At 37.3% G+C, this 72,089-nt stretch overlaps 1 protein-coding gene and 1 long non-coding RNA gene across 4 annotated transcripts; both read left to right on the top strand.

The window, feature by feature from the left end:
• Nucleotides 1-46,687: 46,687 nt before the first annotated feature.
• LOC110683657 lies at nucleotides 46,688-49,693 on the top strand. 2 transcript variants are annotated; one of them, XR_002503645.1, is made up of 7 exons: nucleotides 46,688-46,873; nucleotides 47,535-47,595; nucleotides 47,686-47,742; nucleotides 47,823-47,900; nucleotides 48,194-48,883; nucleotides 48,973-49,316; nucleotides 49,413-49,693. XR_002503645.1 is itself a non-coding variant. In XM_021860049.1 (6 exons), the coding sequence occupies exons 2-6, from the start codon at nucleotides 47,551-47,553 to the stop codon at nucleotides 49,120-49,122; spliced, it is 1,020 nt and encodes a 339-aa protein (XP_021715741.1). In that variant the 5' UTR covers nucleotides 46,688-46,873; nucleotides 47,535-47,550; the 3' UTR covers nucleotides 49,123-49,368. The 2 variants fall into 2 exon arrangements, 1 of the variants encoding a protein (XP_021715741.1); XM_021860049.1 differs by lacking the exon at nucleotides 49,413-49,693 and having other exon boundaries at nucleotides 48,973-49,368.
• Nucleotides 49,694-53,950: 4,257 nt separating this feature from the next.
• LOC110683664 lies at nucleotides 53,951-56,187 on the top strand. 2 transcript variants are annotated; one of them, XR_002503648.1, is made up of 4 exons: nucleotides 53,951-54,351; nucleotides 55,196-55,263; nucleotides 55,359-55,741; nucleotides 55,842-56,187. It is a non-coding gene; the product is annotated as an uncharacterized LOC110683664 (long non-coding RNA). The 2 variants fall into 2 exon arrangements; XR_002503647.1 differs by having other exon boundaries at nucleotides 53,951-54,396.
• The last annotated feature ends 15,902 nt before the right edge of the window (nucleotides 56,188-72,089 follow it).

Raw genomic sequence — 72,089 nt, 5'->3', positions numbered from 1 at the left:
GCTGATTTTCTTTATAAATAACGTCGTAAAAACTCTGTTTTCAATCACCTACAATCATCGGAATAACCTACAATCATCAATTCTTATTCTCTCTAATTCTCACCAACTCTCATCAAGATATTCTTGATTACTCTCTCTCTCTCTCTCTTTTCTAAACTAGCTTCTCTCAAATACAAAATTCCGCATTCATTAGATCTAGAAACACCTAGCCATATTCGAAGTTGCCTTCGCCCTAGACGTGAAAGTTTTAATTTCTGAGGGTTTGGTCCCAAATCTCTCTTTCAATTATTTAATTTAATTGTTGTTTTGTTTATTATTTTCCTTGAAGTTACTAACGTGTGTATTTTGTTATTAGAAAGAGGTACGAGGCATCAAAGTAAGTGCTTTAATGGTTTTTATTGATATTATGATGTTATTATGATATTCCTAGTATATTGTCTAGGGTAATCTTAATATCAAGTATGATTGTTACGATGCTTCTTATGTTCTTCCTAATATTTATTCATGTTAGGGTTAAAGATTTTGATTTTTTATTGCTTAGTGACATGCTAGGGTTTGTTATTAATCTTGTTAGTATCATGCCTAGGATCTTGCTATTATTTTGCTTTAACATGGTTATTATGATGATTATTATTATGATTTTGATGATTATTATGTTGCTTGATTTTATTTTTATTGCTTGATCACACCTTTTTATGCATGTTTAAAGGGAATTTGTACTTGTAATCACGCTTAATAAGATAATTAATAATCTTGTTTAGGGTTAATTCGATTATAATTCAAGTGATCGCCAATAATAGTTTTATTTGTGCATTAATATTCAACCAACATAGATAAAAAGGTTTAGGGTTAATCCTATTGATTGCATGTTAGTCAGAAAGCGCACATGAATACGATCAGAATAAAGTAGAGGCCTATTATTAGGGCAGGTTCAATCTCTTTTAGGTTGAATTTGTACCTTCATCCTCGAACCCTATTTGGTTCAAGACCTTATGGAGTTGACGATCTCTTGGATCGTCAAGGGGTGTAACCTTCACCTCGTGAATGGTTTACAAGTTCCTTAAAAAACTTATTGGCGACTCTTTTGCTCTATCTTCTTTCCCTTTGGACGCCACCGTACTTTAGTGTATGATCACAGTGGGGTTCAAGCTAGGGGGTTAACGCTTGAAATATTCCCTACAGTTCACAAGGGGTCTTGGTGGACAAGGAACTTCTTCCGCATAAGTTAAATGCCAACGACATCCCAAAATTCAAGGAAACAGATAATCCTTACCTTCACTTAAGGGCCTTTGAAACTATAATGAACATTAAGGGTATTGATAAGAAAGTTTTTCATTCCTTGTTTTCTTTATCTCTTGAAACCGTTTGCCAACAATGGTTCTTCTCCCTTGACAAAGAGAAAACCTCTACTTGGGATTCTATTGTAAATGCTTTCATTAATAGATATAAGTGTAATATTCAAGTCGAAACCAATTATAGACAGCTCGAGGTGCTAAGACATTAAGAGAATGAAGGCTTTACTTCTTTCTTCAATAAGTGGAGGGAAACTTCCGCTAAGATGATTGAGGTTCCCACCGAAAAAGAGTCTGTGAGGATGTTTATCAAGAACTTACAAGAAAAGTATTCAAAGCACTTAAAATATCAACACAACTTGAATACTTTCAAGGCCGTTTATGACATTGGAATCGAGATCGAAGACGACCTCACAAAGAAAAAAGCTACTAAAAATAGTAACCACGGTGGCTGGAAAGGAAAGAAGAACGACAATCCTTCTTCTTCCGAAACGCCCACTCTAGTAACAATGTTAGTACCTTTGATCTCAGTGAAGTTTTAGCCATGGATAACCAAGGATCTAAAAAGCAACTAAGGAAAGACTTCACCCCCATTGGGATGAGCTACGATACTGCATTCGATTGTCTACATGCCAAAGGATTCATTACTCCCATTGGACCTATTCAAGATCTTACACCTGAAAAGAGATTGCCTAGTTGGAATCTAGATGAACACTGCAAGTACCATCAAGGTAGGGGTCTTGCTACTGAGAGTTGTTGGAAGCTAAAGGAGGCTATCCAACATTTAATTGATAATAACAAGCTTCCCATGCCTCCAGCTAACAAGAAGAGCGAGTGATGATAAAGCAAACGACACAAGACAAGAGGCGAGCTTCAACTACAAGATTTCGTGACCTCTTTTTCTATTTCTTTTTTATTTACCCTTTCCCCAATAAGTCTAGCATAGGCACCTTTTTATTCCCCTTAGATTAATTTTGTAGATTCTTTCTTTTTCCTTTTATTAAAATGAGCATTTATTTTCTTGCATATGATCATTTCATTACATTGCATTAAAAAATAACTCCATGTCAAACTAAGCACAAGGTATACCAATGATTTGAGGAACCCCTTGTAGCCATATCATATTACCTTTCACCCTTCAAATATACAATCCTTTTGTGATAAACCACTTTGAGCCTCGTCTAACGATAGACCTTTCTTCTTCAACTCATATCTACCTAACCTTGAGATGGGATGGTGTGTAACTTATGCAATTTCAAAAGCTTGAGTGATTTCACAAGATTAAAATAAATAAAATAAGCCAAAAATAAATAAAAGTGTACAAAAAGGGCAAGTGTTCCAATGTCTTTGATATGAACATGTCTTTGATATGAACACGTCTCAGATTGCGTCTCTTATCGAGTGCTCGGTACCGTGCCTGAGAAACATGAATGCCAAGTGAGTGATAGACCGCATGATCAAAATTGCCCACACCTATAAAAATAAAATAGATACTAAAGCAAAAGAGAAAAGAGATCTAAAAAAGAGTTAAAAGCCTCAAGCATAAAAATATAAAGATTCAAAAGCAAGCTTGCACACCTTGAGGGCTTATCGAGGGTCTTGAGCCTTTATCCCCTTCTTCTATAACCTTTAGCCTAACCACGGTACAACTCTTAAAAATACCTTTTTGAGGTGTACACACACTTGTGCGAGCTACGTTCGGCCTGATTCCTAACGGATACGTAGGCAACCTCACAACGAGGTGCGGCCGTAATAAACATGCATTCATATTCACATTCACACACTTACACCGTGATCATATCAAGGGATTCCTTGTGTTCATCCCTATTCATGTAGAGCTAGACTTGGGGGCTTGATCCCTACATCATTAGCTTACCTAACCTAAGAGTCACCATCATTTGACTCTTCTTGAAATAATATCTTTTTTCACACACTTAGCCCTTGCGGATTAACTTTAGAATCACTTTCACACACATCACAGGTACATGACCAAATATACCTTCCATTAGGAACCCTTTGTCATGGAATCTTAACACAACATTGAAGCATGCCTTGTCATATCAACATCACTCACCAATCATAATTGTCATTGCATCACGAAGTATGAAGTGATTAGCCTCCGTGCCTAAGTTACCTAAATACTTTCATCATTGAGTCAACCATTGAGATAGCCTAGGATGGATTAATCCTTGCACCTTGAGAGATAGTATCAAACAACATTTGACTAAGCTCATTCAACATGTATTCGAAAACTTCGATTCTTTTTTCGCGTCTTTCTTTTTCGGGAGAAAGTCGGTTCCCTCCACAAAAATGACGGAAAATTTTTGCTTTTTTGCATTTTTGAGTCGCACAATCACATTACAATGCACACACAAGTCATGTACACATTGAGTCATGTCCTGTCATATCACCTTGATTTGAGTCTAACACATGTGTCAAACACTTTGAGTCGAGTCAATCTCAAGTCAATCACAGCGAGTCAAGTTTATACCTTGAGTCATGTCAAGTCAATGAGCTGAGTCAAGCAACACTAAGCCTTAGGTCAACCCTAAGATAATTAAAGAGATGAGAAAAGTCCTATAGTCAAAAATATAAATGCAGGTGCATCCCAATAAGCAAGGACGCTCTCGGTTTTTTTTTTTTTTTTAAAAAACGCGAATATGACCGAATGAGATTCTTCCAAGATGAGAGGAGTTTGAGAAAAATTACATGGATCAGTAAATTAGAGATGAAGAGCTTTAATTTACAAGAGATTTTAGCAGATTTGGTTGAAAGGAAACAACCAAGTTCAAAGTTCGAAGCGAAATCAAGCAACATCGGCAGTAAGAGCAGAATAGGGAAAACCCGACTCCAGTGCCACACAACGACATTCAGCGTCTGGCAGCAGGTTTTAGCGCCTGGAGCTAGATCCCAGCGTCTGGCGACAGAGCCAATTCTTGGCGCCAGAGATATTTCAGCAGCGACAGAGCTCGAAGCCTATTAGAACGGCTATTTCAACCTCGCACAACAATTTCGGGTTCCTTGGTATGCCAGTTAGCCCCTATAAGCAATTTGACAAGGTTGAGTAGTCGATTTGATTACAACCGCAAATAAGTGATTGATCTGAAGAAAGATCGTCTCACTTAGCTTAAAGCGCCTAAACATTGACTCATCACAAAAGCACTGACATACTAGTTCAGAAGCACCGACGTAATGATTCACAGCACCAACATACTGGTTAAAAAGCAGCAGCAGCGCCGACGCACCGGCTAAAGCGAAGTTCAAGCGAGCTTTAAGGATCAACAAGCATTGGTCTTCGGTAGTTTTCTTCGGAATATTATCGCAACAACTGAGGATGACTTCAAGAGAGGTTATTTTAGACAGCATTCGCTAAGATTGTGGAGGTTGTCACCAAGATTTGTGTAGATAGCACGAGATGGGCGGTCTTCGACAGCATTCGCTAAGATTGTGGGGGTTGTCACCAAGATTTGAGAAGATAGCACCAAATGGGCGGTCTTCGGCAGCATTCGCTAAGATTGTGGTGGTTGTCACCAAGATTTGAGAAGATAGAGCGAGATGGGAGGTCTTCGACGACATTCGCTAAGATTATGGAAGTTGTCACCAAAGATTAGAGAAGATTGCACGAGATGGGCGGTCTTCGACGGCATTCGCTAAGATTGTGGGGGTTGTCACCAATATTTGAGAAGATAGCATGAGATTGACGGTCATCGACGACATTCGCTAAGATTGTGGAAGTTGTCACCAAAGATTTGAGAAGAGAGCACGAGATGGGCGGTCTTTGACCGCATTCGCTAAGATTGTGGAGGTTGTCACCGAGATTTGAGAAGATAGCACGAGATGAGCGGTCTTCGACGGCATTTGCTAAGATTGTGGAGGTTGTCATCGAGATTTGAGAAGATTGTATGAGATGGGCGGTCTTCAACGACATTCGCTAAGATTGTGGAGGTTGTCACCAAGATTTGAGAAGATAGCACGAGATGGGCGGTCTTCGACAACATTCGCTAAGATTGTGGAGGTTGTCACCAAGATTTGAGAAGATGGCACGAGATGGGCGGTCTTCGACGGCATTTGCTAAGATTGTGGAGGTTATCGCCAAGATTTGAGAAGGACGGTTCGTGATGAGGCGGTCCTCGACGACTTTTTCTATGATTGGAAAGGTTGTCACTATGATTCAAGAAAAGGCTCGAGATGTAGCAACATTGATCGACGGTGTTCCCTAGATTGCGGAAGATCGTCAAAACAAGCAGAAAGATGACGTTCCCTAGATTGTGGAAGGTTATTACAACAAATACAACAGCAATGCAACAACAACAAATCGGTTACTTCAGAGACGTGTGCTCGACGATGCAAAATACGTGTTTCTTAATTCTTTTATCTGTTTTAACTAACGCTAGTTTTGCAGGTATCGGCGTTACAAGAATGATTTAGGATCGCAGAACGATCTGAATTAGTCTCCGTCCCTGTCGATACTTTGACTTTTGTTTTCGAAACTTGTGTTTCTCCAAACTCAGTCAAAGTAGGGGCTTCTGTAGACACCCAAATGTGTCTCCCCAAAACCAAACCCAGTGATGAATACCTTTCACGTCATTTGATTATCGAATAAAGAGAAAGTATGAAAAGTCTAGTGATGAGGATGTTTTTATTAAAATATCTCTTCTTTCTGTTTTTGAAAATATTTCTTTTCTTACCCTATTTTTGAAAAACGTGCATTCCATTTAAGATTGCTCCATTATATGGGTCCAATAATAGTGTTGTTGGATGGGGTTTGAAAAGGTCTTTCCAACGATATATTATAAGCCCAATTCCGATGAATAATGAGGAAGTTTTGCCAAAATACTAAACTGGACCCAAACCGAATTTTACCTACGACCCAATGATCATGTGGGGGGTCCAAAGGTTTAATCCTATTCCTAAACTAATTAGGATTAATTAGAACCTTCCATAAGTTTTTAAGAGATCTTAATTATTCTTTTTGAAAAGATAAGATTAAAGAATTTGAGTTAAATAAAAAACTTTCCTTTTTTAAAAATCCTAATTCTATTTGAATTTAAAGATGTTCAAAGACAGTTAGATTTTATTTTCGTGCCTCATAATATTTATACAAATTTTATATGGTTGGATATATCTTGAAATTATCTTTCCAATGATATATTATAATATTAAATCCGAGCTATAACGAAAAAGATATGAATGAGATATGAAACTCTATCCCAAACTGACACCGTCCCACTATTTCGGTCATATCTTTTTATCTACAAAATATTTTAATTAGGTTGGAAAGTAGACTTCAAGATATTTCCAACGACATATCATATGCCTTATTTGAACATCTACATCAAAAGATATGATAAAAACAAAATCCGAAAAAACTGTTGTCCATCGAGTTCTATTTCGATTCGAATTCGGATTCTCTTCTTATTCTTCAACCCTCTTTTTTCTCTATAAATAGAGGTCATATATCCCCCTTTTCAATCATCAATTCTCATTAATCCTTCTAACCAACTCTCATCAAGAATTTCTTGATTCTCTCCATCTTTCTAAACCAACCCTTTTACAAACACAATTCCTCATACATTAGCACTAGACACACCTAGCCAAGTTCGAAGTTGCTTTCGCCCTAGATGTGAAAGGTTTTAATTTCTGAGGGTTTAGTCCCAAATCTCTCTTTTAATTATTTAATTTAATTGTTTTGATTATTATTTTCCTTGAAGTTACTAACGCTTGTATTTTGTTATTAGAAAGAGATATGAGGCATCCAAGTGCTTTAATTGATTTATTGATTTTATAGTTCTTAGAAATCATGTTTAGGATGTTATTATGATTCCTAGTATCATGTTAGGGCGTTTTTATCTTCATAGTATCATGTTCAGGGTAACTTTAATATCAATTATGATTGCTATGATGCTTCCTATATTATTTCCTAATATTCATGTTAGTATCATGTTAGGGTTAAAGCTTTGATTTTTAATGTTTAGTCACATGCTAGGGTTTGTTATTCATCTTGTTAGTATCATGCCTAGGATCTTGCTATTATTATGCTTTAACATTATTATGATGATTATTATTATGATTTTGATTATTTTGATTATTATTATGTTGCTTGATATTTATTGTTATTGCTTGATCACACCTTTTATGCATCTTTAAAGGGAATTAGTACTTGTAATCACGCTTAATAAGATAATTAATAATCTTGTTTAGGGTTAGTATGATTATAATTCAAGTGATCGCCAATAATAGATTTATTTGTGCATTAATATTCAACCAACATAGATAAATAGGTTTAGGGGTAAAGCTATTGATTGCATGTTAGTCAGAAAGCGCACATGAATACGATTAGAATAAAGTAGAGGTCTATTATTAGGGCAAGTTCAATCTCTTTTAGGTTGGATTTGTACCTTCATTCCCGAACTACCAGTCATGGTTCCAGACCTATTGGAGTTGACGATAACCTGGATCGTTAAGGGGTGTAAATTTCACCTCATGAACGGTTTACAAGTTCCTAAAACTTGTTGGCGTCTCTTTTGCTCTATCTTCTTTCCCTTTTGACGCCACCGTACTTTAGTGTATTATCACAGTACGGTTCAAGATAGGAGTAATGCTTGAAATATTCCCTACACCACTGCATTTTTCTCTCACCACTGCCAACAACCTAAGGACCTTCTTTCTCTTTCCTTTTACTACACTTTCCACCACAACCCCCCTAAAATCTGTAGCAGCAACCCACGCATCTCCACCATGGGCGGACCCATGTAAGGACAAGGGGGGCCATTGTCCCCCCACTTAAAAAAAATTCAACATGTCTGACAAAAAATGTGGGTTAAGAAAAGAAGGAAAGAGAAAATTTTTCAAGAAAAAAGGGAGGAAAGAGATAAAGTTTTTTTTTAAAAAAAAGTAGGTAAGAGAAAGTAGATTTTTCAAGTTTCACCAGTTCCCCACTGACCACCGCAACACTGCAACAGCAAGGCACCGTTACTAACCACCGGAATTCTCGCCACAACTACACCACCATAGGCAGCACCACTACCCTTCATTGCAGTCAAGACGTCAGCCCACTGAACCCAGGTCAGTTTTTTTTTTCTTTTCTTTTCTTTTTTTTTTAATTATTTCCTAATTTTTATCTTAGATTATAAAAAAATTAAAGAATTTGTTTATGAGTAATTGTGTTTATGTAATTATGTTTTTGAATTAATTTGTTATTTAGTTAGTTTGTTATTAGTTTGTGAATTAAATTGTGAATTTGTGAATTATTTGGTGAATATGGTGAATGGAAGATTGAAACTTTGAAATTAGACAAGTAGTGTAGGAAATATTTCAAGAATTACCCTAAACTTAAACCCCAATGTGATCATACACTTAAGCATGGTGGCGTCCAAAGGGAAGAAAGCTAGAGCAAAAGAGTCGCCAACAAGTTTTAGGAACTTGTAAACCGTTCACAGGGTGAAGGTTCCCTTAAAGATCCAGGAGATCGTTAACTCTAATAGGTCTGGAAACATGACTGGTGTTCAGGGATGAGGGTACGAATCCAATCTAAATGAGAAAGAACTCACCCTATAAAATACGCCTCTACTTTATTTTTCTCGTATTCATGTGCGCTTTCTGACTAACATGCAATCAATAGGTTTACCCTAAACCTGTTTATCTATATTGGTTGAAATATTAATGCACAAATAAATCTATTATTGGTGATCACTTGAATTATAATCAAATTAACCCTAAATAAGATTATTAATTATCTTATTAAGCGTGATTACAAGTACAAATTCCCTTTAAACATGCATAAAAGGTGTGATCAAGCAATAACCATAAAAATCATCAAGCAACATATTAATTATCATAATAATAATTAAAACAATTATAAAAATAAAAATCATAATTAAAATAATCATGTTCATGTTAAAAATAAAGCATAATAATAGCAAAATCATAGGCATGATACTAACAAGATTAATAATAAATTTTAGCATGTTACTAAATAACAAAGATCAAAGCTTTAGCCCATGATACTAACATAATATTATGGAAGAAGATAGGAAGCATTGTAGAAATCATAATTGATATAAGAAACTTATTCTTTACCCTAAACATGATACTAAGAAAAACATCCTAACATGATACTAGGAAAAGCATTCTAACATAATACTAGCAGTGGCGGAGCCACTATAGGAACATGGGGGGATAGCTGTCCTCCCAATTTTTTTTTTAGAAAATAATCTGCTTTTTCTATAAAAAAAAATGAACATTGAAAAGGAAACCCGTTACTTTGGAAGTTGGAGTAAAGTAGTAAACAAAACAAAACCCACAAAATGACAAAACATTGTCAGACTAATTGTCCCCCACTATACTCCATTACTCCACTAAAGTCTAAAATCTAAAACCAAAAGTTCTAAAACCAATAATAGGGAAAACGCAAACTGAGTTACTAACCTTCGTGAATCGTGACCAGCAGACATAACCACTGGCGAGGGCGGCGACCAGACTATCGAATTTCTGACCTTCTGTTGTGGATTGTTCGGTTGTTCCTTCACTTTCCCAACATCGCCAATTTAATTTCAAAGTAAGTTATAACCCTAATTAAATCCCTAATTTTATTAAAATCAAATTTTTGTTGTTTAATTGTTTATGTAATTGTTGATTTAATTGTTTAATTGTCTTGTTCCATTAAAATATTGTTGATTTCTTATATGTTGATTGTTGATTACAATTTGTTGATGAGTAATTGAGTACTTTGTTGAATAATTGACTAATTGTCTTTTAATAGTTATGGTAATTGAAAATTTTGTATAGGTAATTAATTAGTTTATTTTTTCTAATTTAATAGGATGTCACAACTCAATCTTCGACAATTTATGTCTAAAAGAATGAAATCCCAAGATGTACCTCTTCATTTAGTACACCCCAAACTCAAGAAGATGAAATGGAAATTGGTGGTTCAAATGCTAGTAATGTAGAACCAGAGGATGATTGTAGACACCCATTTGTGTCTCCCCAAAACCAAACCCGGTGATGAGTACCTTTCGTTTCTAATCATAATAGAATGAAGCGAAAGTGTGGAAAGTCTAGTGTTGCGGATTGTTTTAATTTCTTTTCTTTTCTCTCTGTTTTTGAAAACCTATTTTAAGAAAACAGCCAATCCAGTTTGGTTGGTCCATGATATGGGTCCAATAGTAGTGTAGTTGGATGGGGTTTGAAAAGAGCTTTCCAACGATATATTATAAGCCCAATTCCGATGAATATTGAGGAAGTTATGACCAAATTACTAAACTGGGCCTGGTTTGAGCCTTATATGCGGCCCAATGATCTAGGGGAGGGCCTAATACGGATTTATCATTTCTAATGCAATTAGGAATGGTTGTAGTCTTTTAGAAGGTTCTTTTCATTCCTAATTCAATTAGCATTGATAAATTGACTTTTGTTGACTTTTTAGAATTTTAATCAGAATAAAAGAATGTTTTTGAGGTAAATACGATTTTATCCTCCTGTACGGTTAATTTCTATCTGATTTTAGAAAACGCGTCAAAAATTTAATTAGCGCCTGGCGCTAAGCTTGGCGCCTGGCGCTAATGTCAGCGTGTGGCGCTAACTTTGTTTTTTCGCGTCAGAACTCTGGTTCGATTTTCTATCTTTTTGGCTGATTTTCTCTATAAACAGCCTCCTAAAAACTCCGTTTTGGATCATCTACAAGAGCCAATTCTCATCTACAATCATCAACTTTCTAATTCTTTCTCTATCTAAGCTAGAAGCTTTTCTCTCTCTCTCTTTTCTAAACCTACCCTCTTTTACAAACAAAATTCCGCACTCACAAGACCTAAATACACCTAGCCAAGTTCGAAGTTGCCTTCGCCCTAGACGTGAAAGGTTTTAATTTCTGAGGGTTTGGTTCCAAATCTCTATTTTCCTTGAAGTTACTAACGTGTGTATTTTGTAATAAGAAAGAGGTACGAGGCATCCAAGTAAGTGCTTTAATTGATATTATTGATACTATGATATAGAAATCATGCTTAGATTGTTATAATGATTCCTAGTATCATGTTAGGATGCTTGATGTTTTGAATGACAACAATGATTCCTAGTATCATATTTAGGGAAAAGGTTATAATATCAAATATGCTTATTATGATTCCTGCGATGCTTCCTACTCTTCCTAATATTCATGTTAGTATCATGAAGGTTAAAACTTTGATCTTTATTGGTTAGTGACATGCTAGGGTTTGTTATTAATCTTGTTAGTATCACGCCTAGGATCTTGCTATTATTATGCTCTAACATGAACATGATTATGAATATTATAATTATTATTATTATTGATTATTATTATTATGTTGCTTGATATTTATTGTTATTGCTTGATCACACCTTTTATGCATGTTTAAAGGGAATTGGTACTTGTAATCACGCTTAATAATATAATTAATAATCTTGTTTAGGTTTAATTTGATTATAATTCAAAATATCGCCATTAATAGTTTATTTGTGCATTAATATTCAACCAACATAGATAAAAAGGTTTACGGCAAACCTATTGATTGCATGTTAGTTAGAAAGCGCACATGAATACGATCAGAATAAAGTAGAGGCCTATTATTAGGGCAGGTTCAATCTCTTTTAGGTTGGATTTGTACCTTCATCCCCGAACTACCAGTCATGGTTCAAAACCTATTGGAGTTGACGATCTCATAGATTGTTAAGGGATATTACCTTCACCCTGTGAACGGTTTACAAGTTCCTAAAACAAGTTGGGGACTCTTTTTCTCTATCTTCTTTCCCTTTGGACACCACCGTACTTTAGTGCATTATCACAGTGGGGTTCAAGCTAGGGGTAATGCTTGAAATATTCCCTATAGTTTTTTGGCGACTCTACTGGGAAGGATTTCTGTTTTAATTCCTGAAATTTATTTCGGCAATGATTTAGAATGAGTGGATGAGACTTGAAAAGTTCTAAGTATTTCATGTGCATAATTTTAATTAAAATTATTGTCATATGCATAAAAAAGATCTCATTGGAAAGACCATCCGTAATGAGTTAAAACATAGGATTTTTACACGTAGGAAATTTGAGGAATATCTTTTACAACTAGCACCGAAATAACACTGCGCGAAACTGGAAAATTTTATCAAGCACAGAAAGCTGCTGAGGCATGTAGGAACTATCGTCAGCGAACAAAGATTAGCGCCAATATTTTGACTTTAGTGCCAGACAACAGCCTCTGTCGCTAGGCGCTAAAGCCAAGTTCTTCCAATACCGAGCCAAAAATATGAGTTCTAATTTTGACCAGTTTTTAGCACTTTTTTGATCGAATTAACTTCCTGATTGAGTTTTTCTCACTTTTCTGAAACCCATATGTGTTCTACATATGGACATAACCCTCTGGGAATTATGCTCCATCTACCTGATTGAACGCTCTGAGTCACAAAGGGTACATCCGAGAATGTTGAATTCACCAAACCATGGAAACGAGTTTTTCTTAACTCACGGTGTCTCATCCACTCGCGCCACCCTTCGCAGTGAGGCTTCCGCGTGGTGCATCCGGACAAATAACCATGGACCCTCTATTGACTAACCCATATCCCAAACTTTAGAGAACTAGATCCATGGTTAGGTTGCAAACTCATTGCATCATATTGTGATTACTTGACTACTCGTGCATCTCTTACTTGTGCATACTTATTATGTCACTAAATTAACCGTTTGGTTTGACTTGTGATTAAGCCTAAATAAACTAATTAATGACTACAAGAACTTTGCCTAATTAAATAATCAATTAATTAATTTGAGTAAATAAAGTCTAATTTTTAATCAGAGTTGACTTAGTACGACTTTAGGCATACCCCTGTTGAGTAATAATACTTAAAACAGTTTTAGATCAACACTCCATCAATGGCGCCAAAGTTTGAACTGTAGCGCCACTCTGTGGAGTGTAACGCCTAGCGACAATCCTGTCTTCTGGCGCTACACTGCAAAGAGAGGCGCCAGTCCTGTCGTTTTGACGATAGTTCAGTTTATTGCTCGAGTCATCACCTTGTGTCTAATTAAACAGTTTGCTAATTAATTCGGTTAATCTTTACCGTTAATTATATCTCGTTAAGTCATTAATTGAGTCTAGGCACTAAGTCCCATGGTCATGACAAGAGTCTTAACATGTCACCTATGGTCACTAGTCTTAGCACACACTTTGAGTATATATCACCATGACTATGTCTTAGGTTCATGCATGAGTTGGTTTTTTCCGTCATTTGAGTTGGGGGTACATTCTACTCCTAATTTTTCATATCTCTCCATCTACATCATTTTTCTTCACATCACAACATTCATTCTTCCTACCTTCTTTCATCTATGCATGTTGAATAGAGTCGAGTCAAATAATTAACAATGAATATCCCTAATTCCCCTTTCCCCAGTACTTGGTCAAGGACAGAAGGGCGATTAATCAAAAATAACACCTTTGTTCAAGTCTTACTTTTTGATAAACCGATCTGTCAAAAGAGGAAAGCTAAGAAGATAATGGCAACTCAAGAAGAAGTCAACGAACTTAGGAATCAATTGATTACCGTGAATGAAGCATTGAAGGATTTAACCCTTAAAATTGATGACACTGTGAAGCAACAACAAATGAACCTTATGCAAGAAAACTTGAGCAAGCTATCTAGTGACTATAAATTTCAGGGCATTAGTTCGCAAGGGGTCTCGTTGGACAAAGAACTTCTTCCGCATAAGTTCAATGCCAATGACATCTCAAAATTCAAGGCAACAGATAACCCTTACTTTCATCTAAGAGCTTTTGAAACCATAATGAACATTAAGGGGATTGATAAGAAAGTCTTTCATTCCTTGTTTTCTTTATCTCTTGAAACCGTTTATCAACAATGGTTCTTTTCCCCGGACAAAGTGAAAATTTCTTCTTGGGATTCCATAACAAACGCTTTCATATATGGTCAAGGTTCCTACCGAAAAATAATATGTGAGGATGTTTATCAAGAATCTCCAAGGGAAGTATTCAAAGCATTTAAAATACCAACACAACTTGAATACTTTCAAGGCTGTGTATAATATAGGCATTGACATTGAAGATGACCTTCTGAAAGATAATAGTGCGAGAGGAAAGAAGAACGACCATCCTTCTTCTTCCTCTCCCATTAATGAAGTACATGCTACGAACGCCTCTAAATCACGAATCCAAAGGTCGAAAATAGTGTTCACTCCACTTGGCATGAGTTATGAAACAGCTTTCGAAAAACTACACCACAAAGGACTAGTCATGCCTATAGGACCTATCAAGGATCTAGTTTCAGAAGCCAGGCCACCCAAGTGGGACCCTAATAAGCACTGCAAATATCACCAAGGAAAGGGTCATGACACTGAGGAGTGTTGGAAACTCAAAGAAGTTATTCAAGATCTGATTGATGACAATAAAACTTCCGAAATTCTAGCCATCGCAGAAGATCAAACATCCTTCGATCCTTCACTCCTTATCACACCTATAGGTGAGCCCATCATCGAGACAGCTTATATAACCTCTCTTGATGAAGTGGCCATGATTGAGGAGAATGAAAGACTTTTGTTAGATAATACCAGGGAAGACTCGTCAAATCTAAAAGAGGACGTTCGAAAATTGCAAGATGTCATTGCCATGCTCTTGAATGTGGTAGAAGGATTAGCAAATCAGGTGATGGTTATCGAACAAAATTCTCACCAAGGATTTAATGAAGAACTCAATGCTCCTAAGCCACGGGCAAAACAGACCATTGAAGAATACACACCAATAGGAATGACTTACAATGAAGCTTTTGACTGTCTTCACGATCAAGGTCTCATTCACCCCATTGGTCCCAGTCAAGACCCTCCGCCTGAAAAATGGTTTCCCAATTAGGACCCAAAATCTTATTGTCGATACCATAGAGGTCGTGGTCACACCACCGAAGTATTTCTCGCCCTCAAAGATTGTGTTCAAGACCTCATTGATTCAAATGTCCTTCATGTTCCTCCGCGCGATAAGAAGGCCAAGATTAGTAACGATAACAACAGTGGATGTAAAGGGAAGAAGAACGACTATCCTTCTTTTTCCGAAAACACCTACTCTAGTAACAATATTGGTACCTTCGACCTTAATGAGATCTTAGCCATGGATAATCGAGGATTTAGAAAGCAACAAAAAAGGGATTTTACCCCTATTGGAATTAGCTACGATGATGCTTTCGATCGACTCCATGCAAAGGGACTCATTACTCCTATTGGACCTATTCAAGATCCCCCACTTGAGAAGAGATTTCCTAGTTGGAACCCAAATGTACGCTGCTAGTACCATCAAGGTAGGGGTCATACTACTGAGAGCTGTTGGAAGCTAAAGGAAGCAATCCAATATTTGATAGACAATAATGGGTTTTCAATACCTCTAGTCGGCAAGAACACCAAGTGATGATAAGCCAAGGGACAAGAGGCAAGCTTCAACGACAAGATTTCATGATATTTTTTTTATTTTTTTTTATTTATTTTTTTCCTTTCCCCTATAAGTCTAGCATAGGCTCCTTTCTTCCCTTAGATTAATTTTTTAGGATAATTATTTCTTTTCCTTTAATAAATGAGCATTTATTTCCTTGCATATGGCCATTGCATTGCACAAAAAAAAATTGTCGAACTAAGCACAATGTATACCAATGATTTGAGGCACCCCTTGTAGCCATATCATATTATCTTCACCCCTTCAAATATGCAATCCTTTTTTGATAAACCACTTTGAGCCTCGTCTAACGATAGACCTTTCATTTTTAATTTCAACCCATATCTACCTAACCTTTGGATGGGATGGTGTGTAAATTATGCAATTTTCAAAGAACAAAAGCTTGAGTGATTTCAAAAGATTAAAATAAATAAAAAAGCAATAAAAATAATAATAATAATAAAAGTGTAAAAAAGGGCAAGTGTTCCAATGTCTTTGACATGTACATGTCTTTGATATGAACACGTCTCAGATTGCGTCTCTTATCGAGTGCTCGGTACCGTGCCTGAGAAACATGAATGCAAGTGAGTGATAGACCGCATGATCGGGATTGCCCACACTTATAAAAATATAAAATGCAAAAGCAAAAAAAGAAGAGAGCAGAAATTAAAAAAAAAAAAAAAAAAAAACAGAGAGCTAAAAAAGAGTTGAAACTCAAGCATAAAAATATAAAGATTTCACAAGCGAGGTTGCACACCTTGGGGGCTTATCTAGGGTCTTGAGCCTTTATCTCCTTCTTCTTCAAGCCTTTAGCCTAACCACGTTACAACCCTTAAAAAGACCTTTCTAAGGTATACACACACTTGTGCGAGGTTCGGCTAGAGCTACATTCGGCCTGATTCCTAACGGATATGTAGGCAACCTCACATCGAGGTGCGGCCGTAATAAAATTGCATTCATATTCACATTCACACACTTACACCGTGATCATATCAAGGGATTCCCTGTGTTCATCCCTATTCATGTAGAGCTAGACTTGGGGGCTTGATCCCTACATCATTAGCTTACCTAGCCTAAAGAGTCACCATCATTTGACTCTTCTTGAAATAATATTTTCCCACACACTTAGCCCTTGCAGCCTAACTTTAGTATCACTATCACACACCGCACAGATATATGACCAAATACACTTTCCCTTAGGAACCCTTTGTCATGAAATCTTAACATAACGCTGAAGCATGCCTTGTCATGTCAAAATCGCTCATCACTCATCATTACATCACAAAGTACGAAGTGCTTAGCCTTTGTACCTAAGTTACCCAAATACTTTCATCATGGATCAACAATTGAGATAGCATAGGATGAATTAATCCTTGCAAAACATTTGACTAAGCTCATTCAACATGCACCTTCAAAAAACTTCGCTTCTTTTTTTTCGGGAGAAAGTTGGTACCCTCCACAAAATCGACGGAAAATTTTTGCTTTTTTGCATTTTCGAGTCGCACGATCACAATACAATGCACACACGGTTCATGAGTCACACGTGTCAATTCACCTTGGGTGAACCTCAAGTCAGTCAGTCGCGTAGAGTCAACCTCGAGTCAATCACAGCGAGTCAAGTTTATACATTAAGTCGTGTCAAGTCAATGAGTCAAGCGACATTAAACCTTAGGTCAACCCTAAAATAATTAAAGAAATTGGAAAAGTTTATAGTCAAAGATAAGTACAGGTGCATCCCAACGGCAGCAAGAGCAGAATAAGGAAGACCCGACTCCAGCGCCAGATGACAACATCTAGCGTCTGGCAACAGATTTCAGCGCCTGGCGCTAGATTTTAGCGTTTGGCGACAGAGCCAAATCGCGACGCTAGAGTCATTGCAGCGGCGACAGAATGCTCAACCACTCAGAGCAGCTATTTTAACCTCTTTCAGCAATTTCGGGTTCCTTGGTACGCCAGTTAGCCCCTATAAGCAATTTGACATGATTAAGTAGTCGGCTTGATTAGAATCGTAATAAGTGATCGACCTGGCGAAAGATCGTCTCACTTAGCTTAAAGCGCCTAAACATTGGCTCATCGCAGAGACACCGACATACTGGTTCATAAACAGCAGAGGCACCGAACATAATGGTTCACAAGCATCAAAAGCGCCGACGTACTGGCATAGCGGAAGCAAATTTCAAGCGAGCTGTAAAGATCAACAAGCGTTGGTCTTCAGAAGTTTTTCTTCAGAATATTATCAAAAAATACATTCAAGTATCATCGAAGCTCTTTTGTTCAGAGACACGTGGACATTGCTTCAAAGCTCTTTTGCTCAGAGACGCGTGGGAATATTATTCAAAAGCTCTATTGTTCAGAGACGCGTGGACATATCATCAAAGCTCTTTGTTCAGAGATGCGTAGACATATCATTAAAAAGCTCTTTGTTCAGAGACGTGTGGACATATTATCAAATCTCTTTTGTTCAGAGATGCGTGGACATTTTTATCAAGTTCTTTTGCTCAGAGACGCGTGGACATCCAATTATCAAGCTCTTTGTTCAGAGACGCGTGGGCACATCATTCAGAAGTTCATATTAAAAAGAAGCTCTTTGTTCAGAGGCGCGTGAACAAATCCAAAAATCTCTATTGTTCAGAGACGAGTGAGCATCAAAACAGCAAGATAGCGTTCCCTAGATTGTGGAAAGTTGTCGAAACAGCAAATGCAGCAACAAATCGGTTACCCCCAAAGACGTGTGCTCGACAGTGTAAGATACGCGTTTCTTAACTCTCTTATCTGTTTAACTAACGCTAGTTCAGAATCGCAGAACGTTCTGAATCATTCTCCGTCCCTATCGCTGCTTTGACTTTTGTTTTCAAAACTTGCGTTTCTCCAAACTCAGTCAAAGTGGGGGCTTCTGTAAACACCCATTTGTGTCTCCTCAACACCAAACCCGGTGATGAGTACCTTTCACGTCGAATCATAATCGAATGAAGCGAAAGTGTGGAAAGTCTAGTGTTGCGGATAGTTTTAATTTTTTTTCTTTTCTCTCTGTTTTTGAAAACCTATTTTAAGAAAACAGCCAATCCAGTTTGATTGGTCCATGATATGGGTCCAATAGTAGTGTATTGGATGGAGCTTGAAAAGAGCTTTCCAACGATATATTATAAGCCCAATTCCGATGAATATTGAGGAAGTTATGGCCAAATTACTAAACTGGGCCTGGTTTGAGCCTTATACGCGGCCCAATGATCTAGAGGAGGGCCTAATACGGATTTATCATTCCTAATGCAATTAGGAATGGTTGTAGTCTTTTAGAAGTTTCTTTTCATTCCTAATTCAATTAGCATTGATAAATTGACTTTTGTTGACTTTTTAGAGTTTTAATCAGAATAAAAGAATGTTTTTGAGGAAAATACGATTTTATCCTCCTGTACGGTTAATTTCTATCTGATTTTATAAAACGCGTCAAAATTTTAAGTAGCGCCACACGCCAGCATTAGAGCCTGGCGCTAAGCTTGGAGCCTGGAGCTAGCATTAGCGTCTCGCGCTAATGTCAGCATCTGGCGCTAACTTCATTTTTTTGCGTCAGAACTCTAGTTCGATTTTCTATCTTTTTGGCTGATTTTCTCTATAAATAACCTCCTAAAAACTTCATTTTGGATCATCTACAAGACCTAAATACAATCATCAACTTTCTAATTCTACAATCATCAACTTTCTAATTCTTTCTCTCTCTAAGCTAGAAGCTTTTCTCTCTCTCTTTTCTAAACCTACCCTCTTTTACAAACAAAATTCCGCACTCACAAGACTTAAATACACCTAGCCAAGTTCGAATTTGCCTTCGCCCTATACGTGAAAGGTTTTAATTTCTTAGGGTTGGTCCAAAATCTCTATTTCAATTATTATTTAATTTAATTGTTTGTTTATTATTTTCCTTGAAGTTACTAACGTGTGTATTTTGTTATTAGAAAGAGGTACGAGGCATCCAAGTAAGTGCTTTAATTGATTTTATTGATATTATGATATAGAAATCATGCTTTGATTGTTATTATGATTCCTAGTATCATATTATTATTATTATTGATTATTATTATTATGTTGCTTGATATTTATTGTTATTGCTTGATCACACCTTTTATGCATGTTTAAAGGGAATTGGTGCTTGTAATCACACTTAATAAGATAATTAATAATCTTGTTTAGGGTTAATTTGATTATAATTCAAGTGATCGCCAATAATAGTTTATTTGTGCATTAATATTCAACCAACATAGATAAAAAGGTTTAGGGTAAACCTATTGATTGCATGTTAGTCAGAAAGCGCACATGAATACAATCAGAATAAAGTTGAGGCTTATCATTAGGGCAGGTTCAATCTCTTTTAGGTTGGATTTGTACCTTCATCCCCGAACTACCAGTCATGGTTCAAGACCTATTTGAGTTGACTATCTCTTGGATCGTAAAGGGGTGTAACCTTCACCCTGTGAATGGTTTACAAGTTCCTAAAACTTGTTGGCGACTCTTTTGCTCTGTCTTCTTTCCCTTTGGACGCCACCGTACTTTAGTGTATGATCACAGTGGGGTTCAAGGTAGGGGTAATGCTTGAAATATTCCCTACAATGATGAATTGGTATATGATGTGGAACTCCTTCCTCGTGATCCCGGGAAAAGAATGAACATTATGGATTATCTCCCTAATCAAAGAAATGCGGTTAGAAGAGGTTACATTCTCAAACAACCTTGTCAACCAAAAACCCATGATTTTTCTAAAAGACAAGTGTTCGGATGCGTCGTTTTAGTGTTAATTGGTTTTAAAAATGGGGTTGGCTTGAATATAGTATTGAGAAAGATACCGCCTTTTGCTTTGTATGCTACTTGTTCAAAGGTAAAATTGAATCAATTGCGGTGGGTTTAGGGCATGGAATAAACCGGAAAGATTTGAGAAGCATGTTAGGGGTAATAATAGTGCTCATAATGTTTCTTATGAGAAGTATGTGAATTTAAGAGATGGGAAAAAGAAATCAATTGTGAATGTGTGGGCGTCGTTCGAAGTGCGCCTACGTTAAGCATGTTGTGAATATGCTTGGCACTCATAGGAAGTGGGAATAGACATAATACGATTAGGGACAAGGAAAGTAGGAAGCCGCCAACAAGTTTTTAAGGAACTGGTAAACCGTTCACGGATCATAAAAGGCAACCACGATTAAGGGACAACGAAGGCAACAATGATTGACCCGTGAAGGTTACACCCCATTCATAATCCATGATATTACTAACTCCAAATGGTTCGGAACCACGAAAGGAGGATCGGGGATGATGGTACGAAGTGAGTCATGGAGTCACATTCGCCCGTATTGGCCTCTACTCGATTCTTATAGTGAAAAGTTATTCCTGCGATCTCAAAGGCATACAAACAGAGATTCAATTCGCTCCAAACTATTATTAAGCTAAATTGGTTGAATATTAATGCAACACATAATTCTAAAATATTGTGATCACTTCAATTAACAACAAGATTAAAAAGGATCCTAAACCGGTTGTCCAAATTATCTTATTAGGCGTGATTTTCAATTACATATTCCCTTTAAACATGCAATATAGTGATAAAAAAACATAATAGAATAACACCAATATTGGAAGCAATTTAACAATAATTCCAACAATACAAAATCGTTAGAAAAATAATAGAAATAAAAGGAACATAATTCTTACTTTGATTTTGTTTGCTTGCAACTACAAAATAATAAACGAGTTGGTAACTTCAAGGAAATAATAATAGAACAATAATTAAATTAAATTAAATTAAATAAAGTAGAGTTGATTTAGGGCCAAACCCTCAAACAGTTCTACCTTTCACGCCTTGGCTTAAGGACAGAACCACGAGTAAAGTATGGACTCCTAGGAGTGCTTGAAGAAGGAATTTTGAAAGAAGAAGGGTAGGCTAGTGTTTAGGCTAGAGCATAGGAGAGAGAAAAAAATAGAGAATTAATTGATGCCCCGTACATCAGATATGAGGGGGTATTTATAGAAAAAAATGTGCTGAGGGAACACACGGAACCCTAAAATGATAAAAACCCTAAAAACGTATATCGCGACGGCACTGTGTACCATGACACGGGAATTCCCACCGTCAGACGGGAAAAATTCCCGTGACGCGGGAAATATTTTAGGGTACATGGAATAAAATGCGTGAAGGGTTTACGCGGAACAGACACGGAAACTCCCGTGTCATAGCAGGTTTCCCGTGTCACGGGAAATCCCACCGTCAGATGGGACGGTTTCCCGTGACACGGTGGACTATTGCCGTAACGCGGGAATTTTTTGTCCGTTTTTCCGTCTAAATTCATTTTTAACCCTAATTTCGTTCAGTATTTTTTAAGTGTCGATTGATAATTTCGGGCCATTTTCTGATTTATTATTATTTGGGCTAAAATAAGAAAATAAGTAAATAAAATAAATAAAAGGTTTGGGCCAAAATAAATAATAAAAAAAAAAGGTTTGGGCTAAAATTAAATAATAAAACAGTAAAATAAGTTTGGGCTAAAATTAAAACTATGCTTTGACCAAACATTAAGACTGATCCATGGACTATTCAGAAATTGAATTTAATTAAATACGATTTTTTAAGCACTCTCAGGATTAAATACTGAACCCGACCAATAGTGGCGGTGAAAGGTTGTTCATCATCGGGTTTGGTTTTGGGGAGAAATTTTTAGGTGTCTACAAATATGTTAGAAAAGGCAAGTGATGTGGCTAAAGCACAATATTTTATTCGTTTGAAGGCATCTTTAACTTGCTTGAGATTTCTTTTGGGGCAAGTTTTGGCGTTTCGTGGACATGATGAAAGTGATGAGTCATATAATAAAGGTAATTTCATTGAGCTTTTGAAATGGTTAGGAGAAAAGGTTAAGGAAGTAGGTGAACATACTCTTGACAATGCACCCGTAAATTGTCAAATGACTTCTCCCCCCATTCAAAAAGACATTATTAATTGTTGTGCAAAAGAAACAACGGTTATTTCACCAAATGCCATTGAGCAATTTAAATTCACCAAATTCCATCGGACTTTTCAGAATTCACCAAATGCCACCGAGTTTTTAAAAAATTCACCGAGTGCCATTAATGACTAACGACAGTTAACTCCGGTCATTTACGCTAATTATACCATTTGTAGTCAAGTGACGATTTTGTCGCCAGGCGACGAAATTGTCGTTTGGCAAAGCAGAAGGTTTTCCCACGTTTTCAACGCGAAATCTATTTTTTGATAAAATTAAGTCGTAAAGTCCGTACAAAGGGTAAAATCGTAATTTTATTTAAAACACTTCCTTTATTCCAAATAAAACTCATAAAATATAATTATCAATCCTAATCCCATTAGGATTTAAAAGAACCTTTTAGAAGATTCTAGAAGACTATAACCAATCCTAATTGCATTAGGAATGATAATTCATAATAGGCCCTCCTCTAGATCATTAGGCCGCGTATAAGAACAAAATCAGGCCCAATTTAGTATTTTGGCCATAACTTCCTTATTATTCATCGGAATTGGGATTATAATATATCAATGGAAAGCTCTTTTCGTGCCCAATCCAACTACAACATTATTGGACCCTCGTTATGGACAAACTAAACTGGATTGGCTATTTTCATAAAATAGAGTAGGTTTTCGAAAACAGAAAGAGAGATTTTTAATATAAACTAACCACAACATTAGACTTTCCACACTTTCACTTCATTCGATTATGATTCGACGCGAAAGGTATTTATCACTGGTTTTTGTTTTTGGGACACACAAATGTCTGTCTATAAGTAGTTTGTGAATTTAATTAATATATAAATGAGTTTGTAACTTTGTGTATTGAATTTTGATTTATTAGATTTTGGATGCTTATTCTTAAAAAGATGATTATTGAATATCTAAGCTTATCTTAAAAATGAATTAGGATATATCAAGTTCTTTAAGCAAGTCTAGGACAATGGGTAAACAAGCCGATCTTCGTCAAATGTTTTTAAAAAAATTGAAATCACAAGATAATTCTTGTTCTTCACCCACATAAAAAGAGACACCTCCTAATCATAATATGCAAAATGAAACCATTAATATTGAACCAATTGATGTGAATGAACCAATTGATGTGAATGATGTGGATGAACCAATTGATGTGAATGATGTGGATGAACTAATTGATGTGGATGAAGAATTTGATGTGGATGAACCATTTTTTTTACAAGGTACTTAAACTTGCGTCTTGGTACCCCGAAGACTTTTTCACATAATGAGTTGTTAAGTCTTGATGATCAACTTGAAGTGTTCAAGGAGATCATGTTAGATGATGAAAATTTTGGAGATTTTCATGACATTAATTCTCTTTCAAAAATGCTTGTCAAAACCAAGTTGCATGAGACTTATCCTCTTATTCATTTGCTTATCACGTTAATGTTGATTCATCCCGTTGCTACAACAAGTGCTGAAAAAGTCTTTTCGATAATGACATATATCAAAAATAAATTGAGAAATAGTATGGGTGATCAACTTATGAATGATTGTTTGGTTACTTTCATTAAGAAAGAAGTGTTTTTACAAGTCTCCGATGAAGATATCATTGATCCTCGATTTAAAGAATGAAGACTCAGAGGATATTTTAGAAGTATGTAACCGAATTGTATTATTTAATATATTTGGGAATTTTAACTTTTCGTATTAAACAAGTATGCCTGAAGTATTTGTATTGTGTACCCGTTTTTTTTTTTTAAAAATAGGTTAATGTTAGTTGAATTATCAAAATTGTCCCCCTATTGTCAAATTTCTAGGTCCGCCACAGATCTCCACCATGCCACTTGCCTCCCTTCGAATCACAGTAACAACATTTTCACACTGAACACCCACCTTCAACCAATCCCCATATTAGTGCGACCCAATTGCTTTCCTATTCAAGATCTTCATGTTCTTGGAAAGTCTTCTTCTTCTTCCTTGATTTCTTCTTCTTTGGATTTTTGAGATCTTCACCACTTGAAAACTATTCTCATCTTCCTTCAAAGAAAGATCAAACCAACAAGGCATCTCAAACTCATCTTCAAGCTTCGATGGATCCTTGTCTTCTTCACTAACGACCTTGATTTCAACACTTTTAGGAACATCATCACAAGCTACAAGCACATTGTTAGTAGAAGACACAGACATGGAATCATTAGCACTCGAAGACAATGAGTTTATGCACATAATTCCTTGCACATAAGATAGAGACTTATGCATTGACTTGAGCTTAAAAATAGCCTTACTATCACCAAAACACAAGGTAATCATGCCACCTTTCATATCTATCAAAGCACCCAAAGTTTCTAAGAATGGCCTCCCAAAGATGATAGGAATGTTGTCATCTTCCGCAATCTCTAGTACAATGAAATCCACAGGAATAGTTAACTCTCCTATTTTAAGGGTAACATCCTCAATTCTACCCTTTGGGAACTTAATAGAACGGTCGGCCAATTAAAGGGTCATGTTGGTTGAAAGAAGCTCACCTAACTTAAGTTTCTTGAAAACGGAGTAAGGCATGATGCTAACACTAGCACCTAGATCACAAAGGGTATTTTGAAACAATTTCCCATTAATATTGCAAGGATTGGAGAAATTTTTGGGATCTTTCATCTTTGGGGTTAAGTCACTATGGATAAAAGCACTAAAACATTCCCCCAAACTCATTGGTTTAACCACATTGCAATCTCTCTTTCCACTCAAGATTTCCTTAAGAAATTTAGAGTAGTTAGGCATTTTCCCCAAAACATCGGTGAAAGGAATAGAAAGATGAATCTTCTTAAGATACTCGGTAAATCTCCCAAATTGTTCATCCAACTTGTAACTACTAATATTTTGGGGGTATTGAAGTCTCGTTTTGAAATGCTCATTTTGCTTCCTCTCTTTCGCAAAACTCTTCTCATTAGAACTCTCACACACCTTTCTAGACTCATCACTCTTCTATTTCTCTCAAACATCCTCCTTGCTCACACTCCTTGACAAACTATTCTATTTTTCCTCACATGAATCACTCATCTTCTCAACTTCCTCACTCTCCTCACTCTCCCTAGAAACTCTCTCTTCAAGCACTTTCCCACTCCTCGTGGTGATGGAATACACGAGTTTCTTAGGTTCAACACCTTGTGAGGGAAAAAAAGAAGGGCTAGCATTCACACTCTCTTTCAAGGTGTAAACTAATTGAGCGATTTGTGTTTCAAGCATCTTATTGTGTGCCATCATCTCATTAAACTTCTTATCACTCACCAACATGTAAGTGTTCAAAATTTTGGTTTGATTCTCAATGATCTCTTCCAAAGTAGTCTTTAAATTTGAAGGTTGAGAAAAGTAATTTTCCCCATTTCCTTAGGGCTTTGGAGAAAATCCGGGTAGGGTCCCCTTTGGTTGTTACTTTGAAAATTCCCCCAATTTTGATTATTCCAATTACCCCGGTGTTGGTATTGGCCTTGATTTTGATTATTATACCTTTGATTGTTATAGTTACCTCGAAAATTTTTGTTTCCTTGGTTCCTATAACCACCATTGTTATAGTTGTCAAAATTCCTTTGTTGGTGAGCATTCCTATTCCTAAAATGCCTTGGACAATCAAACCTTGGTCCATTGTTGTTATGGAAACAAAATTCACTTGTTCACAATCATTGTTCTCACCTTCATCACAACTCTCAAATGCATGTGGACAACTAGAAGAATCATGGTCATAAGACCCACAAACGTCACAAAACACACATCCACTTGGCATATTATTTGAAGTTGAAAGAGGAATAGAGTTAGAAGATGTACCTCTCCCCTTATTGTGGGAGAGAAGAATAGGTGCTTGTGAAGAAGCACTATTAAGCTTTGCTTTTATTGAAGTAATCTCCTTTCCCAAATTTGAAATTTGTGAGGACAAGTTATTGATGGCATTGAGATGGTCGATTGAATAGACCGTTGAATCACTCTTGCTCGACGACTCTCTCTCATCTTGTTGCTAATCCATATGGTATCTCACCACATACTCAATTAGATCAACAACTTCTTCCTCCATTTTATTCTTGATAGGGCCTCCAGCATCGACATCCAAACAAGATTTTCCTTGAAGACTCAATCCTCCATAAAAGATTTGAATGATTTCACATGTTGGAATCCCATGATGAGGACATTCTCTTTGGTACTCCTTGTACCTTTCCCATGCCTCATAGAGACTCTCGCTCAGCTTTTGCTTGAAACTTTAAATGAGGTCTCTACCCTCGGCCGTCTTCTTTTGGGGATAAAAGCGGGATAAGAATTCCTTTGTAACTTCATCCCAAGTTCTCAAAGAATTAGGCTTCATCTCTTTGTCCAACTGTTCTAAAGCACGCCCGATAAGGGAGAAGGGGAAAAGCTTTAGGTGGATGAATTCTTGAGAAACCCCGTTCACCTTGATTGTATTGCAATATTCGAATTCCTTAAGGTGGTTGAGAGGGATCTCATGCTTTGCATCGCAATATTGTCTCCTCTTAATCAAAGTGATCATTGCCGGCCTTATCTCGAAATCATTTTCCAGTGTCGTTGGTGGAGCAATCCCACTTTCAAATCTATAAGCTCCGTGAGTTCCCAACTCCTTCAGTGATACTCTTGAATTAGCTCCCATGCTTTCTCGATCCTCTACTTCTCTTTCATGATGAATTTCCTCTCTTAGAGAGCTTGGACTTAAAGAATTATTAGCAACCCTTATCCTTGTTATGGTTCTCTCAATTTCCGGATCAAATGGCACTAGAATTCGATCTCTTGCCCTACGCATACAAAAACTTAAAGCAAATATCAATAGCACGGCTACCAATGTAGCCTAAAAGGAAGAGAAATATTTTTTGTATTTTTTTTCAAATAAAAGGAATGACTCAAACAACAATAGCAATCACCATGCCTTCCTCAGCAACGACGCCATTTTTGACGGAGGGTGAACCTAGGTTGTTGGGGTCTAGATTTCCCGGCCAAAACAATATTTATAAAGCTAAACCAACCCGAGGTAGAGGGTAATTCTAGGTCGAATCCCAAGGGAAGGAGGGAGTGCTAAGGTCGATGCTAAGCTATTCCAAAGACTAGGGAGTGGGTTGGTTACACTAATGGAAATTAAATCAATTAAGCTAATAAAATAGAATTCAATATCAAACACTAGGGAACTTAAGATCCACATGCATTGCTAAACAATCTTGCTAATTCGGGAGTATTTAATTGACAAGCGATGGAGGGAAAATAGAACAAGAAATCATAGTCACTTAATAGGCTATTTCCTAGGGTCAAGCTAAATTTCTCTACAAATGACTCCAATAGGAAAATCACAAATCGAGATCAAACGATAATAATTGCACTCAAATAAATTGTTCGTGTCATTAAAAGCTATTATGCAATCTAGCATGATCCTTAAGGTTAGCTACTCCTTTTGAAACCAAGCACGTGCACAAGTTTCATTAACCAATTTAATCACGTCAACAATTCAATTAAAAGCGCCAAATTAGCATTAGATTATCACCAAAACATACTTCACCACATTCCCTCGCAAATCAACTACTCAGTAATCATGGTGAAATTGAAATGCATAGAAAAAGAAATCATCAATCTAATCATCAAAATTTTTATTCAACTTCAACAATCAAATTCAAGCTAAACAATAAAAATTCAACAATATAACAAAATCAAACTTCAATTTGCATTGAAAAGTAAAGAATTCTTACAAAACTTTGATCAATATCAAAAAGGAATGAATATCTCAATAGCACAATCATCAAATACCAACTTCTCTCTCTAGAATCTAAGAACAACACCACAAAATCAATAGTTTCTCTCTATAAAAATCTACTCAAAAACTAAATCTAATTCTTTCCTCCTTCATCTCTCTAGAAAAATCTAAGAAATACCATTTATAGCAAAACTAACTATAAGGAAGTTAGTTAGACATTCCAAAAAGGACGTCAAAGAGTGCGGTCCCTCTCCAGCATGCGCGACCACTACAAAAAGGGTACAGAGCAAGGAGAACAAAGGGGCGCGGCCGCTCTAGGGTTGCGCGCGGCCACGTAGCACCCTGGCGTACGTAGGCGATCCCCTCCCGCGGGCGCCCGTGTAGCTGGAGTAGGGGAACCTCCTTAGTGCAACCGAGCTTGTCCTCTTGAGCTCCGGATGAGCCATGATGCTATAGGCAGAAAGTTTGAGCACTCTTGGTGGGTTCGACACCACTCCTTCATGCCCACACGGCATGAAAGCGCAACCTTGATGAACAAGCTCTTGAATTCCTTTGCTCTTGGACTTTAAATGGAGAAACGGGATATCTCTTTTGACTTGAAAGCTTTGAGGAGGACAGACTTGAGATTCTCGAACATCACCAACTTCCTATAGACAAAGACAATCAAGAAAGTAAAGAAGAAAATGCTAAATATACTTGAAAAGTAAGAAAATAAGAAGACTTCTAAGGAAAAAGGCAACGTAAAGAAAATGCAAGATAAACTAGAGAAAATGGAATAAAAAGAGATACAAAAACCAAGTAAAATGATCCTTAAAGAAGCCAAATGAGTGCCATAAATGACACTCATCATGAACGCTAAGACTTATAGCTGTGTGATCGATGTGCTATCAGTTGGGTGTTCCTTTGTTCTCTATCACGACGTCATGTTTTTCTTGTTCAAGGGTTTATCGTGGGGATATTTTCGGTGATCACTCGATGTCTTGTGCTGGTATTGTGGGCATTTAACATCGGCATAATTTTGGTCGGGATACCCTTGTTGATGTTTGCTATCGGTAAGGGATTTCAGCTAGAAAGGAGGTGGACATTGGGTTATCTAGAGTGAACGATGAGGCTCTCAGACCTGCAGATGTGTCACTTTATTCATAGGATCGTGGTCGCGATGTATGTGTTGACTTGACAGGGTCTTCTCTATTGACACAGTCTAGGATTGCTGACTTTGTTCCTGGACGGGTAGTGACTGATGTGGCCAATCAAAAGCGAGTTAAGTACCAATACAGTGGTCAAGAAATTGGATATGTCTTCCTCCCTTTATCTTTCTCTTCTCTTAGGGTGTTAGAAAAGGAGGCTGTTGCATTGCTGAAGCGGATGAACACTCATGACATTGGGGCTCGTCCTGCTGCTCATATTTTTACTAGGATAGGCTTTTCTATAGCTAGAGGAGTGGGGGCCCAGATTGTATCTCGTCTTCCTACTATTTTTTTAAGTTGTATGATGTAGGGAATATTTCAAGCATCCCACACTTGAGCCCCACTGTGATCATACACTTAAGCATGATGACGTCCAAAGGGAAGGAAGCTAGAGTAAAAGAGTCGCCAACAAGTTTTAGGAACTTGTAAATCATTCAAAGGGTGAAGGTTACACCCCCTTAACGATCCAAGTGATCGTTAACTCTAATAGGTCTGGAACCATGACTGGAAGTTCGAGGATGAAGGTACAAATCCAACCTAAAAGAGATTGAACCTGCCCTAAAAATAGGCCTCTACTTTATTCTTCTCGTATTCATGTGCCCTTTCTGACTAACATACAATCAATAGATTAACCCTAAACATGTTTATCTATGTTGGTTGAATATTAATGCATAAACAAAACTATTATTGGCGATCACTTGAATTATAATCATATTAATCTAAACAAGATTATTAATTATCTTATTAAATGTGATTACAAGTACAAATTCCCTTTAAACATGCATAAACGTGTGATCAAGAAATAATAGCAATAATAAATAAGCAATATAACAAACATCATCATAATAATAATCTCAATCTTATCAAAGCATAATAATATTAGCAAGATCCTAGGCATGATACTAACAAGATTAATAACAAAACCTAGCATGTCACTAAACGTTAAATATCAAAGCTTTATCCCTAACATGATACTAACATGATAGAAAGAAAGAATAGGAAGCATCCTAGAAACATACATGATATTAGAAATTTTAGTTATTACCCTAAACATGATACTAGGAATCATAAAGACATCCTAACATGATACTAGGTATCAAATAATCAAAGCATGATTTCTATATCAAAACAACAATAAAGCAACTAAATTACTTACTTTGATACCTCATACCTATTTCCAATAACGAAATACACACTTTAGTAACTTCAAGGAAAATAATAAATCAAAACAATTAAATTAAATAATTAAAATAGAGATTTGGGACCAAACCCTCAGAAATATCAAACCTTTCACGTCTAGGGAGAAGGCAACTTCGAACATGGTTAGGTGTATCTAAAACTAAAAAGTGATGAATTTTGAGAGAGGGAAGGTTTAGAAAAAGAAAATAGAGAGAGAAAGCTTCTAGCTTTTAGAGAGAGAGAGATGATGGTTGTGACTTATTAAAAAGGGAGAAATACGACCCCTATTTATAGGAAAAATAGCACGGGATAAAAGAAAATCATATTCAGAATAAAATACCTCCTATCGCCAATGACAGGAGTCAGCGCCAGACGACAAGCTCGTCACCAGGCAACAACTGCAGCGCAAGGCGACAGTTGTCAACGCCAAGCGACGACTCTGTTGTCTCGCGCTGATTCACAAGTACAACGCGCTTTGGTACGCGGAATCATATTTTAACCCGGTTAACATGTAATTCTGCGTCTAAGCAGATTAATATATAATATATTTTATTCAAAATAAAACATCTTTTAAAAATATAATTATCAATCCTAATCTTATTAGTAAAAAGAATCTTCTAGATATTCCTAGAAAATTAAAGTCAATCCTTATCACTTTAGGAATAATAATTAATAGGCACTCCTCTATGTTATTGGGCCACATTTAAAATCATTGGGCTTAATTTAATTTAATCCATAACTTCCTCATAATTCATCGGAATTGGGCTTATAATATATCGTTAGAAATCTCTTTTCAAGCCCAATCTAACTAAACTATTATTAGACCCTTATCATGGACCAAACCAAATTGGATTGACTATTTTTCATAAATAGGGTAAGAAAATAAAAATATTTTTAAAAAACAGATAGAGAAATATTTTAATAAAAACATTCTCATCACTAGACTTTTCACACTTTCACTTTGTTCGATAATCAACTGACGTAAAAGGTATTCATCACTGGTTTTGGTTTTGGGGAGACACATTTGGGTGTCTATAAAAGCCCCCACTTTGACTGAGTTTGGAGTAACGCAGTTTTCGAAAATAAAAGTCAAAGTAGCGATAGGGACAGAGAATGACTCAGAACGTTCTGGCGATCCCAAATCATTCTTGTAACGTCGATACCTACGAACTAGCGTTAGTGAAACAGATAAAAGAGTTCAGAAACGCATATGTTGCACCGTCAAGCACACGTCTCTGGAGTAACCGATTTTGTTTGACGATCTTCCTCAAGCTAGGGGATACCTCTTGAAGACTACCACGCTTGCAGTTGCCTTCAATTTCCTCCGTTTTATGACCATCTTCCACATCCTAGGGAACACGATCGAAGATAAATTCGCTAGAAATCACCTCCTAATTTCTGACAACTTTCCTCATCCTAGGGAACGACGTCAAAGATAATCTGCTTGAAGCCATCTTTAGTTGTCTAACAACCTTCCACATCCTAGGGAACACCGTCGAAGATAACTTCGCTTGAAGCCATCCTCAGTTGCAGTGATAATATTCCGAAGAAAATTACCGAAGACTAACGCTTATTGATCATTAAAGCTCGCTTGAACTTTGCTGCTGTGATATTTGCTCAAATTACCGCGGTGCTAGTACGTCGGCGCATTTTGCTGCTTGTGAACCTTTACGTCGGTGCTTGCGATGAGCCAATGTTTAGGCGCTTTAAGCTAAGTGAGACGATCGTTTATCCGGATGATCACCTACTGTGATTGTAATCGAGCCGATTACTTAATCATGTCAAATTGCTTATAGGGGCTAGTTGGCGTACCAAGGAACACGATATTGCTGAATAAGGTCCGCATAGTTATTTATGGGGACCACACATCCTGTCGCCGCACCAGCGCACGTTAGACCTAGCAATCCTGACCCGACCTTATTGACCCGACCCGAATGACCTGACCCGTAAGTCAAAAGTTAACCCAAAATCATTGACCCAAAAATGACTCGAACCCGAACTAACCCCACCCGACATGAACCGGACTCGGGATAGGGTTGACCCGAACATGACCCGATGACCCGAAGTGACCCGACCTGAATGACCTGACCCGAAATTGACCTGAAACCCGAACCTGACCCGACCAAAAATGACTGTAACCCGAAGTGATCCGACCCGATTTTAACCCAAAATGATTAACTCGAATCGACCCTACCCGAATTGACCCGAATCCTAAGTGAATAGGGTGAAATAGTGAATTACTTAGTTTAGGGCTTCTTTATTTCCTACGTAATAGGTACTCATGATTTTTTTTTTAACGATTTTACTTTATTTTTCCAACTATTTTTTAAAGTGAATTTATTTTGGTGACTCGACACAAAGCTGACTCGAATAGACGCGACCCGAATTGCTCGATCCGAAATTGAGCTGACCCGAAATTGACCGAAGATTGATCTTAAAAATTGATCTGACCCGAACAGACCCGACCCGAATTGACATGACTCAAACTTGACCTGACCCGAACTTGACCCGATTTTGACCCGAAACCTGAATCGACCCGTCTCGACCCGAACCCGACCTGAACATTTGTCGACCCGAACTTGACCCGACCTGAATTGACCCGACCCGAACCCGACCTGAATGACCTGTTTGCCAGGTCTAGCGCACGATAGAACACGCCGTCGCTAGGATTTAGCTTTGTCGCCAGGCGACAAAGGTCAGTGCCTGGCGACGAATTTGTCGTCTGGCGCTGATTTTGGGTTTTCCGAAATAACACCCCTTCTTCTTCATTTTCGCCGTGGTTGTTGCTGCTATTTGCGTTTTCGCTCGAAGACTTCAATTTGATCGTTCTTGCTTGTTTGTCCCCAAAATTTGATCAAACGTTTTGCAAATTAAAACTTATTTCATCTAGTTTCCCGATCCATGTAAGTTTTTCTCAAACACATCTCTGTTTTTGTTGAACTTGAACATGTTTATGCGCGGGTTTTCAAAAAAATCGAACCCAATTATGCTTAATTCGCTATGTTTGTTGAATGCCTTCAAATTTCTTGATTATGTTTATATATTATGTTTGGAGAATTTTGAAACTTGTTTTACTCAATTTGGTGAAGAAATGAGCAAATTGCCATTGTTGAACCTCTTGAGTTCGTGAGAACAATGTGACTTGTTCTTCGTGTTTTTACTAGCCATTCTTGCCAAATTTGTCACAATATTTGTCATAGTATTGCAAGAAATTGTTTGATTGTTCAAAATTTCCATTTATGATTGAATTGAAATCATGCTCGGTTTTAGTACTACGTACTCTGTTTTTTGCGAACAAAGTATCATGCGGCTAGGAGAACCTTAGATACTATAGAACTTAAATTTTCTTTTATTTTGCATAATATAGCATGGCTAGACGACAAGGTTCCGGTTCTCGTTCTAGGGAGGCTCATCAGGAGGACGATCCTGTTGATACCGGCATAGGGACCTCTTCTTCCCTAGGGAGGTTTCTAGAGTGGGATGACCGCACTCTGTATTTTGCACCTGAGTTCCACATTTCGAAGCACGTCCAGCAATGGATTCACAGCGGAAGAGTTTGCAGCCATGGTTTTGGCAACAAGACCATCGGCTCTTTGTACGATATCTACTTCCGCGACCATAACGCCTTACGCGTCCTGTGGGAGTCTTGTGACTTGACTCCTTTGCTGCGAGCCACCCGGGCTATCTATTCTTTCGGATAGAGCCACTACGTAGTGCGAGCTTTGGTGGAGATCTTTTAGGACACCACCAACACCTTCCATTTTCCTTAAGGTGAGATGACCGTTACCCCTACTGAATTCAGTTTCATCACGGGATTGGAGTTTACTTCGGTTGCGCTTCCATTCGACAACGAGATCTCTGTATTTTCTCCAGAGGTACTAGAGCTGTTGGGCCCTATCACCATTTAGGCTCGTAGTGAGGATGTTCCGACGCAGCTTAGCTCTAGGTGCATTCGCCGGTCCACGCTCGCGGCGGCTTTTCTAGACAGTGCGTCCACCCTTGAGCAGCAGCTACGCATATTCGCTCTCATCTTGTTGTTAGGGACCTTTTCGCCTGACAGAGGTAAATGAGTGCTACTCTACTACCTACCTGCTCTTCGGGACCTTCCGATGGTCGGGTTGTAATATTGGGCTAGCTTGGCCTACGCGGACTTCCTTATCGGAATGCGACTTGTAAGTCGTCACAGCTCATTCGAGGGAGATATCGCGCTTTCCAGCTTTTGGAGAATCGTAGAGGTAAACTTTATCTCCTTTATTAAATATAGCTCTAGATCTGTATTGACATTTATTGACATTTCTTTATCTTCATAGATTTAGTTCTACTAGTACTTTCCGTCTCTTGCGCCGGCGAGACCTTCACCTCGCGAGTTCCCCGTTGCTGCCGGTTGGGGAGGCCGTCATAGTGAGGATGCTACTACTAGGCGCGTTCGAGATTTGATCCTCTCGGTATTCTCCTTAAATACTTGCCTTTTTATACCTTTAGTAGGACTTTATCTCATGAGTATGCATTTTGTAAGAGCCGGCCGTAGCGTTTCGGCCGTGGGCTGACTTCAACATTCCAACGCTTGCTGCGCAATACTCATGAGATAAAGTATGCATTTTGTAAGATCCTAAGCTTTATGCTTTGAACTTCCCTTTATCTCTAGACCCAACCGCGAGAGAGTGGTACTATGGGCTAGATCCGAAATTCAAAGCAACATTGGAAGATGTAGTTTCGGCTTTCATCACCCAATATGAGAGTAACGTAGAGTTTAAGTCAACTTTACGTGAACTCGAGATGCTTAAGCAAGGCGACGATGACACTACAACAAATTGACTCATGTGCCACGAATTATGCCACGGGAATACAAAATTCGTGGCTTAATTTGAGCTAGCCACGGGAAAACAAAGTCAACCAAAAATCTCCAAATTCCCATAAAATATTATGCCACGGGAGAAAAATATTCGTGACAAATTGAAACTAGTGCCACGACTTCTTTCTTTTCACGTGGCAAATGAAGACTTATGCCACACATAATTATGTTCCCGTGGTAAATTAACACTTATGTCGTGATTATTTTTATTTGTGTCTAAAACAACACTTGTGCCACGGGTATATTTTTTTGTTGTGGCATACATATGTTAACACAAACTAGTAACCTTCATTTAAGGAAAATAAACTAATACTAATGTCTAAAATTTTACGAAATAATGATTATGTTCGTGATTAATTAGTATAATAAGATCATGAGATATATATTGTATAAAAGTTTCTATAAAAGTTGGAAAATTTGCAGATTGCAACCATTTAAAGTTCGTATTTTGCAAATTGCAGCCATTTAAAAAAAATTGTAAATTACAGCCCAAAACTTCGTATAAATTGTAAATTGCAGTCCGATTCAACTTTTTCATTGGTTTACATGTCGAAAAAACTTCAGTCAAGGTTTTAGGGGTCATTTTAGTTATTAAGGGTCCGAATTGAGCACGGAATCAGCAAAAAAAAAACCTAAGTGTCTCATTTTTACAGTTTTTCATAAATCGAGATATTTTTGTTATGCAAAACGAGGCACTAACGTTATTTTTTTGCTAATTCTGAGCTCAATTCAGTTCCCTAAGACCTAAAATGGCCCCTAAAACCTTTACTGAAGATTTTTCAACATGTAAACTAATGAAAAAGTTGAATCAGACTGCAATTTACAAATTTATACGAACTTTTGAGCTGCAATTTGCAAAAAAAAAATTTAAAATGGCTGCAATTTGCAAAATGCGAACTTTAAATGGCTGCAATTTGCAAATTTTTCATAAAAGTTCCATGTATGTTTAATTTATTTATAAGTATATTAGAACTGATGAGTTGTACAATAACTATAAAAAATGATATCTTATTTTATTAACGAAAAAAATTGATAGATTTTGGTTATATACTATTATAATCGTATGACATTTCCCAAAATTTCAAATGAATCATTTTAAAAATAGTATATATGAACATTAAAATAATCGTAAATTATAATAATGAAAAATATATTAAAAAGGACATACACTCATTATATTATATTGATATTATAAAGTACCACTTAAGCTTATTTTGTATGATATTTGATACATGTTACAGTATAAGGCTCACAACTAGTTTGCTGAAGTTTAGCTCCGAGTATATCGGGATTCGACCCAGGTCGCACATCTGGCTTATGGTGGTGAGTCTCCCAACAAGAGTTTATGCATACAGTGAGGCTCGAACCCGAGACCTCACTTAAGCGACGTCAAATTGCTTACCACTTGAGCCAACTTTTGTTGGTTTCTCACAACTAGTTGTACCGAATTAGATATCATCTTTCCTCTTCAAAATATAATATTTTATAATAATAATACTTTGTACTACGTATAAAAAATTAAAAAAAAATCCAATTACCTATTGTAGACACCCATTTGTGTCTCCCCAAAACCAAACCTAGTGATGAATACCTTTCACGTCAAACCATAATCAAATGAGGTGAAAGTGTGAAAAGTCTATTGTTGCGGTTAGTTTTTGTTAAAATTCTTTCTTTCTGTTTTCGAAAACCCACTCTATTTTATGAAAACGTCCATTCCAATTTAGTTTGGTCCATGATAAAGGTCCAATAATGGTGTAGTTTGATGGGGCTTGAAAAGAACTTTTCAACGATATATTATAAGCCCAATTCCGATGGATAATGAGGAAGTTATGGCCAAAATACTAAACTGGACCCAAACCGGATTTTGCCTACGACCCAATGATCATGAGGAGGGTCCAAAGGTTTAATCCTATTCCTAAACTAATTAGGATTGATTAGAATCTTCTATAAGTTTCTAAAATATCTTAATTATCATTTTTTGAAAAGATAAGATTAAGGAATTTGATTTAAATATAAACTTTCCTTTTTTATAAAACTTTCCTTTTTTTAAAGTCCTAATTCTATTCGGATTTAAACATGTTCAAAGACAGTCAGATATTATTTTCGTGCATCATATTTTTATCCAAATTTTATATGGTTGGATAGATCTTGAAATTATCTTTCCAATGATATATTATAATATTAAATCCGAGCTATAACGGAAAATATATGAATAAGATATCAAACACTATCCAAAACTGACACCATCTCACTATTTCGTTCATATCTTTTATTCTACAACATATTTTAATCTGATTCTAATTGGGTTAGAAAGTAGACTTCAAGATCTTTCCAACGACATCTTATTCATCTTATTCCGAATCCTGGATCAAAAGATATGATAAAAACAAAATCCGAAAAAACTGATGTCTACGAGTTTTATTTCGATTCGAATTTGGATTCTTTTCTTAATTCTTCGACCCTCTTTTTTCCTATAAATAAAGGTCATATCTCCCCTTTTTCAATCACCAACTCTAATCAAGATTTTCTTGATTATTCTCTCTCTCTCTCTCTCTCTCTCTTTTTCTAAACTAGCCTTTTCTCAAATACAAAATTCCGCATTTGCAAGATCTAGAAACACCTAGTCATATTCGAAGTCGCCTTCGCCCTAGACGTGAAAGGTTTAATTTCTGAGGGTTTGGTCCCAAATCTCTCTTTCAATTATTTAATTTAATTGCTTTGATTATTATTTTCCTTGAAGTTACTAACGTGTGTATTTTGTTATTAGAAAGAGGTACGAAGCATCAAAGTAAGTACTTTTAATTGATTAATCGATATTATGATGTAGAAATCATGTTTATATTGTTATTATGATATTCCTAGTATCATGTCTAGGATATTTTTAATATTAAATATGATTTTTATGATGCTTCCTATGTTCTTCCTAAATATTAATTCATGTTAGTATCATGTTAGGATTAAGAATTTGATTTTTATTGCTTAGTGACATGCTAGGGTTTGTTATTAATCTTGTTAGTATCATGCCTATGATCTTGCTATGCTTTAACATGATTATGATTAATTATGATTGATATTATTAATATTAATGATGTTATTTATTATGTTGCTTGATATGCATATTATTTTATTCTTTATTGCTTGATCACCTTTTATTGCATGTTAAAGGGAATTAGTACTTGTAATCATGCTTAATAAGATAATTAATAATCTTTTTAGGGTTAATTGTGATTATAATTCAAGTGATCGCCAATAATAGTTTGTTTGTGCATTAAATTCAACCAACATAGATTAAACAGGTTTAGGGTTAATCCTATTGATTGTATGTTAGTCAGAAAGCGCACATGAATACGATCAGAATAAAGTAGAGGCCTATTATTAGGGCAGGTTCAATCTCTTTTAGGTTGGATTTGTACCATCATCCACGAACCCTATTTTGGTTCATGACCTTATGGAGTTGACGATCTCTTGGATCGTTAAGGGGTGTAACCTTCACCTCGTGAACGGTTTACAAGTTCCTTAAAAACTTGTTGGCGACTATTTTGCTCTATCTTCTTCCCTTTTGGACGCCACCGTACTTTAGCGTATGATCACAGTGGGGTTTGAGCTAGGGGGATTTTAAAGGCTTGAAACTATTCCCTACAGTTTTTGGCGACTCCACTGGGGAGGATTTCTATTTTAATTCCTGAATTTGTTTCGGCAATGATTTAGAATGAGTGGATGAGACTCGAAAAGTTCTAAGTATTTCATGTGCGTAATTTTGATTAACATTATTGTCATATGCATAAAAAGTTTCTCATTGGAAAGACCATCCGTAATGAGTCAAAAATATAGGATTTTACACGTAGGAAATTTGAGAAATGTCTTTCACAACTAGGACTGAAATAACACCGCGCGAAACTGGATGATTTTATTGAACACAGAAACCTGCTGAGGCATGTGGGAAGTAGCGTTAGGGGCCAGAGCTTGGCGCCAAACTTTTAGCCGTAGCGCCAGACGCCAGTATTGGCGCCAGGCGCTACAGTTAAAAGTTGGCGCCAATCCCTGTTTACTGGCGCCAATTTTCCCCAATACCGAGCCAGAAATATGCGTTCTGATTTCGACCGGTTTTTCGTATTGTTTGCTTGATCCTACTTCATGATTGAATTTTTTCTCACTTTTCTGAAACCCATATGTGTTCTACATATGGACATAACCCTCTGGGAATTCATGCTCTATCTACCCGATTGAACGCTCCTGGCAACAAAGGGTACATCTGAGATGCTGAATTCACCAAACCATGGAAGCGAGTTTTTTTTTTTCTAAAAACTCGCGATGTCCCATCCACACGCGTTAACCCTTCACGGTTAGACTTCTACGCGGTGCATCCGGACAATTAACCATGGACCCTCTATTGACTAAACCATATCCCGAACTTTAGAGAACTAGAGCCATGGTTAGGTTGCAAACTCATTGCATCATATTGTGCCTACTTGACTAATTGTGCATTATTTGTTGTGCATATATATTCTATGTTTCTCTTAACCGTTTGTTGATTTGTGTTGAGACTAAAATTAATGACTTAAAGAACTTTGCCTATTTAATTAATCAATTAATTAATTTGAGTCAATAAAGTTTTTTTTTAATCGGAATTGACCTAGTACAACTTTAGGCATACCCTAGTTGACTAATAATACCGAAAACAGTCCCAGACCGAAGCTCCAATATTGGCGCCAAAGTCTGAGTTGTAGCGCCACGTTATAGTGTGTAGCGCCAGACATTTACTAAATTGCCTGGCGCCAATTACCATAATGCGACGCCAGTCTTGTCGCTTGGCCGACAGTTCGGATTATTTGTCGAGTCGTCACCTAAAGTCTAATTAACCAGTTTACTAATTAATTCGGTTAATTTTCGCTGTCAATAACACCTTCTCAAGTCATTAATCGAGTCTTGGTCACATAATCTAGCCACATGGTCATGACACGAGTCTCAACATGTCACCTACACTCACTAGTCTTAGCACGCACTTTGAGTATATGTCACCATGACCATGTCTTAGGTTCATGCATGAGTCGGTCTTTTCCGTCATTTGAGTTGGGGGGTACATTCTATTCCTAATTATTCATATCCCTCCATCTAAATCTTCTTTCACATTCTATTCCAATTTTTCATCACTTCTTCCATCCATGTGTGTTGAATCGAGTTTGAGTCATATGATTGACAAACAAAAAATGAGGGTGATGATGAAACAACACAAGACAAGAGGCGAGTTTCAACGACAAGATTTCATGACCTCTTTTTCTATCTCTTTTTCATTTTTTCCTTTCCCCAATAAGTCTAGCATAGGCACCTTTTCTTTTCCTTTCGATTATTTTTGTAGTTTTTCTTTTCTTTTCCCTTTTTAATAAAATGAGCATTTATTTCCTTACCTATGATCATTTCATTATATTGCATTTTAAAAAAAAACAATGTCGAATTAAACACAAGGTATACAAATGATTTAAGGCAACCCTTGTAGCCACATTATATTACCTTTCACCCTTTAATTATACATGCCTTTTTTGGTAAACCACTTTGAGCCTCGCCTAACGATAGACCCTTCTTTTTTCAACCTACATCTACCTAACCTTGGGATGGGATGGCGTGCAACTTATGCAATTCTAAAGAAAGCTTGAGCAAATTCAAAAGAAAGCAATAGCAAAAAAATAAGCAATAATAAAAAACGAAAACAAGTGTACAAAAGGGTAAGTGTTCCAATGTCTTTGATATGAAAGTATCTTCGATAAGAACATGTCTCAGATTGCGTCTCTTATCGAGTGCTCGGTACCGTGCCTGAGAAACATGAATTCCAAGTGAGTGATAGACCGCATGATCGAGATTGCCCACACTTATTAAAATAAAATAAATGCTAAAGCAAAAGAAAGAGCTAAAAAAAAAGAAGAGTAGAAAACCTCAAGCATGAAAATACAAATATTCAAAAGCAAGGTTGCACACCTTTGGGGCTTATCTAGGGTCTTGAGCCTTTATCCCCTTCTTCTTTAAACCTTTAGCCTAACCACGTTACAACCCTTAAAAAGACCATTTTGAGGTATACACACTTGTGCGAGGTTTGGCTAGAGCTACGTTCGGCCTGATTCCTAACGGATACGTAGGCAACCTCACATCGAGGTGCGGCCGTAATAAACATGCATTCATATTCACATTCACACACTTGCACCATGATCATATCAAGGAATCTCCAATGCTCATCCCTTTTCACTTAAAGCTAGACTTGGGGGCTTGGTCCTTACATCATTAGCTTACCTAGCCTTAGAGTCACCATTATTTGGCTCTTCTAACAATATGTTTTTCCACACACTTAGCTCTTGTGGCCTAGGTTTAGTGTCACTATCACACACTGCACAGATACAAGACCAAATATACTTCCCTTTAGGAACCCTTTGTCATGAAATCTTAACACAACGTTGAAGCATACCTTATCATATCAACATCACCCATAATTGTCATTGCATCACAAAGTATGAAGTGCTTAGCCTCCGTGCCTAAGATACCCAAATGCTTTCATCATTGAGTCAACAATTGAGATAACCTAGGATGAATTAATCCTTGAACCTTGAGAGATAGTATCAAATGACATTTGACTAAGCTCATTCAACATGCATCTTAAAACTTTTGATTTTCTTTTTCACGTCTTTCTTTTTCGGGAGAAAGTCGGTACCCTCCACAAAATTGACGGAAATTTTTTTCTTTTTTGCATTTTCGAGTCGCACGATCACATTACAATGCACACACTAGTCATGTACAAATTGAGTCATGTCATGTCATATCACTTTGATTTGAGTCACACATGTCATTTCACTTTGAGTCGAGTCAACCTCGAGTCAGTCAATCACATCGAGTCAAGTTTATACCTTGAGTCGTTTCAAGTCAATGAGTCAAGCAACGCTAAACCTTAGGTCAACCCTAAGATAATTAAAAATATTGGCAAAGTTCTATAGTCAAAAATAAATACAGGTGCAGCAGAATAGGGAAGACCCTACTCCAATTCCTGGCGCCAGAGATATCTCAGCAACGACAGAGCTCGAAGCCTCCCAGAAAGGTGATTTCGACCTCATGCAGCAATTTCAGGTTCCTTGGTACGCCAGTTAGCCCCTATAAGAAATTTGACATGATTAGTAGTCGGCTCGATTACAATCGTAGTAAGTGATTGACCTTACAAAAAATCGTCTCACTTAGCTTAAGCGCCAAAGAATCGGTTCAAAAGCAAGCACTTAAACGACAATATTTCCAAATATGGATTGTCGCGCATTCTTATTAAACGACAAAGTTTTCCAAAAATTGGATCGTCACCCCCAACTGACAATATTTCCAAAAATGGATTGTCGTGCATCTTCTTCAACGACAATTTTTCCAAGATTGGATTGTCATCTCTGACAAAGTTTCCAAGCGTGGATTGTCGTGCTCCTTCTTTGTTTGGCAATTTTTTCCAAGTTCGGATTGTCATCGCTGACAAGTTTTCCGAAATTGGATTGTCATACACCCAGTTCCCTATAGCAAAATTTCCCAAAGGATTGTTGTAGGTCTCTACTCATCATAAATTTCGGCAAAAGTTCCTCAACGTGGATTGTCATTCATTTCAGTAAGTGGCAAATTTTCCCGAAGTGGATTGTCGGTCGACTCTTTTTTGCAAATGTTCCAAGACGCGGATTGTCAATAGTGGCAATATTTTCCCAAAAGGATTGTCGCACAGCGTTGGCAAATTTCCAAGGTGGATTGCTTTCAAGAGTTATGTTCCAAGATGTGGATTGTCGATCGTAGCAAAGTTCTTATGAAAGATTGTTACGAAGCATTGGCAACTTTTCCCAAAATTGGATTTTGGCAAATTTTCTGAGATACGGATTGTCGCTTCATCGTGGCAACATTTCCAAGGATGGATTGTTACGTGGCATTGACAACTTTCCCTAAATTGGATTGTCATTCATCATACAAGAGTTGTGTTGGCAACTATTCCCAAAGAAAAGAGGATTGTCATCACAGCAAAAGCACCGACATACTGTTTCACAAAGAAGCAAAGAGCCGACGTACTGGCATAGCAAACATTAAGAAGCAGTGATCTTTTTGAAGACTATCACAGCGGGAAAAAGAAGCTCTTCGTTCAGAGACGCGTGAACATATAAAAAAGAAGCTCTTTGTTCAGAGACGAGTGAACATCGAAACAGCAAGGTGGCGTTCCCTAGATTATGGAGAGTTGTCACAAACATCTGAGGATTGTTTCAAGAGAAGCAATCTTTGATAGTATTCCCTTGGACGTGGAATGTTATCAATGCGGATGAGGATTCTTTCAAGAGAAATAATCTTCGATGATGTTCCCTAGGATGTGGAATATTATCATTACGGAGAGGATAGTTTCAAGAGAAGCAATCTTCTAATTTGGAAGCAGTTACAAGCGTAGCAGTTTTCAAGCAGGATGGCATTCTCTAGCTTGATGGAGGTCATCAAAACAACAGTACAACAACAATCGGTTACTTTCAGAGACGTGTGCTCCACGGTGCAAGATACGCGTTCCTTAACTCTTTTATCTGTTTAACTAACAATAGTTTTGCAGGTATCGGCGTTACAAGATTGATTTAGGATCGCAGAACGTTCTGAATAATTCTCCGTCCCTATTGCTACTTTGACTTTCGTTTTCGAAACATGCGTTTCTCCAAACTCAGTCAAAGTGGGGGTTTCTGTAGACACCCATTTGTGTCTCCCCAAAACCAAACCCAGTGATGAATACCTTTCACGTCAAACCATAATCGAATGAGGTGAAAGTGTGAAAAGTCTAGTGTTGCGGTTAGATTTTGTTAAAATTCTTTCTTTCTGTTTTCGAAAACCCACTCTATTTTATGAAAACGTCCATTCCAGTTTAGTTTGGTCCATTATAAGGGTCCAATAATGGTGTAGTTGGATGGGTCTTGAAAATACCTTTCCAACGATATATTATAAGCCCAATTCCGATGGATAATGAGGAAGTTATGGCCAAAATACTAAACTGGGCCCAAACCGGATTTTGCCTACGACCCAATGATCATGAGGAGGGTCCAAAGGTTTAATCCTATTCCTAAAATAATTAGGATTGATTAGAATATTCTATATGTTTCTAAAATATCTTAATTATCATTTTTTGAAAAGATAAGATTAAGAAATTTGATTTAAATATAAACTTTCCTTTTCTTATAAAACTTTCCTTTTTTTAAAAGTCCTAATTCTATTCGGATTTAAACATGTTCAAAGACAGTCAGATATTATTTTCGTGCCTCATATTTTTATCCAAATTTTATATGGTTGGATAGATCTTGAAATTATCTTTCCAATGATATATTATAATATTAAATCCGAGCTATAACGGAAAATATATGAATAAGATATCAAACTCTATCCAAAACTGACACCATCTCACTATTTCGTTCATATCTTTTATTCTACAACATATTTTAATCTGATTCTAATTGGGTTAGAAAGTAGACTTCAAGATCTTTCCAACGACATCTTATTCATCTTATTCCGAATCCTGGATCAAACGATATGATAAAAACAAAATCCGAAAAAACTGATGTCTACGAGTTTTATTTCGATTCGAATTTGGATTCTTTTCTTAATTCTTCGACCCTCTTTTTTCCTATAAATAAAGATCATATCTCCCCTTTTTCAATCACCAACTCTCATCAAGATTTTCTTGATTATTCTCTCTCTCTCTCTCTCTCTCTTTCTAAACTAGCCTTTTCTCAAATACAAAATTCCGCATTCGCAAGATCTAGAAACACCTAGCCATATTCGAAGTCGCCTTCGCCCTAGACGTGGAAGGTTTAATTTCTGAGGGTTTGGTCCCAAATCTCTCTTTCAATTATTTAATTTAATTGCTTTGATTATTATTTTCCTTGAAGTTACTAACGTGTGTATTTTGTTATTAGAAAGAGGTACGAAGCATCAAAGTAAGTACTTTTAATTGATTAATCGATATTATAATGTAGAAATCATGTTTATATTTTTATTATGATATTCCTAGTATCATGTCTAGGATATTTTTAATATTAAATATGATTGTTATGATGCTTCCTATGTTCTTCCTAATATTAATTCATGTTAGTATCATGTTAGGGTTAAGGATTTGATTTTTATTGCTTAGTGACATGCTAGGGTTTGTTATTAATCTTGTTAGTATCATGCCTAGGATCTTGCTATGCTTTAACATGATTATGATTAATTATGATTGATATTATTATTATTAATGATGTTATTTATTATGTTGCTTGATATGCATATTATTTTATTCTTTATTGCTTGATCACCTTTTATTGCATGTTAAAGGGAATTGGTACTTGTAATCACGCTTAATAAGATAATTAATAATCTTGTTAGGGTTAATTGTGATTATAATTCAAGTGATCGCCAATAATAGTTTGTTTGTGCATTAAATTCAACCAACATAGATTAAACAGGTTTAGGGTTAATCCTATTGATTGTATGTTAGTCAGAAAGCGCACATGAATACGATCAGAATAAAGTAGAGGCCTATTATTAGGGCAGGTTCAATCTCTTTTAGGTTGGATTTGTACCATCATCCACGAACCCTATTTTGGTTCATGACCTTATGGAGTTGACGATCTCTTGGATCGTTAAGGGGTGTAATCTTCACCTCGTGAACGGTTTACAAGTTCCTTAAAAACTTGTTGGCGACTCTTTTGCTCTATCTTCTTCCCTTTTGGACGCCACCGTACTTTAGTGTATGATCATAGTGGGGTTCGAGCTTGTGGGATTTTAAAGGATTGAAACTATACCCTACACCTACTGTTTGCTGATTAGGCGGCTAAAGAAACCAAAAACAAAAATATCACATAAATCTCAAAATTGATTAGGCTCTTTTTTGTTTTTTATTAGGCTCTTAAACCGCAAAATTCATATTCATCTTTATGATGAACGAACCTTGTTCATCATAAGGGTATACAGGTAATATCCATTATACGTGGACTCCAGGTTTGCAGTGATGTGTTAGCTCACGTGTATTCAATGAACAGGTCATCGCGCACAGTCACCACTGTTAACATAACGTCGTCTTTATCCTCACTATTCAAAAGGGAAAAGAGAATAAATGCATCGAGTGGCGATTTGTGCAAGGGAGATATAGTTGGATCTACTTCACCGATATAGCGCTCACCGACCGACACCGGAGTGCGAAGCACCGGCCAGACCGTATCAAATATCCGATGTAAGTCGCATTTTTAGGTTAAGTTTTTTTTTGTGTGACTTTGTTAAATTGTTGCGGAAACATAAAATTCAAGAGTTGGTGTTGAAATGGAATTAAAAATTTTGAAAATTGATTAAAGTGTGTTGCTTGCTTACTTACACAAAACAATTGGGTTGAAACGGAAATCCGAAAAAACATTAAGTTGTGTTGTTTAATTATACAAAACAAGCGTTTGTGTATTTTGGTAAAATTAGAGTTTAAAATTTTAATTAAAAGGTTGTGATTATGGTTTGAAATAAAAGGGATGGTGTAGGTGTCTCTTATTCAATGGTTGTAATGAATTGGAATTAGAATCATGTGTGTGTGTGTGTGGTGGGGGGTTAGGCGGTGGTGGGGGGGGTGAGGGGTGGGCTATCTGGGATATGATGTGTGTTGATTAGGGTTTCCTCATAAATGTTTGCTTCGCTAGTTCATTATAATTATACTTGTGTTGTACTTGTTCTTTAAACTTGTAGTCAAAGTGTAATTGGTAGTTGTTTCAATGTAATGATGCTGTATGAATTTGTGAAATTAAAGCTAATTACATATAGTAGTTTGAATTGACTAAAACATGAACCTTCACAAATCTTATCTTCAAGTAAACATGTTGTGGCGTCTATAACTCTATATGCACTATATGCAGTTCCAAGACTGAATTTATGAGGAAGCGATTGTGGGAAGTCGTTGAAATGGAAAACAATGATGTATGGTATAATGACTCTGAATCTATTATATGCCCTCAAATGTTGTAAGAGTTTAGTATTTTATCCACAAAGAATTTCCTTTTTGTGCAGATTAGGAATGAGCATTGCTGTGGAAAGACAATAGAACTACACCCTGCACTCTTTAAGGTTCGTTTCACCCGCATTGAATAATATTAACATAGGCAATTTCAAAATGCTAATTTAATCTCTTGCAATGCATTAAGTAGGACAATAGCATGAGCAAGGGAGGTGTCTTTAAGGAAAAGGGACAAGTATTGAGGGAGCATTCCAGATCAATTTGTAGAGTAAGTGCGCTAGTATTGAATTTGCACTTGATATTACTTTAAATTGAGGTATATGATGGTACATAAATTTCAGTTACATCAATGACTAAAACTATGAGTTGTAGTTGAATTCCAGGTTTCTTGTTCAACTATTATGATCCACTTTGTCCAACACTATATGCAAGTCCCAAGTTTTTAATAAGGAGTTGTTGACTTGTTCTATTTAGGAACAAACTGTTGTTTTAATTTCTTAAACAATAGTTTGTGTGTGTTGGTCATAATGATGAGTTGGGGGTTTTGATTTATGTTTTCAGCCACCGAGTATCAATTGCCGTATTCAGTCATTTGGGCGTATTTGTAAGAAATTTGATGAAAGAAGGACTAGATGGGTGAATGAGATGGCGTTTGGAGGCATTCTTCATCTTGTGTCAGACATGCATGTACCAAGACAATTATCGTATTGGATTATGACTAGAATTGATCCACTTAATAGGATCTTGATTGCTCCAGATGGACATGAGTTTCCGCTGTCAAAGAATCAAGTTAGATGGATATTAGGTACACCCAGTGGTAACAAGTCCGTGCCAAGTTCTAAAATGATGAACAATGAAGTTCGTGAGAAGGTTCATAAGGTGATACTCCAATATGGGAGTTCATGGAAAACAAAATCTAGTAGAGGATGTGGAAGTGTTTATATATCTGTCGGTATTCCGGTAACTAGTAAAATGATGGATAGATTAGAGGGAAACTTTGGTGAAGATGAGGAAGAGGAATTCAAGACACTATTTCTTATCCTTTTGCTGCATATGGTAATGTGTCCAACCCAATCACCTCGGCTAGCCACAGATTTAATACCGGCTGTTAGCTGTGTCAAGAACTGTAAGGAGTATGATTGGAGTGATTTGGTGTTGAAGAAATTGATGGCTAGTGTGTCCAGTTTTGCTCGGCGTTTCTATGCAACTGGATATGCTGGTGGATGTGGAGGATGTGCGATATTTGCTGTTGTGAGTACGATGCAAACATGTATCAATTTTTGTTAATTGACATTAGTGAAGGATTTTGTGATTATGAATTGATGATGTTTTTATTACAGATTTTTTATCACGACAGGCTAAATGGGCCTTCTTTACAATGGGATGTGTTCCCTAGGATAAAGGTGTGGACCAAGCATGCAATCTCAATGGCAGCGAAGGCGGACCGGACAAGATATGGGGACTACGGGAGGTTAGGGGTTAGATTCTAATCAACAACTGTACTTCGTATTATTCATCTACACATGTTTGAGGGTTGTTGAATATTTACAAGGGAAACGGAAATTTTTATAGTATTGCTTAGAGTTACTTGATTTTTGTGCATTTGGTTGATGTTGCCTACGGAGAGAGTCATTACAGGATTGCTAGGGACTTTGAAGCACCAGTTGAGAATGTTGTGCTTAGAGTGAGTTTTTTATTTACACTTTGTACTGAAAGCGAAATTGTATTTGGCCACATATGTTTCATTAATACATCATTGGGTTGTATCGTTGTGTTGTAGGATGTCTCCGAGGTGATGGGGTCTAAAACTGAAAGGCAAAGGCGCTCTGGTCGTCAAGGAAGAACCAAGGTTGAACATGCTAATAATGTAACAAAGAAACATATTGGTTATCGCTATGCTTAAGTTAACATGTGGTGTAACTGTAACAATAATTAATTGTATTTTACAAAAGGTGACGGTATTTGTACGCCTTACAAACGCACGACAATGATTCGTAGTTATTGAAAATTTTGTTTTTCGATAGATTTTGTAATCAGATAAAGGAATATCTCCATCACAGTTGTTCCTAACCAAATAACTAAACAGGTAATTATACAAGGCAACATGAATTCAAATACAAAACCTATCTTGGGCTCAAGTAATCAACTTATTCTGGATTTGGTAAACTGTACATATTTCTAGTAAGCATTTAAACCAGGGGCGGACCTTTGAAGGGGCGGACAAGGGCTTGGCCCCCCCTCAATATTTGGCCCAAATTTGTTTCTATATTCAATGTCCAGTAAAAGCCCAAAAGTCACCCAAAGAAGTTGGTACCAAACGTCCAAGCTTACTAGGAGTATATGTCATACTACAGTATATGACTTTTTCACTTTATCTTTTTTGCACAAATTCCACAGCAAAAGAACCACACGTTACTACTGTTGTAGCTATTTGCATTACACAAAATTACAACATTTCCCTTTTAGTTATCTCTTTTTGTTATTCTATTTAAGCATTATATTTGTCCAAAATTTCAATGCCTTGAATTATTAGATCTCTTCAATTTTTTTTGTTGTCCAGACTTTTAGTCTTAGCTAATGAACTAACTAATATTTTGATTTTTATTTATTACTCATAAATCTCATAACAAATAATACTTTTATCTATCCACCCTTTGAAGTTAAGAGTTATGAAAGTAGTTTCAAAGGTTAATTTCTAATTGAAATAGAATTATATTAGTGATTATTTTATTTTTATGGTATTTGTATAATAAGTAATAAATATTAAGGTGATAATATACTTTACTATATTTGTTTTAATGTATTTGTATAATTAATAATATTAAGGTAATTTGGCCCCCCTTGGAAAAATTTTCAAGATCCGCCACTGATTTGAACGATAAAGATTTGGAAGTGGGCCCCATTTGTCGGGCACAAAACGGATTATGGACAATATATCTTAACCAACCCGAATAATTTTGTGACACTCGTACATGATCATTGTGGCGTTTTTGTAAAATATGTAACGGGTGTTCTTTTTATTATTAGTATTTAAATACGGTTAAGAAAAAGTTGTAATTCACGTGTTGATAAATCTCCAATGATTAGTATTGATAGGCTTATACTTTACAAAGTTGTTTTGGATAGTAGGTTGTGGTAAACTAACTTTAAATTTGACTTAGGACAAAATGTGAAATTGGGTGGACCCAATCAATTAAATGGGCCATAAATATACAACAAGTTGGATGTTTATACCTCCCAAGAAATGTACAATTAAACCAAACAAGGTGAGAATGGGCCTAATAGTTTACTTGGTGTACTTGGCCCAGCCATTTTTGGATCCACATATAATAGGGATGACCCATACCTTATGGGTGCAAGTTTTACAAGCATGTTGACACTACTGGAGGTATAAGATAGGTAAATAAAAAATTGTATAAAATAATCGTGTCCATTTACACTTGATTCCCAAATCACCTTGTATGATTGAAGGGCCATTCGATATTGTTATGGAGTTCATGTGTTGATAATTAGATATTCAAAATAAATGTTTATTGGAAGCAAACAAAATGGGTTGTACATTTTGGGACTAAAATTTATACATAAGGGACTATCAAAAGGGCACGGAGCGAGTATATGTGTTGAAAATGTAACTTTGAATTATACAATGCATATACGGAGAGGTGATAACAATATATGATTTTTAAATAATAAAGAATGTGTTCGATGAGATTCGTATTCAAGATCTTTTAGAGTAGAATCATTAACTGAAAAATTAGTGCATGGCAATTACTAAAAATTCTTAAGTTGTTAGTGTAGTTGTATGTAAGGGGGTAGGATAAGGAAAAAATATAAGAATAGAATGGTGGGTGGTACAAGAGGAAAGAATAAAAGAAATGGTTTTCAAGATATCAAATTAAAAAGAATGAAATTCTTATGGTTAAGGGAGATAGATTAGAATTTAGCAAGGCTTGTTTTATAGATATTCAATACTTTTCCACATTTTGATTTCCATAATGACCAATCATGAAAGGAGATAAAATATGAAATACATAGTGCGTTATTATCCATAACACAACGTACTCCGAAAATAAATATCCTTAATTTGAAATCTGTAAAACATTGAATATTTATGGGAAAAACGAGTAACTCTTTGGGAACGGGACATAGTATGGGGCTTTCTGGCTTTGTTCCTGGACGGGGAGTTACTTCCTTCTTTTATTTCTGTTTCTCTTCTGTTGGGGAGTTACAAAATGAGGTTGTTGCGCGAATTCAGAAGTTCTCGAAGACTCATGATAATGGAAGCGGGTCAAGTACGTATCCAGTTGTATAGCAATCGCATGTGGGTTCCTTCCTTTTTCTTTCTCTTCTGTTGGGGAGTTAGAAAAGGGGGTCGTTGCATTGTTTAAGTGAATCCAGAAGTTCTCGAAGACTCATGATACTGAAGCGTGTGATGTAGCCCATATCTTGACTAGGATCGGCTTTTCTATAACTAGAGGAGTGGGGGCCCAGATTGTATCTCGACTTCCCACTATTTTTCTATAAGTTGTATAACTTTGTATGGTATTGAGAAAAAAATAATAAAAATAATAATAATAATAATAATAATAATAAATAATAATAATAATAATAATAATAATAATAATAATAATAATAATAATAATAATAATAATAATACAAGTCGTTTGTTTTAAAGGGAAAAAAAAAGTTATATAAAGTAAAAACAAAAAAAAAAAATTCTAAAGACAAAAGTTTGGTAGCCTCGTTAAAGGAGAAAGGGGACACTTGTCTTATTATCATAAATGCTCTAAGACATTCATCTTTATGTCATTAGTATTTGTCAGTTCCATAGAATTATCCAAAGATTGAAAAAGTACACTTTTAAACCATTCTTTATGAAATTAGATTTGGTTCCTTGCCATAAGTGTTAAAATAATTATTATTTTTGAAAAATAGGGTTTAACTTAAAAATCAATTTTTTTAAATGCAGTATAATCATATAAACACCGATTAGACCGGTTATTTAAAGGTGATCTGCTATGCTCTGTTCAGTTTCTAAATGTTCTGGTCCGCTTCTATTTGCTATGCCTCGCTCAACTCTGCCCTAACCTGCAGTGAATAACATTATTAATAATAATAATCTTAATAGTCAATTCATATGATCTTGTGTAGTATCCTCCGCTCTTCACATAACCTCAAAAGAATAGACCCTTTAGTCCGTTAAAGTGAATATGTATAAACCTCTGTACTATTGATTTGAAGATGACCTGACCCTATTATTTCGTTCAAAACCAACCAACCTCAAATAATACTATTGTAATAAAAATTCCAATAACAACTTATTTCTTATTATATCTTTGTAATTTAAACAACTAATAATCAAATGTCATTGCATCTGTAATTATTGTTTGGAAATGTGTCCAAAACACATTGTTTATTAAGTATTGGTTATCAATGAAATAGAAAATTAATCATTTCAGTCAATAACATCTAAATTCTAATTTTTTTTTTTATTATTTTTGTTGTTGTTTTCATATATATACACCGTATAAAATAAGTGATAAATAAATCACTATAAAAAAAATAATAGAGTCTATTGTTTGGGACACACTAGCATATGAGTAGTATCATTGATGTTGTGTATGTTAGTTTATAGTTATGGAATCTGATTATTGATTAAGTATCTACACACACAGTACAAAACTGGTCGAGTTGTTTAATATTAAGATATTTATTATTCACTTAAACCTCGTAATTGACATTTTTTCCGACATTTTCCTCAAGTCAACAAGGTTAGTTAATTCCATAACTAATAACTAATAGCACCTCACTAGATAGATATTTTAACAAATAGCTTGTCATTGAACCTACGGTTTTAATCAAATCATCAATTTAACTACCATATGCTTCAATGACTAGCTATTAGGTTAGTAGTAATTGCAATATAAAAAAAACAAGGATTGCGGTTAATAAATATGCCCCTGAACAATATATTTTGTCCACTCTAATTCTCAAGATAAGTGGCTTGGCAAAGCTAATTTGGTTAGCCAAACTAATAGCGTACTCGTGGTCTAACGGGCAAACAAGTAGGTTCGTAATTAATGAAATTTCAAGCAACACCCTAGCTACAATCGTTGGGGTTGCTAGAAGTATCCAAAATCGTTTAACACATTAAAATTAATACATTTTTTATATAAATAGACAATAAGAAGTTTTATAATGGCAATTTAATTAGACTTAATCACTAATACTTGATTTTTAGTCATTTAAGATGTCACTCTTTACTAATAATTTTCATTTTTATTGAATTACTTTTATGCACGTTAGGGTAATGTTTATTTACTTTTAAGGGTATCATTTGTTGTATCTAGTCAACCTATATAGTGGATGTATAACAAGTATTGTACATACGAATTTGTTTATAGTTTATGTTACATTTTTTTTTTACAAATATAAATATATATTTTTTAGTCAAAGTTAATCCCCATTATGTAAACTAAAACTTTGGTAACTTTAATAATTCCTCAAATGTCAACATTCTCCACGTCCCTATTCACTATTTGCAGCAGGGTGTAGGGTTCGAATCCTATCCCTTACCTTCACTAAAAATTTGTAACTTTTTTCTGATTTTTTTTTTATAATTTGTTTTCCCCAAAAGGTCCATATCCCTTGAAACCCTAACCCATTTCCATTCTTTATCTCATTCTCACTCTCTCTCCTTCCTCATTCGGCGGCAAGAGGTAAGACTCCAAGCAAAAACTTGCTCACCTTCATCCTTTGTTCAAGTAACATTCTCTCCCTCTTGATTCTTTGTTTTCTTTCATTGAGTTCCTCATTTCCGTAGCTATCTTGTTTTGCTTTTCTTAGTACATGCAACATACGATTTATGCGATCTGATTTGTAGTTAATTTGCTCAAGTAATTACATAAAACCATGTATGAATGAGGTAAATTGGTTACATTTTGTAAGTATAATTTTAGTTTTGACGATTATGACATGTTTATTGCGCAAAATATGGAATACGGTTTGGAGATGTTCAAAATTGGGCTTGAATTTGAGAATATGATACTATACTCCAAAGATTGTTCGACTTTTGTACAATTTGGGGTAGTTTTAGTGAGTTTTGATGGATTTGTTTGTATTAGTATATGTATGTTCGTTGATAAAGCATCTGAAAATTATTACATTTTTTGTTCTAGTAGAGTTGGTGTTCCCAATTTTCCCTTTTGTGCTTAACCATTATGAAAAAATGTGTTAGATAATTCAATTTTTGGTTGATTTATAGCATACTTGTAGATTATGATTAAAAGTTAAGTCCACTAAGAGGATATATGGTTGATTTTCTATTTTTGTTATGTCAAACACTCGTATTGTGTGGTGAATCTTTATTTGAGTATTTCTAGGTGGTCCTTGAAATGTGGATGAGTTATTTTATCATATTTACCAAATGTAGATCTTTAATTGGACATACACATCTGTCTTTATGTGTTATATAATCTATTCAACTAGATTCTGTCAGTCTACTTAGTATACCCTACCGTTGTTAATAAACTAATTTGTAGTTTTGGGATCTACGTTGATTAGGTTGAAGAAGAATGTCAATTAGGAGATTTGAGTTCACAATCGACACTCGTCGACGCTTACGAAATGTGGTGAGTCTATAATGAAATATTATTGTTTTCATGTAGTTTATAAAAAAACTACCATGCTCAACAATGTTATTAAAGGTTTTTTTTTTCCTATCCAGCCTCTTCCAATGCGTATGAGTCGTCGGGTTAAAGAAATTTGTTCCAGGTCGAATGATCAACGTGAAGCAAAATTCCACCTTCAAGTTGGAAGTGACCCAAACACATACATTGTGCATTTGAAAGATATTACCTGGGGTGATGGTCTGGTGGAAACTTATTTAAGTGACGGATGGGGGACTTTGTAAGCTCAAAAAACTTGAAATTGGGAGACACTATTCTGCTGTCAGTAGAGGATTTGGAGGAATTGGTGTATAAGGTAAGGATCTGGCGTGATGAAATTGAGTTAACAGCTGAAAAACCAAGCGTTCAAGGGGTAGAAGTGAACCAAACCCCCTCCTTCATGTTCCATTTCACTAAAGGCTACATTGACAAACCGACAATTGTAAGTAAATCGTTTTTCAATTACTTGTGGCTGCGTTGCAATTTATTGTTTGACTTACGGTGTATATCATTTTTATATCGTTTTAATTTGTATGACTTAGAACGTTCCGACTCCCTTTGCTCGAGCACATTTTGGAGACCTCGAAGACCCATGTGAAGTTAAGTTGGTATTGTCTTCGACCTATGATGCAACAATGCATATTTATTATGATTGCAAAGGCAGCATTGTAGCTTGCAGCATCAAGAGAGGAGTCAAAGAATTCATGGACGCCGAAGGTGTTAAACTCGGTGAGAAGGTTTTGGTTGAGTTGGTTCAAATGGATCCACATGTTTTAAGTTTACGCTTTACTTGACTGACCATCCTTATGCATCTCCTTGGTGTTTTTAACCACATTTTGTGTGTTATCAAACAATATTTCGGCTATTAAGTAATAGTGTTTTGGTGTACCATCCTGAACTTAATATGTTATTAGTATTAAAGTTTCTGACTTCTTCTAGTAGTAGTATTGTAGTAGAAGTATTTTAGAATTTTAGTAGTATATTTGACTATGATGTTTAAAATTAATGATCAACTTTGATGAGTGATCTTGATGGTATCTTGTGATGTATTGGACTATATTTGTGGCCTTGATCATTTCCGATTGTAGTGTTTAATTTACAATGACTAATGTGTACCATTGAAAGGTTTAATGATAACCTTTCAATTTTATTAAACTGAAATGAAATTATTTGGAAATTTATCACTTAATTATTAGTCTATAGACATGCACGTGTCAACTCATTGTATGTCTTTAGTATATTTTTTTTTTAAAAATATAAATATATATTTAAAGACACAAATATTTTGTATGTTTAAACAAATACATTTCAATCTTACGGTATATGGACAAAGACACAATAATGTGAAAGATATGTACATATAAATATTCCAACCATCAATTTATTATCTCCTAAGATTAAGGAAACAACAATAATCACCAAGTACTTAACTACAAATTATACCATGATTTTCCTAATGACTCCTAACATATAATTATGCAATCTTCTCTTTAAAAAAAAAGAATCTTTGATTTAACAAATGTACCCTTCAAAAAAACCATTCTTAGACTTAACTAAAGTACCCTTCAAAAATAGGACTTAACAAAGATAAGAAAGGTCACTTATTATAAATTATGCACTTTGTTTTTTAACACGTAATACTTAAGTAAGTAATATTATACTTAACTTTATTGCTGACTCAAATGAGGAGATAAACACAACACAACCCAAATAAAAAATTAAAAAAAAAAATTCGAGAAAAATCCTAATAGTAGTAAATGCTACAGGAAGTTATAAGTTGCGCATCTTGTTGTTGTTGTTGAGAAAGTTGGTCAATTATAATGCTTGGAATTCTTCATCGAATGCGCACTACTTCACATCAGTTTGTAGTGTTCTTATCACCTGCTTTGTCCTCTACTCGGGGGACCACCTGTGAGACACCAATACACCATCCATGTTAGCTATTCATCAATTAATTGCTTGTATAAATCATCACTTCAATACTTAAAAATTCATTTTGAAATTTTATCAACAATTATGTTTTTAGTGTATTAGATAATGCTATGGTAATTATACAACATGAAATACATATTTTCCCTATAAGAAAAAGGTCATGTATTATACTTGTATTTCGTATCTCTTAGCTTGTATGAATAAGTTTAGTATACATTATTTAAACACGTAATTTTTGGACATTATTTAATTACTTAACATAGGTTTTATACCTCATTTTCATTTATTCTAAATTATAACTACCGACTAATTGTATTTGACCTTAGGTAAGCCCCGAACTTCCAAATTTTTCCAATTTGGGAAAATAATAGAGATAAAAATATTACAAAAAAGGAAATATTGCCGGTAATAAAGATACAAGCTAAAATAAATATTATTAATTTTAAAAAAGAAAAAATAAATAAAAAAGGAGAGAGTATACATAATACTTAGCTCCTACTTATGCGATTACTTAGTTTATATTACAACCATGAGTCCTTGAGAACCATGTATTCGGTATTCCTCCTTTCCTTTCACAACTAAATGAAAGAAATTATGTCTAAATAATACAGAAACAGACTTCTATACCTGGTTATGTGTCATTTTATAAGGACGAATAATTCATCTTTCTTTTTTGCCGGTTACAAGTCCTGTTCACTCGATCACTCGAACATGCTGCATTTTTAACAAAACACTAATAAATTATTAACTTATTATAAACTTCTTATATTTTTTTTACGGACAAAAGCAGACGTTTTGTATAAAATGAAAAGATTTTCAGACACATAAAAGAAAAGATTTTAGAAATATCACAAATTCACAGGTATATATATAATCAATTGATAAAAGGTCCAGATTTTCACTCTAAAATATCTAAAGTAATCATCAATACTCAATAGGCATAGTCTGCGTTACTTTTTTGCGTGTAACTACCCTTTCTTCCATATTTCTAACCCTATTCTTTTTAAAGAAGTATTGACATAATCACCTACACTGTTAAGTTTTTATTTTTTAATTTTTTTTATATAAATAAATGAACGTTACATCATTTATTAAAAGATCAAAGCAATATTCATGATCCTTAATACCTTCATCATACGTTTGATTTTAACATATTGTTAAATATGAAAGGTTGTGAAAAAAAAACAATTATTTTGTGGGATGAAAAACGGAAATTTTGATTTATTTAGATAAAGACATCTCTAGAATATTATCTAGACTGTTGTAATAAAACAATGAGATGTTGTCAGTGTTGTTTTAGAAAATAGAAAGTGTAAAAAATTATTACTTGTAAAAAATAAATATATACGAAGAAGGTAGTATTTGATTTATATTCTATTTTTTTTTTTTTTTTTTTTGTAAATAAGCTAAACAAAACGGATTTTATTATTACTAAAGGGTGGATAAGTTGTGTCTTTGTGAGTCATGTGACATGTGGTTACAAACTTGTTATAGGAGATCTTTTACTTGCACAAAACCTAGTGTCGACTCTTGAGTAAAATCTTTGTACATTACTATTATTAGTAAAAGTTGTACTGCTCATTAGATATTTAGTTGGTTAAAATTAATCACCAATTTCTAATTTGTCATAAAGTGCCCCTCTATTATTTCAACGAATCAACCACATATCCTTCTTATTTGCTTCATTCTACCATTAAAGATAGTATATAAATTATTATATTTTTCCCTAAATTCACATGCATAAAATGAGTAATGATCTTGTGGCATTCTACAAAATTTGGATGGTATGTGTTTTGACAATATAAAAATACATTATAAATCTCCATTATCTAAGGTTTGTGTTTTGACAATATAAAAGTACTATTAAATTTTGAGGATTAAAAACAAAGTTCATAACCCAATTATTACTGAAATATAATTTTCAGATTATGTTGTTAATGTCAATAAGATTCTATTTTATCCAACTTGATAAATTTTAATAGTGTGGTAAAATTCTAAGTATTCATATTGTAATTGTTTAACAAGAGATTTATTATCTATGTCGACTATATGAAAATTATTTTACTTTGTTTGTCTCATGGTGGAGGTATTTTCAACCTATTTTTGGCCTTCATATTGTAACAACCTCGATTATTGTGATAACTACCAAACATGTAACCAATCGTACACCTGAATTTCATGTCAACAACCTATTAAATGGCACTAAGACTTTTTTCAAGCTTGTGTTACTATATAAGTCCAGCTGATAGATAATGAAATCCAACATGTTTACTGAATTCCATTCTTTGTTCCTTTTAAAAAAAAACTTTTGTTACATCTTCCCCTCAATCCCACGATGCCTCGTCGTGCAATTACGAAATGCCAAACTCCTTCACTGTTGTTCTTTGAACCTCCAAAAAATTCTATACCTGAGTTAGACTTCACACAATACGACTATTTGTTTGTAGATGACGATGGCGACATTTTGGCCGAGCTCACAATTGAAACAATAGCAGCTCTTATCCACCCTACCCACACTGATAACGACCTATTCAACTCCTTGTTCATGCGTGAGATTGGGTTTGATGCATCCCCAAAATTAGCTCATTTTCCTAATATTCATGACACCCATCCAATTAAACATGAATTTGAAGTTTTTTTGATATGGTGCCTAGGCTCCTTACCTCCGTCTACTTTCAACCCCGAATTAATGAAACCCGCAATGCACTTGCTAGATCCTAAACCTAATATCAACCTATCATGTCCAATTTTCGAATTAGATGATACATCGATAAGAATGTGTGTTGGGGCTTTCACTAACACCTTCCAAGTTTGTAGGTGTTTAGGGTAATTTTACCCCGCCACGTGGTCCAATCAGAGGACGACACGTGTCATCCTTAGGATGGCCCAAAGTGGACCAATCTCTGCTTGACACGTGTTGCTCTAGAAAATAAGGGGAAAAAGGGCGGCCTTCAGGCCCAAATCCTGAGAAAGCCGCAAAGCGGCGCAACCCACCACTGATTAGGGTATAGTGACCTAATCAGGGGCACAAATCCCAAAGACCCTATAAATAGGGAGATGACCCTCTTTTTGGGGACTCGTTTTGATCATTTATTACACATTTACTCTTTGATAGAGACATCCTGAGCTTGGAATCCGAGCAGATCCCTACCTAAATTTCCGTACCTTTTTTCTCCCTTCAAGTTTCTAACTTGTGCGTCGGAGGCGGAGCACCACCCATCTGGTGTCTCCGTTTGTTTTGCAGGTACAACTCACCCCGGACCAGTCTTTGTGTTGTAACTCTCCCAAGGGACAAAAACACCCAAAACATTTGGCGCCGTTTGTGGGGAGAGTACCTCGAGGATGGTTCAAGAGTCTGTACCACCCCCTAACCGTCTGGGCGATGACTCAGAAGTTTTTACAGACCAGGAGGATGAAGATCCTCAGGTTGAAACCTTTACAGCCGAAGACGACTCTCTCAGAATCAAGCGCATCCGGCCCAGAGAGACTCTGGAGCGGGGTGCCTCCCAGGCGGGTCGGAGTCGATCCTCTGGGAAGCTGGAAGGGGAAACCCAAGCGGCAGCTGGATCAGCCCCTGTCACCCGAGATGAACTCATGAGATTCATGACAAGTTTCAAGGGTGAAATTAAAGAGCTGATCACCAAAAGCCGGGCTGACCCAAGTAAAGGTCAGTCGGCGAAGAAGACTCCTCCAGAGAAGGGGAAGTCAGTCAGAAACCGGCAGCCCACTCCTCATCCAAAGGAGAAGGCAGCCGGGACCATTGATTGGTCAAGAATTCTCCTTCCTGGGAAGAATACCAATAACACTCGCCGGACTCAACAGCCGGTGAGAAGTAAAAAATCAACTCTTGATGCCCGGGAGATCATTAATCGGAAGAGAAACCAGTCGTTGTCTGAGTCGGCTTCAACGTCGAACTTTCCAGACAGCTTCAACAACACCTCTGCCGGGAATGCATCTTCCTTGCATGAGAGTCAGACGGGCGGTAATACCGTCCATTCTGGCCCTCACATGATTGGAGCTGTACCGTATGTGCCTACTCAGGCTTACGGACAGTATCCCCCTCACTTTATGCAGCCGACCCTCTTTGGAGGTCAGGCGGCATATCCAAATGTCCATCCATTGGACTGGCAACTTCGTCTGCTACGCCTGGGTGAACAGCTTTCTGCGTTCACCCGGGAGATAACCGAGGCGGCTCAGCCGACCAAGGTTAAGAATGTGTTGGTTGGTACCTATGACAGTACCACCAATCCGGAAGACCACCTCATGGCTTACACCAACCTCATGTATCTGCAGGGGTTGGATGATGCCACTTGGTGTCGGTGCTTCCGGCTACACTGAAAGGCATTGCCCAACAGTGGTTTGGTAACTTGTCGGCTGGGTCTATCGATAGTTTCAGGAAGCTCGCCTTCCTGTTTGCTTCCAACTTCTCAATAAACATCCCTGCTAAGAAAACAAGCCTTGATTTGAGCCTGTTAAGCAGGGAGAGAGAAAAGGGCTGCGCTCATATGTCAGGCGGTTAAATCTGATCAGAATTCAGATTCAAGGACTGTCTGACGAGGTAGCTTTTACAGACTTCTTCAAGGGTCTGAGAGACGGGTCGACCTTCAAGTTCGACCTAGTCAGAAAAGAGGCTTTCACCTTACAGGCGGCCCTTAGGGAGGCGGAAAGCTACATCCAGGCTACCGACCTCAGCTCGCCTGGTAGCCAGACAGACTCTAAGAAGTCCGACAAACCGAAAGACAGCCGGTCTGCTCAGCCGGCCAAAAATAAAGAAGAGAGCAAGAAAAGAAAAGAAATCTGGGCGGTTAATGACTCTGACCAACCGTCCCAGAAGAAAAAGAAAGAATTTAAACCGTACGTCCCCAAGTACGACTTTAACAAAGACTGCAACTCCATCCTCATGTAGGTAAAGGACCGGCTGTCCATTGAGAAGCCGAATCCTATGAAGAGTTCTGTCCAGTCACGGAACAAAAATAAATTCTGTTAGTTCCATGAGGAGGTCAGCCATGGTACCAACGACTGCTTCAGTCTTCAACGGGCGTTGGACCGTCTGGCTGACAAAGGGCTGTTGAAGTCCTACATTTCTAAGTCCCCAGCCGGGGCAAAAAAAAAAAACAAGGGTCAGTCTTCTAAGACTACCCCCCAGCCTGCTAGTAGCTCGGATACCGACAAGGAGCCGGTCTACACAATAGCAGGCGGGTTTTCCTATGGTGGCCCTACCATCCGGGGCACCAAGAGCCATCTTCAAAAGATGGACAAGGATGATGACGAGCAGGCGTCTGCAAGCACCTCCTTCCTAGACGTCTTGATTACTGAAAAGGATAGGGGTAGCGTCCGCCGTCCGCATGATGACCCGGTTGTCATTGAATGTAAGGTTGCCAACCAGCTGGTTGGACGGATCCTTATTGACACCGACAGCTCATCTGACATCATCAGCCTCCGGTGCCTGCAAAAGCTGAAATACAATGTCAGCAGCATGCATCCGGTCACCCATCCCTTGGTTGGTTTTGGGGGTGGGATGGTCTACCCAGCCGGAAGAATTGACTTGCCCATCCGGCTGGGAGAGAAAGGCCAGGGACGACATATTGTCGTCAAATTCTTGGTCGTTGAGGAGTTGACTGCCTACAACATTATCCTTGGCCGGCCAACCCTCAACGTAGCCAAGGCAGTAATCATCCCGTCTATGATACTCATCAAATATGAGAAGGATGACGGCTCTGTTGGTTCCTTGAATGGGGATCAGAAGACGGCCCGGGAGTGCTATCTCTCAGCCGTCAGGAGCACTGTGGCCCCAGACGATCAGGAATCAATTGACCTTGACAATGTCAAGGATGCCGATCCAGCACCTGCCCCACCAGTAGCCGGAAAGAAAAAAAGGCACCTCTGCTGGTGGAGGTGAAAAAGGAGAAAAAATAGCAATCACTGACCGGTGAACGGTCAGATGAGCTCCGTCCCCAACCGGCTGGTGAAAGCATTGATCTCGTTCTGGATGACAGCCATCCGGAACGTACTGTAAAGGTTGGGACGGTCGCTCATGCTACTTTGGGTGCAGACTTGCACCTTCTGCTGAAGGAATTCAAAGACATTTTTGCCTTTGAAGTGGAAGAGATGCCAGGCGTCAGCCCGGATCTTGCTGTCCACAAGCTCGCCGTGGATCCTAAAAAGAAGCCCATCCGGCAAAAGAAAAGAAACCACGGTGAGGAAAGAAGTCAGGCGGCAGCTGCCGAAGTCAAAAAGCTGCTAGACGCCAGGTTCATCCAGCCTTGTAATTTTCCCGACTGAGTGGCCAATGTGGTCCTTGTTAAGAAACCAAATGGGACCTGGCGCATGTGTGTTGATTACACAAACCTCAACAAGGCGTGTCCAAAGGACAGTTACCCGCTTCCAAAGATCGACAGTCTGGTCGATTCTACAGCCGGTCATGCCTTGATGAGCTTCATGGATGCCTACTCCGGCTTCCATCAGATACCCCTGTGGAAGAAAGATCAAGAGAAGACGACCTTCGTCACTGATCAGGGGTTATTCTGTTATACGGTGATGCCGTTTGGCTTGAAAAATGCGCCTGCCACTTTCCAACGGATGATTAATACGGTCTTCATTAATCAGATTGGGAGGAATGTGGAGGCGTACATTGATGATATGATAGTCAAATCAAAGCTCCAGACGGATCACCTTGCTGATCTCCGAGAAACGTTCACCACCCTCAGGCGGCATAAGGTTATGTTAAATCCTAAGAAATGCGTCTTTGGTGTTGAGTCTGGGAAGTTTCTCGGATTCCTGATTGATCAATGGGGGATAGAGGCTAACCCTGAAAAGATACAGGCGGTGATAGACATGAAGTCACCCCATTCTGTCAAGGAAGTGCAGAGACTCACCGGCTGTTTGGCCGCCCAGGGGAGGTTCCTCAGCGGGTCAGGCGACAAGTGCCTCTACTTCTTCAAAGAAATCAGGAAGAAGACCAGATTTGAATGGGGGGATGATGCTGAGACGGCATTCCAGAGGTTGAAAGAGCACTTAAATTCTCTACCTAGGTTGGTCAGTCCTTTACCTAGGGAGACGTTGTACATGTACTTAGCCGTCTCAGATCATGCCCTCAGTGCCGTTCTCCTTGCTAAGCGAGACGGCGTGCAGCTCCCGGTTAACTTCATTAGCCATGTTCTTAAAAATGCTGAACTCCGGTATCCCATGGTTGAAAAATTTGGCCTTGCTCTGTATATGACTTTCAAAAAATTGAAGCCCTACTTTCTGGCACATCCGGTAGTGATTTACACCGACCAGCCACTCAAGCGGCCAATGTCTACCTTGGACTCATCCGGGAGAATGTTGAAATGGGCTATTGAAATGCAAAGTCTTGAAATCACTTACGAACCAAGAAAGGCAGTGAAAGGTCAGGCGTTTGCCGACTTCATTGTTGAAATGACCCGTCCGGTGGCTCTGGATAATCTTGATCAGGTTTGGAAAGTGTATGTAGACGGGAGCTCTACAAAGAACGGCTGTGGTGCAGGCGTAATCTACGAGTCTGCTGAAGGGGACAGATTTGAGTATGCACTACGCTTCAAATTTCAGGCCTCTAATAATGAGGCGGAATATGAAGCCCTGCTAGCCGGCATTCGCATGTGTAAGGCGGCAGGGGCCATGAAAATTGGTTGTTAGCCAGTATGAGGGAAGCTACGAGGCTACTCATCCGGCTATGATTAAATATCTTCAGGCAGTCAAAGAAGAGACCAAGGCACTTGAGGAATTCCGGCTGAATCAGGTGCCTAGGTCGGAAAACAACCAGGCGGATGCATTGTTAAAGCTGGCATCTTCCGCCTGCCATGATACGCCTCGGTTAGTCTTCTGGGAAGTTCTTGAAAAGAGAAGCATCTATGAGGATCTCGTTGGAATTCTGGACCGAAGCTCTACCTGGATGGATGGCATCTGGGCCTATCTCTCAGACGACACACTTCCTGATTCGCCATAGGAAGCAGCCGTCCTGAAAAAGCGAGGTGCAAGATTTGAGTTGAAAAATGGAGAACTCTTCAAGGCGGGGTTTCTGAAGCCTTTGTTGAAGTGTGTCACCCTAGAAAAGGGGAAAAAAGTTCTCGAGGACTTGCACTCAGGATTCTGCGCCTCTCACATAGGCGGCAAGGCCCTAGCCGTAAGAGCCAGACGACACTATTTTTGGCCCACTCTTGAGGCAGACGCCAAGGAGTTGGTAAATAAATGTGTTAAGTGCCAAAAATTTGGTAAACTCATTCACCGTCCGGCTACTGATCTGACGGCCATCCACAGCCCAATCCCGTTTGCAAAATGGGGCATGGACATTCTAGGTCCTTACACGCCTGCTCCAGGCGGAAAGCGCTACATCTTAGTGCCTGTGGATTATTTCACCAAGTGGGTAGAAGCTGAGGCGGTTAAAAACATCAAAACCTCAGACGTGATTTCCTTCATCTGGAAAAACATTATCACCCAGTATGGGGTACCTATGTCTATGGTGTTTGATAATGGTCCTCAGTTCGAGACGCCTCAGCTAAAAACTTGGTTGGGAGATCAGGGGATCTCAAGCTATTTTGCATCCGTTGGCCAGCCCCAAGCAAACGGCCAAGTTGAAGCCTTCAATAAACTCATCTCAGACGGCATTAAGAAGAAAATAGAAAGAGCCGGTGGCTTATGGGCAGAAGAGTTAATCCGTATCCTATGGGCCATCCGGACAACAGCAAAGGGGGCAACCGGTGAAACCCCATTTCTCATGGTTTACGGTGCTGAAGCCGTCTTGGCCATCGAACATTACGAGCCGACTCTTAGAGTTATGCTATATGATGAAGAGGCAAACTGGGAAGCAATGCGCCTGGCATTGGATTCACTCCCAGAACGCAGGGGCAATGCCGCCTTGCGTCATGAGATTTACCGTCTGAGAATGACGAGAGCCTACAACAAAAAAGTACACAAGCGTCCTTTGAAAGTTGACGACTTAGTGTTACGAAAAATGAAGGCAACCGGTAGGGCCAATGAGCTAGGAAAGCTAACCCCAAATTGGGAAGGCCCCTACCAGATCTATGAAGAAGTAAGGGACGACACCTACCGCCTGGAATCTCCAGAAGGCAGGCGCCTGCCTAGAACTTGGAATGTAGACAATCTAAAAAAGTACTACTTCTGAGAATGTAAACTTTTTGTAAACAGTGAGTCAATTAATGAAGATTCAGACTTTGTTTGCAAAATTGAGTTATCGTTTGATTATCCATCCGGGTAATATCCAGGCGGATTCCCCATTTACCAAACTAAGTTCGATACTTAGTGAAGGTTACATTTATTTGACCGCCTGGGTAATACTTGGATCTCTTGTTTATTTAAGTTTGATACTTTGTTTATTCAACTGCTTGACTATCCTCCTGGGTAATACTCAGACGGATTCTCCATTTATCTAACTAAGTTTCATACTTAGTATGATAAAATATTTGCTTGTCCGTCTGGGTAATACCCAAACAGACTCGTTTGCTTAAAAAACTGAGTTCGATACTTAGTGTAAATTCAATACTTTGACTAAAAACTAAGCACAAAAACGTTTAGTGGCTATACAACCGGTCCCAAACAAGACCAGAGGCTAAAATGGCCGGATAGTTGCTCATTTTATAAAATCGCCTGTCCCAACATGGACAAAGGCGTCCGGCGACACCCCTCCGGGTGCAATCGTCGCAGAGAACAGACTATTTGTCGGTTCTACGTACCCATGCAGACGGAAAAGATTGAACGACCTAATTGGTCAACTCATAGCTGTCTGACCAAAATGACCTGTGAAGAATGATCAAGTTGCTAAATACCGGATGCCATGGGGCATCAGTCGGTCACCGGCTGAAGTTTTCACTTAGGTTATCTATTCTAAAATTGCACTTCCCACCCCAATTGGGGCAAAAGAGTTGTTCAATGGCTATGAAATCTCTACATAGACGGACAAACGCCGTATGTGTAGTGACTGGAACGCCTGTCGGTGTACGGCTGTGCACTTGGATTGGGGTAATCACTATTGTGATTGATTGACTTGCAAACATATCATGCTCTTTACAGCATCAGACGTTTTCAAGTCAATCAACCAACTCCACTTGAAACTAACCACACAGCCGTCCAGGGGCAAGGACAGCCGGACTATTGATTAGTTAGGAAAAAATGAAAAATCGCCGCATGCTTTTGATAAGTTAGAAAAAAATGAAAAATTAAAATTTGCACAAAATAAAAATTCAGATGCAAAATGATCAAAACCGACTCAGTCGGTGCATTTAATAAAGTTCACCCAACGAAACGGTTGTAGTGGATTAAAATGTTAACCGGACCCCGTCCGGAAGAAAGAAATTGTTAATTAACACGGCTCCACAGCCGGTAAATACAAGGATACTCGGCACGCAGGCCGGAAAAAGCAAGTTTTGGCATACAGCCGCTGAATAAAAGAAAAAATAAAAAAGCAGAAATTGGCACACTGCCGCTGAATGGTCACTTCTGGCCTGCAGACGGTGCCTCCTGGTCTTCCTTCTCCTCATCATCTGAGGGTATCTCCTGTGCTTCACCAGGACCAGGAAGCTCAGGCGCAGGCGGCTCGTTGCTGGAGTAGACCCAGGCTTCGAAAGAGGCAGGATCTAGCTCACCTTGTTCCCTTAAGTACACCACGTCCTCGGCGTACCTGTGAGCCAGTGCCCAGATGCCATAATCCACGTCCGGGTACAGGGCAGCCCAGGCGATCTTCATCCGGGCGTCATTGTCAGCGTCACTCTTAATAACAAGGCGTTTTGCTCCGTCTCCAGGGTTGCTGCAAAGTTTATCTGAGCCTGAGAAGCCTCCTTCTCCAGCCTCTGAACCTTGGTCTTTAGTTTGGTGTTCTCTTCGGAAACACCTTTAAGTGTGCCAAGGTCCGTCTGGGCCTTCTTGAGCGCCTCACCAGCCTTTTTGGCGCTCTCGTCCGCCTTCCTTTGGGCCTCCTCCGCCTCCTTCTTAGCCGTCTCAGCATCCGTCGCCCGCTGATTGGCTGTCTTTAGACCTGACTCCAGCTCCTGAATTCTAGACGCCTGTGTCATAATTATTGCTTTAGTTTCAAGTTCATATACGATAGTCGAGTGTAAAGCAATATTATCAGCGTATATGGCGAACTTCTTGGCCCTTTTTACCTCTTCCCGTTTGTGGGAATAAGGACGTTTGAGACCGTCTACCCGCAGCATGGCCTGCAAAAAGTCAGGCGGTATAAGTATTGCAGGCGGGATAAAACACTTGGATACAACAAAATTGAATTGACAAGTTTCTTACCTCAGCCAGAAGGGATAGAATGCATTCAAGATTGAACGTCTCTTTCCCAGGGATTTTGTCCTTATCCATCTTTCAGACGGCTTCCAGCATGGCCTTGGCATGCTTTTGGACGTCTGGCCAGCGGGGAGATTGATCTGCACCACAATCAATACGTGATGAGTGCGAGACTAACGCGGCACCTATTTGTTGTCGGCCGTCTAAAGATGACGTTTGTTGAGAATGGGATTTCACCCGTAAAGGCCACCCCAGCTCAAGCGGGGATAAAAAAGGGTTCTTACCTTCAGTGCGAGACTAACGCGGCACCTATCTGTTCATTCTTTTGATAATTAGTTTTTTTTTTTGGAAGACTCTGATAATTGTTTGCTTGTGCTGCTACTTAGTTTATTTGGCTAAAAAATTGATGAAAACAATTTTATTATGAAAAAGATTCTATGTCAATCGATTATCAAATCATTCCTTAGACTTTATGGGTATTCATTCTATTATGCTCTAAGAAAATTCGTTTTATCTAAGTTTAATTTGTAATTGAAGTAGATTTTTTTTCTTTCCACATAATAATTTAGGCCAAAGTTTTTATCGGATGACTTTGGATGACTTGTTGCTATGTCAAGTGTTTAGAAGGGAGGGGGGAAGGTATGTGGCAGAGAAGGGGGCAGGGGGTAGTGTGCAAGAAGGGGGGAAGGTATGTAGCATGGAGGGGGCAGTGTGTAGGGAGGCGAGCAGTTTGCAGATAGGGAAGTGGGGAAGTTTGCAAGCAGGGGAGGGGCGTGTTGGCAAGGATAGGTGTGCAGGGAAGAGGGCGGGCAGAGAGAGGAATAGTGTGTGCAACGAGGGGAGGGAGCAGTTGTGCAACAAGGGGAGGGGATAGTTGTGCAATAAGGGATGAGGCAGTTTGCAGGATAGGAAGCAGTTAGCAGGCAGGTAATGAGGTAGTGTGCTAGCAGGGGGCAGGTGTGTAGGCAGGGAGAGGGAAGGTGTGCACTTAGGAGGGACATCTATTGAATTAAAGAAGACATTTTTGAAAGATGAAGATGCATTTGTTAACGAACTCAGCCGGATTGTTGATGTTTGCGACAAGATGAGTACATTTGCAGCTTGAATTTCGTTACGATGTTTGTTTGTCTTGTAATTACGTGCTCTCAAGGTGTGTGATGAATGGCTTGAATGAACTTACTGTCTGTTACTTTGGGTTGAATGGTTGTTTGTTACATGTCTACTGGTGAAGTATTTGTTAGTTGGGAGTTGGGTTAGATGAGAGTTAATGTATATAGTGGTTATCTTTCTGGTGTGACGGGAAATTCTGTTAGTTTTACATGTGTTATATTCAAAGAGGAAAACGGTTTAATTTTAATTTACAGATCTGTCATTATATATCTTTCATCTTTTGTTCGTTTGTGAGTTTATTGTCTTGGTTTAATTCTTTAGCTTATATATAGAGATTTTGGCTGGTGTTCATTGGGTTTGTGTTCTTAGGATAGACATTCAACTGAGCCTTTTGAGAATGCTAGGCAATCTTTAAAGAGTATATGATTTCTTAGAGATATTGGGATAAACCTTCTGCTGGATAAGTTAGATTAAGTAGTGCTTTTTTCACCAACATTATTTAGGCTAATTTTGTGATTTTAGAGAGTTAGGAGAGAGATAGTACACAACCGACCATTGAATAAATTTTCATGGCTTCATGGTCTAGAAACTAGTTATGTGTACTCTGCCATTTGGTAAGGAAATAAACTAAAAGCGTGCCTACAGACAAGCAAATAAATTATGCTGGACCAAAAAAGATCTTGAGTCGGAAACCTTAGCCCTCAGGCCCTAAGTCAAGCCTGACCCATCCAGCATGCACATGTGCTAGCCTAAGCTATCCAACTTTGGTCCATTAACTTACTTTGAGGTATAAGGGATATGTTATATGTTTATAATATGAATCCTTAGCATCTGTTATAATATGAATTCTAACAATTTTGTTGCTTAAAGTAGATAGTTTAAGTTTACAACACGAGCATCTGTTTTATTGCTTATAGTTGTATTGTTTATTCAGTATAGATTAAGGCAGATATTGAGACTTAGGGAGAATTTGTTATTCATTGATTCGAGAAGTTAATAGTGATGTTTACCTTAATATAGACGACGATTTGGCATTCGTCAACTAGCTGGATGATGAACTGTGCTTTGTTGTGAGTAAGGTGTTTGTAGTAATTCACTTTTTTATGCCTTTTTTAATTGTGATGGTTGGAATTCAGTTGTAGATAACTATATAATTGTTGCTAGGATTCTTAGTATCATGATATTGAGACTGAGGGAGAATTTGTTATTCATTGATTCGAGAAGTTAATAGTGATGTTTACCTTAATATAGACGACGATTTGGCATTCGTCAACTAGCTGGATGATGAACTGTGCTTTGTTGTGAGTAAGGTGTTTGTAGTAATTCACTTTTTTATGCCTTTTTAATTGTGATGGCTGGAATTCAGTTGTAGATAACTATATAATTGTTGCTAGGATTCTTAGTATCATGTCTGATAATTATATTACTGTTAAATTTATATGTTTTGTAAGTCTTTTTTTAGAAAAAACAGAAATTGCATAGCCCTTAAAAAGTTGGTTTCATTGTCTGAGAAGGACAAGTATTTCTTCAAACATTGCATTCTTATCTGAAAATTTTCTATGTACTCTAATTAATTTTATCTTACGGTAAACTTGATATTTGATTTCAGGTTTGAGCATACAATATGCGTAGTCGATTTGAAGTTGTGCAGAAATTGAAGAAGTTGGTGATGTGCAGTCAGTACGTGTTCTGGTTGGAGAAAGCAGTAGTTGGGCGTTGTTGTTGCTCTGAGAAGTAGCGTTTTTATTTTTTATTTTTTATTTTTTTTAGGAAAGTGGTGTACTCTAATCGACCAATTGTATTTTTTTAATCAATTTTTGGGATGGAAAGTGTAAATTTACATGCTATTAATGAAAATATCTTAGTTTTGTGTGTATGTGTAATGTGTCAATTGATCAACTTAGGCAACATAGTATATTGCTTATTAATTACTTTTTCTACTAATGTTTTAGCAACAGAAATATTTATGGTAATGGAGTTTATTAGCCATAGTAGTATTTGTGGCAGGCAAGCTTATTAGCCACTGGAATATTTGTGGCAACAATGCTTATTAGCCATTGTAGAATTTGTGGCTATTATTTGTTAGCCACATTAATATTTGTGGCAAGTGAATTTGTATGCCACGTGAATATCTGTGGCATAAAAAGTAAAATTTGCCACGACATCCATTTTCCCGTAGCAAGTTTCTAGCCACGGCCTCTTGTGCCACGGGAGTAAATTTCAAAATTCCCGTGGCTAAATCACATAGCCACGGGAATTTTTAACTTGTGCCACGAGTTTATCCGTGGCACAAAGTTCAATTTGTTGTAGTGTGAAGGTTTCCTTGCTTTCTATGGTAGATGGCGAGAAAAGGCGGCCCACTGATGAGTGTCATTTATGGCACTCATTTGACTCTCTTTAGGATGAATTTCATGCTATTATATAGCTCTTTTACTTAGCTTTTCCTTAATTTTACTCTTTATTTATTTTAGTTTGCATTTTCTTAG

The sequence above is a fragment of the Chenopodium quinoa genome, unplaced genomic scaffold (assembly GCF_001683475.1).
Source record: "Chenopodium quinoa cultivar QQ74 unplaced genomic scaffold, ASM168347v1, whole genome shotgun sequence".
In the NCBI taxonomy this organism is placed as follows: domain Eukaryota; kingdom Viridiplantae; phylum Streptophyta; class Magnoliopsida; order Caryophyllales; family Amaranthaceae; genus Chenopodium; species Chenopodium quinoa.
Note: the sequence above shows the minus strand (reverse complement) of the source record. Positions and strands in the feature narration are given on the sequence as shown.

Excerpts from the sequence above, each read along its gene's own strand:
- LOC110683657 (XM_021860049.1), top strand. The coding sequence starts at position 47,551 with ATGAGGAAGCGATTGTGGGAAGTCGTTGAAATGGAAAACAATGAT. Across the intron at positions 47,596-47,685 it reads TTGAAATGGAAAACAATGAT|ATTAGGAATGAGCATTGCTG; the intron begins GTATGGTATAAT and ends CTTTTTGTGCAG. Across the intron at positions 47,743-47,822 it reads TACACCCTGCACTCTTTAAG|GACAATAGCATGAGCAAGGG; the intron begins GTTCGTTTCACC and ends TGCATTAAGTAG.